At 34.7% G+C, this 67,090-nt stretch overlaps 9 protein-coding genes across 16 annotated transcripts; 4 read left to right on the top strand and 5 right to left on the bottom strand.

Moving 5' to 3' along the window:
• Positions 1 to 8,142: 8,142 nt before the first annotated feature.
• Positions 8,143 to 8,933, bottom strand: LOC105208630 (40S ribosomal protein S12, mitochondrial). The gene is made up of 2 exons (XM_011178589.3): positions 8,697 to 8,933; positions 8,143 to 8,616 (listed from the first exon to the last, which is right to left on the bottom strand). Exons 1-2 carry the CDS (start codon positions 8,746 to 8,748, stop codon positions 8,225 to 8,227), a joined length of 444 nt encoding a protein of 147 aa, XP_011176891.1. The 5' UTR covers positions 8,749 to 8,933; the 3' UTR covers positions 8,143 to 8,224.
• A 197-nt stretch (positions 8,934 to 9,130) lies between these two features.
• On the top strand, positions 9,131 to 10,860 carry LOC105208633 (uncharacterized). Of its 2 annotated transcripts, none has more exons than XM_054231643.1 (7): positions 9,131 to 9,333; positions 9,395 to 9,529; positions 9,592 to 9,733; positions 9,794 to 9,980; positions 10,049 to 10,264; positions 10,323 to 10,574; positions 10,631 to 10,860. In XM_054231643.1, exons 1-7 carry the CDS (start codon positions 9,274 to 9,276, stop codon positions 10,764 to 10,766), a joined length of 1,128 nt encoding a protein of 375 aa, XP_054087618.1. In that variant the 5' UTR covers positions 9,131 to 9,273; the 3' UTR covers positions 10,767 to 10,860. The 2 variants fall into 2 exon arrangements, with proteins under 2 accessions (XP_054087618.1, XP_011176894.1); XM_011178592.3 differs by having other exon boundaries at positions 9,132 to 9,333; positions 10,046 to 10,264.
• On the bottom strand, positions 10,829 to 22,142 carry LOC105208632 (mediator of RNA polymerase II transcription subunit 22). Of its 2 annotated transcripts, XM_011178591.3 has the most exons (4): positions 22,133 to 22,142; positions 12,206 to 12,369; positions 11,155 to 11,256; positions 10,829 to 11,069 (listed from the first exon to the last, which is right to left on the bottom strand). In XM_011178591.3, exons 2-4 carry the CDS (start codon positions 12,318 to 12,320, stop codon positions 10,852 to 10,854), a joined length of 435 nt encoding a protein of 144 aa, XP_011176893.1. In that variant the 5' UTR covers positions 12,321 to 12,369; positions 22,133 to 22,142; the 3' UTR covers positions 10,829 to 10,851. The 2 variants fall into 2 exon arrangements, with proteins under 2 accessions (XP_011176893.1, XP_054087620.1); XM_054231645.1 differs by lacking the exons at positions 12,206 to 12,369; positions 22,133 to 22,142 and adding an exon at positions 11,989 to 12,158.
• LOC105208634 (acid phosphatase type 7) lies at positions 13,632 to 24,014 on the top strand. Of its 3 annotated transcripts, none has more exons than XM_011178595.3 (5): positions 13,632 to 13,923; positions 18,295 to 18,458; positions 18,525 to 18,868; positions 18,938 to 19,496; positions 19,558 to 19,900. In XM_011178595.3, the coding sequence occupies exons 1-5, from the start codon at positions 13,785 to 13,787 to the stop codon at positions 19,693 to 19,695; spliced, it is 1,344 nt and encodes a 447-aa protein (XP_011176897.2). In that variant the 5' UTR covers positions 13,632 to 13,784; the 3' UTR covers positions 19,696 to 19,900. The 3 variants fall into 3 exon arrangements, with proteins under 3 accessions (XP_011176897.2, XP_011176899.1, XP_011176896.2); XM_011178597.3 differs by lacking the exons at positions 18,295 to 18,458; positions 18,525 to 18,868; positions 18,938 to 19,496; positions 19,558 to 19,900 and adding exons at positions 15,011 to 15,168; positions 15,404 to 15,747; positions 15,810 to 16,368; positions 16,445 to 17,174; XM_011178594.3 differs by lacking the exons at positions 18,295 to 18,458; positions 18,525 to 18,868; positions 18,938 to 19,496; positions 19,558 to 19,900 and adding exons at positions 22,333 to 22,846; positions 22,917 to 23,478; positions 23,546 to 24,014.
• An 834-nt stretch (positions 24,015 to 24,848) lies between these two features.
• Positions 24,849 to 25,947, bottom strand: LOC105208636 (prisilkin-39). The gene is made up of 3 exons (XM_011178598.3): positions 25,792 to 25,947; positions 25,425 to 25,641; positions 24,849 to 25,362 (listed from the first exon to the last, which is right to left on the bottom strand). The coding sequence occupies exons 1-3, from the start codon at positions 25,801 to 25,803 to the stop codon at positions 24,974 to 24,976; spliced, it is 618 nt and encodes a 205-aa protein (XP_011176900.2). The 5' UTR covers positions 25,804 to 25,947; the 3' UTR covers positions 24,849 to 24,973.
• A 4,351-nt stretch (positions 25,948 to 30,298) lies between these two features.
• Top3beta (DNA topoisomerase 3-beta) lies at positions 30,299 to 33,786 on the bottom strand. Its single transcript, XM_011178599.3, has 7 exons — positions 33,544 to 33,786; positions 32,727 to 33,474; positions 32,470 to 32,670; positions 31,806 to 32,400; positions 31,477 to 31,731; positions 30,944 to 31,340; positions 30,299 to 30,880 (listed from the first exon to the last, which is right to left on the bottom strand). Exons 1-7 carry the CDS (start codon positions 33,632 to 33,634, stop codon positions 30,576 to 30,578), a joined length of 2,592 nt encoding a protein of 863 aa, XP_011176901.2. The 5' UTR covers positions 33,635 to 33,786; the 3' UTR covers positions 30,299 to 30,575.
• Positions 33,787 to 33,974: 188 nt separating this feature from the next.
• On the top strand, positions 33,975 to 38,378 carry LOC105208638 (myb-binding protein 1A). The gene is made up of 5 exons (XM_011178601.3): positions 33,975 to 34,447; positions 34,509 to 34,703; positions 34,774 to 34,959; positions 35,023 to 36,426; positions 36,505 to 38,378. The coding sequence occupies exons 1-5, from the start codon at positions 34,139 to 34,141 to the stop codon at positions 38,278 to 38,280; spliced, it is 3,870 nt and encodes a 1,289-aa protein (XP_011176903.2). The 5' UTR covers positions 33,975 to 34,138; the 3' UTR covers positions 38,281 to 38,378.
• Positions 38,379 to 38,555: 177 nt separating this feature from the next.
• LOC105208639 (serine/threonine-protein phosphatase Pgam5, mitochondrial) lies at positions 38,556 to 39,990 on the top strand. Of its 2 annotated transcripts, none has more exons than XM_011178602.3 (2): positions 38,556 to 39,233; positions 39,312 to 39,990. In XM_011178602.3, the coding sequence occupies exons 1-2, from the start codon at positions 38,658 to 38,660 to the stop codon at positions 39,624 to 39,626; spliced, it is 891 nt and encodes a 296-aa protein (XP_011176904.1). In that variant the 5' UTR covers positions 38,556 to 38,657; the 3' UTR covers positions 39,627 to 39,990. The 2 variants fall into 2 exon arrangements, with proteins under 2 accessions (XP_011176904.1, XP_011176905.1); XM_011178603.3 differs by having other exon boundaries at positions 38,559 to 39,233; positions 39,315 to 39,990.
• A 1,498-nt stretch (positions 39,991 to 41,488) lies between these two features.
• Vinc_3 (vinculin) lies at positions 41,489 to 62,508 on the bottom strand. Of its 3 annotated transcripts, none has more exons than XM_054231636.1 (7): positions 62,390 to 62,508; positions 52,787 to 53,014; positions 42,679 to 44,748; positions 42,497 to 42,614; positions 42,301 to 42,431; positions 41,833 to 42,231; positions 41,489 to 41,760 (listed from the first exon to the last, which is right to left on the bottom strand). In XM_054231636.1, exons 2-7 carry the CDS (start codon positions 52,841 to 52,843, stop codon positions 41,653 to 41,655), a joined length of 2,883 nt encoding a protein of 960 aa, XP_054087611.1. In that variant the 5' UTR covers positions 52,844 to 53,014; positions 62,390 to 62,508; the 3' UTR covers positions 41,489 to 41,652. The 3 variants fall into 3 exon arrangements, with proteins under 3 accessions (XP_054087611.1, XP_054087612.1, XP_011176906.2); XM_054231637.1 differs by having other exon boundaries at positions 62,318 to 62,416; XM_011178604.3 differs by lacking the exon at positions 62,390 to 62,508 and adding an exon at positions 55,487 to 55,592.
• Positions 62,509 to 67,090: the final 4,582 nt, after the last annotated feature.

Genomic DNA, 67,090 nt, shown 5'->3' with positions numbered 1-67,090 from the left:
TCTTACTTTACTTGCTTCTAAATATTGTCGTTACAATTTTACGAATCGATAGATATCTAGTAATAACACAAAGAATCTTTGCAGTGCAAGCATTGCAGTTAATATTTAATCCAAACTAATCTAACCACACTTTTTGACACATTATCGTTAAAAAGGTCTTACAAATGTACGAGTATAAATGTTTATACAAAAACAAACGTTTTCTCAAAGTTGAATTTCACTTTCTTCAAAAATAGATTTAATATTTATAATCCCTTTCTACATATTTTTAAGACTCTTCAAAAAACACTTAAAATTCATAAAATTCATATTTTTCAACTTCATAGAAAGTGATTTGAAAACTAACACCATACGCATCCAGTGCATTTTCGTAGTTGTCAATAAAGGATTTTGCATGCTGTTCATATTGCAGTGCTGGACGTTAATCCTACTAAACAAAATCTGCATGAAGCGATTACTGATTGTTGGAGGAAAAATCTCGAAAGAAAAAAAAATGACACAAAGTGTGAAAATCCGCATGATGAGACAAAAATATGAAGTTGGCACAGTTATACAGTACGCTGACACACACACAAACGCAGTACGGTTGTACTTCCGCAACGCTGCGTATGGCTTATAACAGTAAAATGAGCGTACATATTTAGTTCCGTTGCTCGATTTTATCGCTGCGAAAAGTGACAATTGCCACAATTGACGACACTACGCTATGCTGTCAACAAAAGTGAGCAAAGAACACCTTTTCCAACCACATAACGGTTTGCGGAAAATTCACAACTATGCATTTAAGAGAAAGTAACAACAAAAACAAAAAAAATGTTGAAATAAATGAAACATTTTATCAAAAAGGTTATAATGCAAAACGGTATTTGTGGGCGCATCTTTAGTCTATCAAACACAATGTAGTGCTCTACAAAGGCGACGAGCGTGATGTGAGAGAGTGGTGGTGTGAAAAGAATAGCGCTGAAGGGTTATTAAAGATGTGTCCAATGTGACATTTGATGTGCGAAAAGAAATCGTTGACAGTTAATAATGACGGTAAATGCTTTATTGAAAAAAATGTGGGATTTTGTGATTTTTGATTTCTTTTTTCTATATGTACATACACACATTAAGCGGCGTTATGAGCGCTCATAATGCATTTTTATATGAGATTATAGGAATTTAGATGAAGTGTCTTCAAATATGTATGTATGTGTATGGAATATGCGGAATATTTGCAGTTGTCAAGAGTTTATAACAATTGACAGCTAATAAAGCGAGAAATTGAAATAAATTATTTATGCTTAGAATTCAAATGAATGCATAAATACATATGTATGCACCGTTATATATCTACATGTATATAAATGCATATAAATTATTATACAGACACATACATACATATATTACTTTTTTAAATATAAAACACATACAACAGCAATTTTCTCATACGAAAATAGAAAATTTTAAATTAGCCTTCCAACTGTTCATACTATGCTGTGCCTGTAACGGTACACAATAGCCACACTGACAGTCCATCATAACGAATGAGCCATGCAAAATGCCACAAATCAGTTGAAATGACAATTACTACTTTTCTATTACACCGAGCTAATCTTCAGCAAAGCAATACTCGTACACTTCCTTCGACTGTTGTCCAAGTGGGCGTTACTCGCCTATGCAAGGGCATAATGTGTAGATCTTTCACTTATGATACATATGAAATATGCAGTTTTGTTCGTTTTTTATTCTTCTTCTTAACAATAAGTACACAAAGCTGAGGCGTAAGAAAGTAGCAAGTCAGTTGAGGCAAAACAAATTGACACTTCCGCAAATTTATATACGAGTATAGTAGTAGGTGGGCAAACGGTAGTTCAACGTTGGAGGTTTACGGTTGTTTGTCTTTAGCTACGGGGATTTTTTATGCATTATGTTGAAATGTTAAATAATTGCTTCCGAGAAAATAAAAATATAAAATATATATATGGTGAAGGACCAGCACCAATGGATTCCAAATCGAAGGATCTTTTCACTGGAGCATAGTATACCATATATAGATCTTCGACAGTTCATAGTTCCGTCTTCGCCGATACTCGTCGCTCACGCGGACGTCTCCAAAGATCTTGCGGAGAACAGTTCTCTGGAATGCTCCAAGTACCTTATCATCTCGGGTTGTTATCGTCCATGTTTCTGCGCCGTATAACAGGACAGAAATGATGAAATCTTTATGGAGCGTAATTTTTATTCGTCGAAAGAGGGATCTGCTTTTCACTTGACTACCGATTCCAAAGTAGTAGTAGAAAATGATGAGAGACTTATAGAGTGCAATTTTTATAGGTTGAGAGAAGGATCCGCTTCTCAATTGACTACCGATCCCAAAGGAGTACCGTTTATTGGGACTAGTACTTCTAAAGAACTTGCAACAACTTATCCAACTTGTAACTAGCAAGTAGATAGAACAGTTCAGTGGTAACGGTGCTCCCAAATCATTTCAATATCTGCATATCTTCTCATTGACATCTCTACCGGTGGCCATTCTTTGTATTCTTGCACCAAAAATTCGCCCACAAAACTGATTTTGCAGTTTACCAATTGTTATATACCGTTATATGCTATGTCTGAAAACGTATTATTGTAGTGTTACTTTTTTCTTGGCATCAATTGTGCCAGAAGAGCTTCTCATTGACCTCTCTAACGATGGCAAACTTGCCTTTCTTTGTATTCTTGCACCAAAAATTCGCCCACAAAACTGATTTTGCAGTTTACCAATTGTTATATACCGTTATATGCTATGTCTGAAAACGTATTATTGTCGAGTTACTTTTTTCTTGGCATCAATTGTGCCAATTGTCACTTTGGGCAGCGATAAAATCAATCCACGTTACAACTCTCATTTTACTGTTATAATTCCTTACCGAAACACGGAAGTGCAAATGATATTATTTACTTGTTTTGGGTACTACAGCCACCAAATAACTGTTAACTATATGCATATTTTTTGTCTAATCATGCGGATTTTCACACTTTGTGTAATTTTTTTTCTCTCGAATTTTTTCTTCAACAACCAGTAATCGCTTCATGCAGATTTTGTTTAGTAGGATTAACGTCCAGCACTGCAATATGAACAGCATGCAAAATCCTTTATAGACCGCTAGATGCACTGGATGCATTTGGTGTTGGTTTTCAAATCACTTTCCATGAAGTTGAAAAATATGATTTTTATGAATTTTGGGCGATTTTGGAAAGCACCTAACTTGAGAAAAATTCCAAGAGAAAATGAAAGTTGGTCAAGCGAGATATATATTCTAGCAGACGACGCCCAAGCCGAAGAAGACAACTTTATTTCTGGCAAACTCCTGAAACTATGTACTTTTAAAGCTACGAAGCGAATAATTTTGTAGATAAATTGTTTAATAATTAATTTAAATTTAAAGACTTTAAAGAATTAATTTCAACACGCCCAAAACTACATGATAACCAATATGACCTCCATTCATATAAACCCAAAATAGTTCTTTACCTCATGTGACGCCATTTTTACATTATAATCTTATACAAAATATGTCAGACGTCACAAATACGCAACAGTTCCTCCCTTAATGTCTTCGCAAGCACACAAACACAAAAAAAAAGTAACAGCCAATCAGCGCGAAGTAAGAAAAATTGAAAGTGAATTTCACAAAATTAGAGCATTTATTGAAGCGCGATGGCGTAAGCGTAATGCAACCCCTATATGTTCTTTATATAATAATGAAACTTCATTTTGAACGGAAAATAGAACAGACCAAATTCTTGTTTTTCTTCTGGCAAACGTTATCCATGCAGCATTAATACAATTACTTTTTATGGTCACTTTAGGTCACTAAAATTTCAGACAGCTGTGTAAAGAATTTATGTATTTGTGTGTAGTACAAAAGTTCTACGTTGTGTAAATTAAGCAAGTTTATGCAAAGGGTTACGTTTCTTAATACCATGGCTACACACATATGTACATATGTACATACAACACTTACAATCGTCATCAATTTAGGGCAAGTGAATTGATTTTGTCATTACTTTAGTTTTCGCATTTATCTAGTTATTCATGCAAACCACTTGTATTTTCCAACCCTACATAGCTTTGGTCATGAGTTCACAAGACATGTGGTCACTAATTTATTAAGTGAAGAGTGTGAGGGAGTTGTGGTCACTTTTGTGTATACATACTATTTATTGATAAACCCTTCCTTAAGTTCCGAGGGTGGAAAACAAATTTTGTTGCAAAATGTATGTGTTCAAAAAATAACGGGAATTTGAACATTTCCAATTGGCAATTTTTTACTATTTTTATTATGTTAAATTACACGAATGAGAAGAAAATATTTCAATATATGAAAATTCCCGTTAATTTTTGAACACACAAAAACACGTATTTACATGTACATATAATCTTTTAGTTAGAAAATAGAAATATTTTCTTTAAATGCCTTAAAAATTGATTTTGACTCCAGAATATGAAACTGTTTCAAGAATTTTCAGCGTTAATAAGAATTTAATTAAAAGGGAAATCTTGCAAAACTAATTTTTACTACTGCTGAAATTTATATATATCTGTAAAATATCAGAAACAACCCAAAAAACCGCTCCTGCCTTATCTACTTAACCACAACTAAGCAAACCTAAGATTAAAATTTAAGATAATTTTTTTTTCAATATTTGTTTTAATATATCTTTGTTTCTATAATGATAACTGTATCTAATGAAAATATAAATATTGCTACAGATATATCTAATAATACCAACTTCCCTTTCAAAATATTATTTAAATAAAATATTTTTAATTTTTGTAATCTCTTCCTTTCAAACACCGGAAACATTTTCTTGCATTTGTTTAAGTACATCCTGTACGCCATTTATCCATACGCCCATTCATAACTCCGTATCTCATTAGCAAGTATTTTGCAGCTTAAAGCCGACGAAATGCCAATTAACCACTTTGTGGTTTATAACTTTAAATCCTTGGCCAGGTCAAGTGATGCTCAAAAAAGAAAGCAAAACAAAACCAAAAAAAAAATTCAAAGCAAAAAATTGTCTTGAGCCAACAAAATAATTTCCTTACTGTTGCGCATGACTGCCTAACAATACACATTTGTCTGTGGAACCATGAAACATGTCTCTGTCATGAAATCTATGAATGCGGTAATCCGCAAATTGTGCGGCAAGCATAAAGAGTGTCTCGAGTTGGAAGGAAAAAAGGACACACTATAATGAATGTAAATAATACCATAATGAAGGCAAAATGTACAATACGTACGACAGCAAGTTATAACTCTATAAAGAAGTCGAGACGTTGTGCAGATGATACTTTATTTAGTGCGGCGTAAAGATCTGCCTTTGATATGACAAATGTACATGGTATAATGTCTAAATATTTTGCAAATTGTAAGTAGATCGCATAAACCGGATATACATTTTTTAAAGGCATAATTTTGGGCATAATTGTGCCTTATTAGTAAAAATAGAAGCGTAATTTATGGCATTTTGGTGAATAAAAATAAAATATTTACAATCATAGTTATCATTTTATGATAATTATTATTTAATATTTTTTCAGCAATTAATAAATTCATATTGCAATTTGCAAGCTTTAATATGTATAAACATAATAATTTATAGTAATTTTTGATTATAAAATAATTATTGCTTGTAAAACTAACGCATTTCAAAAGCATTCAATAAATGCATGTATCAAATTCATGTCTTAACATGTCTAAACATAACTCATTAATACGTTGCTTGCGAAATTGCTATATTTTGCAGCCATATTCCGAATTTGCATACTCACTTAAAGTGGCTTTGAAACTTTCCTTGATGTTTGCTGTTGTAACCGTTTTGCATGCAAATACAACGAACACAGCCATTTTGTTAACACATTTGGCTTACGCGAAATCACACACATCATTTGATACACTTTGATTTTGCTTAATTAAAGCTTTTTTCTGATTATTTTATACTTTTTCAATGATTTTGATGCTACTTTTTATAGAAAACACTATTTTATAGCTATATATGCGCTTCAATTAACACATTTCACATTTTAAACACATCACACCACCACCCACAAGCACAAAATTTTCACTAACACATTTCATTGCCTTAAACTTTATTTACATTCGCGCAAATAGCAACAAATGTTGCTTACACTATTGAGCTCTACATTTCATACAACTATTGCACCGAAAACATTGTATAAACACTAATTTTCAATTATTTAAATTAAGCCGCACGACAAACACTCGAAAGCACATTTCAACGAACGAAAACTAGTTCCGGTTGCAAAGCGTCAGTGATGTGGTTGATATCGATAATCGATGTTTTATACGTTATACAAATTGCGTAACTTAATTGATTACGTTATTAAATTAAAATGATCGTGTGAAAATATGCTTATATATTAAAATATATTAATTGTAAATATATAGTATTATTTTTAATACTATTTGTTAGTATAAAACAAAATATTAAGCATTTTAAAATCAAAATCTCAAACAAATAACTAATTGCGAGTAAAAGTGTAATGCAGATATATAATAATTTCTTTTATATATTTCCAGTGTAAATTGGCCTGTGGCATACGCGTGACCAACAACGGGTTACACTTTCGTTGGGTATGCACAAATGCGTCAAAAATCACCCTAAAACGGCAGGTGGTAAATTTCGTGTGCAACAAAAACAATTATTATTTTTTATATATAGAATAATGACAAAATATACAAAGCTATACGCCATATGTTGCTATTTTGATGAATTCATGCCTAGAGATATTACAATACAAAGGATTTGTACAGATTTAATCGCAAAGCTGATCGATCTCTGTGACCGCAGGAGAAAAAGATGTACATACGTACATATACCGTGCCTACTAATCTATATATTTACGTATATATATTTCTATATGTATGTACATATGATAAAATCAATAATATATTATGATTTATATATGTTTATATCTAAGTAATCGACTAGAGCAACAATTATCGATTCCTGCACATCCATAACTAAAATTACAAAATATTGAATTGAAAAGCGGAAGCAGTTTAAAGCAATTGTACGGATATTGAAACCAAAATTATACGTTTTTCCGGTTTTATTAATATTAGTGAGTGGTATTACTAAATGTGTGACAGCATAGCAGTTCAATGAAGTGTTGGGAAATCATTTACAGCGTCCAATTTACAAATTTACAATTTATACAGCAGTTGCATTTTTCGTCGTCATACACATATACATATAATATATAAATCTACAATATGTAAGTACAGCTTTATTATTTTATAATATAGAACTTGCATGCATATTATGCTGTACACCTACACACAAAAGGTTTTAATCAGTTGGCCCTTTTCCCGCTTGTCATTGCGACAATTGTGTACAAAGGGTCAGGCAAACAATGCCAGACAATACTGGACGTCAGTATAACCAATGGTCAATAATCTCCACACGTACGAACGCATAAACATACACGCATACGTACGTTGAGGGTGCAATATGGATTAACGTTAGCCATTAAAAGGCCACAACGACTGTGCCAGCGCTTGATATTGAAATGATAATAAAAGAAAAGGTGCTATTTTAATGCAGGTGTGCGCGATTCGTGTAGTAAATGCAAAAATAAGTGTCACAAGTGTTTTGTGGTGAAAAAATGCACATGTTTCTAAGTTGACATGCTCTTCGGATAGCATACTTATAAAAAATAAATCAACTATTTGCATAAAATCATAAAGTTGCTGCGCATTCAACATTTTTTCACAATACAAGCCCCGTGTCACGCTTCCTTACCACCTTAATTATTTTATTTTGTGTACAATTCAAAAAATATGCCCCATCATCGTTTTAATTGCTGCTCAATCGATCGATCCCCATCGATTGGATCGCATGCTTGGCACGCGCGGTAAATAAATCCCTCGGAAATTAAAATCAACGCATGCCATACGAAAATAGTGATTTACCCCTACGAAAAAAGGCAGCCGCCTAAGGAAAATAGGTAAACAATAAAAGGAAAATAGTGATGCGCGAAAAACGCTAACTCATCCATTGAGCATACATTTGCGCGTAAAAGGGTTGAAGATGCATAAAAATATAAGTCATACATATAAACATATTTTTAAAAGAAGTGTGCCCATGTTTACTTTGTTAAAGGATATTTTATTTTTCATGTAGTACATATCATAACATTTAAAAGGAAAATAGGTGCCACCACTTTTCTTTACTTCTTGATAACGTGCGCTAAATCATATACGCCGCGTACACATTTCAATTTCACGCCAGGCACATCTTGCAAACGGCCTACACGACACAACACAATGTTGTGCTCTTGTAAATTGTGTCCCTCGCCGGGTATATAAGCAAGCATTTCTTTGCCGGTAGATAAGCGTACTAGCACACATTTACGATTAGCGGAATTAGGTTTCTTTGGTTTTTTGATGAGTGTTTTGAGGACAACACCTTTCGCGAATGGTTTGCCATCAAGTGGCTGTCGTGGTTGACGTGTTTTATAATGTGGACCAGTGCGATGCATTTGATTTAAGGACGCCATTCGACAAGCCGGCTCGAATAGACTGCCATTTTGTATAGACTGCAGCAGGTTGCCATTAAGCACTGAAGAGGGGCAAATGTTATGATAAAAATAAAAAATTAATAATATTTTGCAACTATTTGTCCATGTGTTATACACAAACCTTTTTGTGACAACTGTTTCGTAACGCTGAGAGTTTGTCGTAGAAAGTTCATTGTGGCTCCGGTAATTGTTAATGCTATAATATGTTAGCTACTATATTTTACTATCTGATCTTTTTTCAATGTACTTTCATTCAAGAAAAACAACTTATCTAACAATTTCTTATAAAAATATAACAAACAGCTGAGTTACCTAAATATCCACAATGCGTAGTTTCTTCTTCTTACCAACTAAACACTCGCAATGACATGTTTGTTATTAAAATGAAAAATGAAAAACATATGTTTAAAAGGGATAGTATTTTTTTTAAAACACAAAGTTTTTGTTATATATTACGTACTAAAATTAATTAAATTCGTTTAAAAATTATTTATTATTAATTTTGCTTTGCCAATTCTTAAACAATTTGTTTAACCACCACCCTGTATTTATCTTCATTAAACAGCTGCTCAATATTTAGCTTTGTTGTGTTCTAGGCGGGTTTATTTAAACATTTGCAATTGTTAATTAACACTTAATAATAAGAATTTCTAATTTTTACGGTGTTCGTATGTGCAAAAAGTGAATTAACTATCAAAATGAAATTTCTTGAATATGGCGAGGACTTTCTATTTGATGATATGCCAAAAGTGTACAATGTGAGTACGATTGCTTATTAATTTAAATTAATTCAAAATTAAATATTAAATTTACACAAAGCCCACACAAAAAGTATTTATTACACGTCTCTATGGCTTGAATCAACTGCAGCTGCCCAAAAGAGTACCTATAATCTACACAAGCAAAGCGATTGCTTGGAGGCTGAAGATGCACTTCAACACCAATAAGGAGCAGGTGTGCACATTATTAACACATTTTTGCATATTCTCTCTACACATACTTTTTCAACAATGTAGCTACTCACAGACTCAAACTTTGTCTACTTGGACCCCACAAAAAATCCACATATACTGCATCTCAGTGATGAAAAGCGTGTCAAAGTTTTCGTGTTTGAAGAAGCTGCAGCAACGCGTAATATTATGCTACTTATACAGAAAGGTTGTTGATTTGTTGAAATGCTTAAACGTATGACCATATTTTCAACGATTATGTTTATAGATGGTAAAATTACACACTTGTATGCCGGTGCATGTGTTTTTCTACGCGAAATTTTACTTAACGATGTCTTCGTTTCGTGTATAGTCACGGGTGTTGAAAAATTATATATGGACTTAAATCGTGCACTAACGCCCTGTAATCCAAATGAGTTGAATGATATCATTGACGAATTGGAGCGACTACTACAGTAAATATACATATGCATACAATACGCACTTGTATCAAAAATAATTAATGTTTTTAAATTTTTAGTAGAAGCAAAGTTTTAATAAAAATACAATTGCTGGTAGAGCTTTTTGGCAGCGAGCAATTAGTAGCTGAGTTGGGAAACCAGTTGCCCAGCTTAGTGCATCTTAATGACACATATCTGAATTATAATGGGCATTTTTTGTGCCTGGAGCACTTCCAGATGGACGCTGAAAAGGCACGCATATTTGTAGAGCATGAGCCAAATACGGAATGCGCGAAACAGTATAGATTTATTGTAATTCAATATGGCTCATTAAGTAGCGTTACTTTCTAATTACAGCTGCCACGAATCCGAAGTATTAGTTACCGTAAAATTAACAATGGACAAACGGAAAAAAGATAAACCCAATAACTACTTCGAGATGCACTTTTCTCCACTGCCAAGTTCTTTCAATTTAAAAGTGCTCGCTTCGGCTGTAAATCCCGCGCAAATATTCGGTATAACCTATGGTAATATGGAACCGCCAAGTATACCCGAATATTTACGCGCATTTTGCAAAATACCCAGCAGACCACGTTTTCCGAAAAAGAGGTGAGCGCACTGTTTTTCTCTATTAACTACATAATAGCCAAATGAAATTTATACAGCAAACCGCCTCCGGTCGATGCTGGTAAGCCTTTGCCAGCTGAAAAGATTAGTCCAAATAAAGACACACCAGCACATTACTGCATACGCAAACCGAATTTCGAATATTTGGACGATGACAGCAATGAAGAGTCATAAAAGTCAATAATTTTTTTATAATTTTCCATATTATTATGTTAATTAATTACAATTTGTTTTGTTGCACTTAAAATATACTTTATTTTCATTTAAATATGCTAGTGTAATATTCCTCTTCGAGATCATATAAATCCATTGCCATTTCATCGCGCAATTTCATTAATTTCTTATCGCATTCCATTTGTTTTGAACGGAATAACTGTGAGTTGTTGGTGATCGCCTCGTTGACCGAGTGAAAATCGTTTAGTATTAAATACTGTTTAATATCGGATACAAGCTTCATGAGTGACTCGCCTGCGCGCACTGAAAGCGAGAATAAGTTATTGTTACTCAATTTATTTGAATTGTTTTATTTAATTTTATCAATAATTTGCATAACAATGCCTACCGATATTCGCCGCACGCACTTGCATTTCATAAGTGTCTTGTTCACATTGCGTTGTTTTAGAAATTTGAGAATCGCCTTCGCCCCGTGCTAGTTTGATGATCTCTGCAAGGAAAGATTGTTAAAAGCTATAAAAATTATATACATATAGATTTACTTTGCTATATAACATATCAATATCATGCTTCCGATAAATAATGTAAATTAACACACTAACACTTGCAAGCGACAGCTGTTTCTTGCTCTAATGTATGGCCATACAAAATTGTATGCACTTACATCTTCAACTTGAATACAGTTGTTTGCTAACATACACTACACACATTCCAAAAACAAAAATTAAAAAAAAAAAAAAACACTTGTTTGCCAAACGAAAGCCATTTTTCAGTCTATGTGCACAATTATTCAACGCCAGACATTAATGCAGTACCCAACAAATGGGCGGTCGTATAACTCATCTATTTGAACGTTGGTTCCCAAAAACTGAGCCCGAATTGCGTGTCGGCATGCTAGGTTTGGACAATGCTGGCAAAACAACCATACTATATCAATTGAAGCTGGAACGCAACGTAGAGCCACTGCCCACTGTCGGCTTCAATGTGGAAAATGTGCGTTGTGGCAAAATGTTGCTGAATATTTGGGATATTAGTGGTGATCGACCGCGTACACGTACTTTGTGGCAACATTATAATCAAAATACGCGTGCTATTATCTTTGTGATCGACGCAACGGATATGCGGCGCTTGCCGCGAGCCATGGACGAGCTGCGCTGGTTGTGGTGTCGTCCCGAACTCACCGAGGCTGTCTATCTATTATATGCTAATAAACAAGATTTACCGGGCGCCTTGGGTGCTGAACAATTGGTTGCCATACTGCAGTTGCAGTCGTTAACACAACAGTGGGCCATACAAGAGTGCTGCGCCATCAATGGCATGGGTTTAAATGACGGCCTGCAACAATTACAGCAAATGCTTGCGCATAATCGTGGCAAGCGACTTAGTGCAACATTATCAAATAAATTATTTTGATTGAGACTGTGAAATGCAATATATACCTTCAAAATTTTCCAGCATGCTGCGTACATCCTCTTTAAGACGTGTATTGTACGATTTTAATAGTGCTTCTTTGGATTGTGGCAATGCGCGCACGTTGCCGGTATTGCTGCTCATTTTAAAAAATATATATTTGAGTTTAAATAAAATTAAAAACCTTTAAATGATTCTTATAAATAAAAGCAAAACAAAGCGTTTGACAATATATGGTTTGGAAGTCACTGTATTGTTATATTGCATTGTTTAGGTGTGCTGCCATTGATATTTATTTATTTATTAAAATTTAAATTGATAAATTAAACTAATTTGACTGTGAATTAATAATTGTACATTATAGTGCGTCTAATAATATTTAATTTTATTTAAAAAAGTATACGATTTTTGACAGACTGATTTTTATAATATTATAGCACAGTGTAAAGTTTTTATAGCATACCAAAAAAATATGACACGCCAACTGACAGCCATATAATATTCCACTGCGCATGCTCGTCATGACTTATTTGCCTGTATAAATTCTGTACAATTGTTTACAATTCAGTGTAATTTCTGTTTTTAGATACGAAAATGCAAAGTAAATTAAAGTTTTTGTGTCTGTACAATTTATTATTTCTTATAACATTAATATCAACATCAGAAGCGGCAAATAATGAAAATCCTCCACAAATTTTTCTACTGGGCTTGAATGATGCAGGAAAAACTGCAATTTTCAACAGTTTTTCGGGTAGAAACTTTACATTGACCTATCCAACAATCGGTTTTAATCTAGACGAAGTGAGATATAAAGATTTCAGTCTTTATTTGTGGGATATTGGAGGGCAATGCAGATTAAGGGCATTATGGAGGAGCTATCTAACGGAAAATACCAAGGCTATTATATACGTAGTGGATGCAGCAGCTGGAAAGGAAAGATTACAATTGGCTTCAAAAATCCTACACGAAACACTACAAAATGCTATTATACCACAAGAGCTCTTTCTTTTGGTTTTGGCAAATAAACAGGATATAGAGGAAAAACTAAGCGCAGCACAAATTATAGATGGTCTAAAATTAGTAGAGCTAAAATATGAGTGGCAGCTGTTGGAGACCTCAGCAAAGGATAATACTGGTATAATAGAGAGTTTGGAGTGCTTACGTAAAAAATTTAACTCTAGTAAATAAAGTATTAAATATTTATTTATTTATTATATGTGTATATTTGTTGTTAATAAATAAATGTAACTGCGTTATGAAATTTCCATTTATTTCTTTAATTTAGTTATAATTAACACTTTTTTAACTAATTTGACATTCATTACGTTGGTGTGCCATAACGTATAAGCTTTTGGCAACGTAACGTAAAAACGTATAAAAATACAGCACTGTGTTTAAAGGCGAAATTTTAAACTATTTTCTTATTATTCTCTGTCATTTGTTTTTATATGTTTCTTTCATTTGATTTCGCTATTGGATTTCAAAGTGTAAAGTTGTGCTTTCCCTCCTAATTTTACAACTAAAATTTTAATCAGAAAATATAATATATAGTGTTAAGTGCGTATATAAATTAACTTTGTGCGCTACTATTGGAAATTATAGAACGCAATGCGTTCGTTATTGTACTTATTATGCGCTATGTTAGCGAGCGCTAGTGCGCAAAAACTGGAGAAGATTAATACGATTTCGGATAATGTGGACAAAGTATATCACTATCAGCCGGAACAAGTGCACTTGGCATTTGGTGGTAAGTGCGCAAATATTATGACACAATAGTTGGAATGTTGATTTTATGTTTAGAACCTAAAGGATTGTGTGAAAGTTGTGCAAATAATGCAATGTATGTATGTATGTGCATATGATTTATAGATGTATATATAAGACATATTATTTCTTTTATATGATTTAGTAAATCTAATATAGCTATATATATATAGTTGAAATTTGCAATATTGACTAATTATTTCCCAGTATCAGTAGAAATAATTATTTACCTACATATACAAATGTATATAAGAATTTTCGTTACATAAAATAAATATTTACATGACTAAGCGATGCATTCACCTTTTCTATTATTTGTATTTCTTTAACATTTCACCTGTGTTAACAATAATAAGCAAATATTTCCGCGGTTGATTTTTTCTTTATTTGCAAGACGCAAACATGGCGTTTAATATTTTATTCAATATTTGTGAGTCGTATTCTGTGCAATTATTAAGTGACTTCTATGTTTCCTTGAAAAAGTGCCACTTAAAGCTGGATAGTTATAGTAGTAGTCGTGTGAAGTTAATCACTACGGCCTCATACGAAATATATGTGATTAAAAATAGTCCGTTCTTTGGTTTACTAATAGCTTTGCAAGTCAGTGCAATCAAAACACATACAATTGCTAACCAAGAAATATTATATACATCATTCTGGAATACAATAGGACGTGTTTGTAACCCAGTTTTTATGTATGACGCGTATTCGCAATATGAAACGTATTTTATTGTTTACACTTGGTGGCCTGTGCTGCTGATAAGCGTGTGTATGACCACATGGCGTGCCTCTCTTTAATTTTCTAGTGCAAACAAGCGATAAGAAAACAATAACAATGACCAATATTAAAGGAAAACAAAAACAATGAACAATTAAATGGAACAATGCTAAATAATATAATAAAAAAACTGATAATTTATTAATTTTTTACTGTGAAATATATATATATGTATATATACTTGAAATATTAAACTTTTGAATTTCGAACTTTCTTTGATACAATCACTATTTTAAAATTGCTGCACATGCAATCATGTTGTCTTCTCTGTTTGCTACTACTGTATTTACAGAAAATTCCAATGAAGTTGTGGTAACTTGGTCCACACGTGACGATGCGCTCGAATCCATTGTCGAATATGGTGTCGTTGATTTTACGCAACGCGCTATTGGGATGTACCAACAGTTTGTGGATGGCGGGGATAAGAAAAAGTCACAATACATACACCGGGTAAAGTTATTACACCCATTTTCCTTATATTAATGTGCCAAACATTTGCTATAAAAGTAGATAAGTGAGGTGAATTAATCACTGCAACAGTTGCATGACCTTGTGTGACCTTGACCCAACTTATCTACTTTACACTGCATTGTTATTGTTTTCTAGGGAATAATTTGTTTGCACTGGATATAACATTTACCTACAATATTTTCGGTTTCCGTTTTCGTATTTTATAAACAAATAGGTCAAATTATCGAATCTTTTGCCCAATCACACTTACGTCTATCACTGTGGTGGTCAGTTGGGTTGGTCGCCGCGTTTCGAATTTCGCACTGTGCCCGCCGGTGACGAGTGGTCACCCACAATAGCACTCTACGGTGATATGGGCAATGAGAATGCACAATCGTTAGCGCGTCTGCAACAGGATACGCAACGTGGCATGTACGATGCCATCATACATGTCGGTGATTTCGCTTACGATATGAATACGGACGATGCGCGTGTGGGTGATGAGTTTATGCGTCAAGTGGAAACGATTGCGGCCTATGTGCCGTACATGGTAGTGCCCGGCAATCACGAGGAGAAGTAGTGAGTAGCAAATTGTAAAAAAAAAATTAAAAATTAAGTGAAACTAATATGTGTGCTTCCAGCAATTTTTCGAATTACCGCGCGCGTTTCAGCATGCCCGGCGGCACAGAGAACCTATTCTACAGTTTTAATTTAGGACCTGTACATTTTATTGGCATCTCTACCGAAATGTATTATTTTCTTAATTACGGCTTGAAAACGCTCGTCTTTCAATATGAATGGCTTGTGAATGATTTGCTGGATGCCAATAAGCCAGAGAATCGTGCGCGCCGCCCTTGGATAATAGTCTACGGCCATCGGCCAATGTACTGCAGCAATGGCAATGGTGACGACTGCACACATGCAGAGACACTGACGCGTGTCGGTTGGCCCTTCTTTCACATGTTCGGCTTGGAGGCGCTCTTCTATGAGCAGGGTGTTGATGTGGAAATCTGGGCGCACGAGCATTCATATGAACGTTCTTGGCCCATCTACGATTATAAAGTGTTAAACGGTTCATTGGCAGAGCCTTATCGCAATCCACGCGCGCCTGTACATTTGATAACCGGTTCGGCGGGCTGCAAAGAGGGGCGTGAGCCATTCGAAAAAGATACGCCCGCATGGAGCGCCTTTCATAGTCAGGTGTGTTGTGTTGTGGGTTATTTAACATGGGAAATGACATTTTAAATGAAATTTACTTCTTTTTGTGCATTCGCAGGACTACGGTTATACGCGCATGAAGGCACACAATCGCACACATTTGTATTTCGAGCAAGTGTCCGATGATAAAGACGGACAAATTATCGATGCATTTTGGATCATCAAAGACAAGCATGGCAGTTATGTTTAATGTGATGTGTGTGTGTGTAAATTTTTTGGTGTCAGTGGCTTTTAGCGTGCGATTGAAGGAAGTGGTGTACATTAGAAAAATTGTGGCGTTAGAAAACGCGTTATTAAATAGTTTAAAGCACAATTAGCATTTGAAAGCACAAAAAATATTAAATAAATATTTGGAGCAGAGCACAGCAGTTGAGGAATACAATAACACAAAAATTGACATTCCATTTCATATTTTGACGAAATCGGCTTTTCACAGTATTAAAATAAATACGAAACACGTGTACCTAGCAAATTGTAGCGAATCTCAGTGTATTTTGAATATTTTGTATTTCAAATTTTACTGTTTATATGTTATATGTAAATATGTGTTTAAGCCTGGCTTATGAACATAACCTTAATTGAAACATACACAGCATGAATGCATTTTTTAAAAACAAATTTTACAATTTAATCATACCTTTTGTGTATATATTTGTGTTTGAAAGGTATGTAACGATTAATTAAGCGTCAGTGGTGTATGAGGTTTGGTGTACAATATATTTTGTAACAAAAAAAAAAATAAATTTATTTGAATATTAAATAAAATCTTACTACAGACAATATAAAAATTTGTTGACTTCATTAGTGTTATTATCTCATATAAGAATACAAAAATATAAAAATTACAAGAAATGATTTTTGGTTAAACAAGTAATGAAAGGCTATGTTCGGGTGCAACCGAACATTTTATACCCTCGCAATTTATTGATATAATTTTATAAAGATAACACGATTTGTTCTCGGTATAAAGTCCAATAAAATAACGAAAATCATCATAAATAGTATATGGGGACTGAGGTAATTCCTGAACCAATCTCACGCATTTTCACCACCAAGGTTGACTATATCCAAGACTACACGCTAACATAATTTTGCTAAGATATCTCACATATTAACCGATATGTATATGCGGAATAAAGTCCATTGGAATATGGGAAGTTATGACACGATGTAAACAATTTTTTGTACAGACACACACTATGAGAAGAAAAAAAATACCTCTGAATTAAATTAAAATATCTGAGAGATTTACCGTTATTTTCGGTAAAAATTTAGAGTTTCTGATGGCTTTTGTTAGTGAGTTGACGCACTTTTAGTAATTTTCAACCTAACCTTTGTTCGGCAAGTGGGAGTGGTTATTATATGATTTCACCTATGTTGAAGGTGTGTAATAGGGTACGTAAGGGAAGTGACTGCAGAAGGTTTGGTTTATATAGCTTTAGCAGTTTACGAGATATGTATTAAAAACTTATTAGGGGACGGGACCACGCCCACTTTCCCAAAAATATTCCATTCAAAGATGCCCCTACCTAGCCTAGTGCGATCCTTTGTACCAAATTTTACTTTTTTAACTTTATTTGTGGCTTAGTTATGTCACTTTATAGGTTTTCGATTTTCGCCATTTTTTGGGCGTGGCCATGGTCCGATTTCGCAACTCTCCCAAGGTCCCAAGGAACATGTGTACCAAGTTTCGTCAAGATATCTTAATTTTTACTCAAGTTATCCGTTGCATGGTCAGACGGACGGATTTCAACTCGCCTCGCCGTCCTGATCATTTTGATATATTTAACCCTATATCTAACTCGTTTAGTTTTATGATTATCCGCCGTATATATCGTTTTCTACGAAATTACTCTTAAAATGTCTCGAAACTGAAACACACTTCTTGCAAATATTTTGTTCTTAAAGCAACCACACGCGACATCGTTGTGACTTGGTCCACACGCGACGACACTAAAGCGTCTATCTGCGAGTATGGCCTCGAAACGTTTGAGTTTGTGCAAAACGCAACCGAGCCACCAAAAAAGTTTGTGGATGGCGGCAGCGCGCACAACATACAATATATACATCGCGTAAGTAATTCGCACTTTTAACTGCTTGCCGTTTTTAACTACATCTCTCTCTACTCACAACACCAGGTGACTTTGTCCGATTTGCTGCCAGAAAAGCGTTATATTTACCATTGCGGCAGTGCGCTTGGCTGGTCGCCACAATTTTGGTTTCGCACACCACCCACGCATGCGCAATGGTCGCCCTCGCTGGCGATATACGGCGATTTGGGTAATGAGAATGCGCAATCATTGCCGCGTTTGCAGCAGGACACGCAACGCGGCATGTACGATGCCATTTTGCATGTAGGCGATTTCGCTTACGATATGCATTCGGAGAATGCCGCGGTGGGCGATGAGTTCATGCGTCAAGTTGAGGCCATAGCCGCTTATGTGCCGTATATGGTGTGCGCCGGCAATCATGAGCAGACTTAGTGAGTTTGAAATGTTGCAAATATGTTGATTATATTCACTAAACTGTACGTTTTCCATGTGCTGTGTAGCAATTTTTCAAATTACCGCGCGCGCTTTAGCATGCCCGGTGGCACGGAGAATCTATTTTATAGTTTCGATTTGGGTCCCATACACTTTGTGGCTTTCTCAACGGAGCTCTACTATTTTCTACACTTCGGCTTGAAGAGCTTAGTCTTCCAGTATGAGTGGCTGGTGCGTGATTTAGAGTTGGCTAATAGGCCGGAGAATCGCAAAGTGCGTCCTTGGATTATAACCTTTGCCCACCGTCCGATGTATTGTAGCAACGATAATGGTGATGACTGTTCGAAGCATGAGACTGTTGTGCGCGCTGGTTTGCCGGTGTTGCATATGTTCGGACTGGAGCAGCTCTTCTATGAGCAGGGCGTTGATGTGTCCATTTGGGCACACGAGCATTGCTATGAACGTTTGTGGCCCATTTACAATTATAAAGTGTTTAATGGCTCTTTTGCGGAGCCTTATCGCAATCCACGCGCGCCTGTGCACGTTATAACCGGTTCGGCGGGTAATAAAGAGGGGCGTGAACCGTTCTTTAAAGTGATGCCCAAGTGGAGCGCGTTTCATAGTCAGGTGCGTGGGCTAGTGTGAAATAAAAAATGTTATTTAGTTGTATAACTGTATATATTCACAGGATTTCGGTTATACGCGCTTGAAGGCGCACAATGGCACACATTTATACTTTGAACAGGTGTCCGATGACAAAGATGGACAAATTATTGATTCATTCTGGATTGTGAAGGACAAGCATGGCAGTTATGTCGAGGAATAAGCATACAGAAGTGCCAAAAAATTGAATTACAATATTTTAACTATATATTCTGTAACTGTATACAATAACGGTATTAGCTGTGAATTCCACCAAATGTGGCAAAGTACTTTTATAAACGTAAAGTCTAGCCAAAAATTATATTTAATACATAATATTATTTTTTTTTTCTATTAAATACTATACATTTTACCACAAAAACTATCAATATACATATACATATACAAATATTCCTAAATATGCATTCCTAATATCTCATATAAATATTATTATGCCAAATAAGAGCATAAAACGATGGCTGTGTGGAAATTTGCCTTAAAAGATAAAATTCATATTTTCGAAATTAAAATAAAATAAAATAATATCTTTTAATCGCAAACATTTTAAAATAACAGAAAAAACATCTTATTTACATTAATAATATTTCATTGGAAAATACTAAATTTCAAAAAATTTTATTTTTTAATTTTCTAATTTTTAAAATTATATTTTTCAATAAAATCGAAAAAATTTAAAATAACAATAAAAAGTACACATTAATATTAATAATATTTCTTTAAAAAAAAGCAGCATTTCTTTTTAATTCTAAAATTAAAGCCAGCAAAATTAATTTATTAAACTTTTGTTTATTTATTGTGTTTACTAAACCATCGTTTAATTTGTTCATTTTATTTTATTATATATCATTAGTTTTTTATTTTGTTTAAGTTTTTTTTTTTTAATTTTAATGTGTTTATTTTTGTAATTAATTTTTTATTTTTATAATTCTATTGCTTTCGAAATATCTAATATTTTCTTCTATACGAAAATTTTTATATATAATATACGAAAATATTTAATCTCAATTATTATCAAATAAAAGCCATATTGTAAAGCATATATGTAAAATATCTCGTTTTTTGTATGTATGTAATATTATAGCCTTTTCACACAGTCAAATTAATTGATCAATTAAAATTTTGATTGAGAAACCAATTTCTGCCTTTCACACTGCCGGTTCTTCGATAACCGATCAGCTGTTATAAATGTTTGTTTTTGCTTTTCATAAGTTTCATCAGCTGATTGCTATTTTTAACAGCGACATCTACCATCATGTAGCGTGAACTCACAGTAACAGAACGTATATATAATTACAAATCCGGTCTTTGTCATTTTCAAGTCGATTAAAATTCAATGCAGATTTTTATTGTGTATGGTAAATCGATCTTAATCAGCGTTTTAATCGAGCAAAGGCCGGTTAATTGTTCAATTAGCTTCTGTGTGAAAAGGCTATTAATCAGCGTTTTAATCGAGCAAAGGCCGGTTAATTGATCAATTAGGTCCTGTGTGAAAAGGCTATTAATCAGCGTTTTAATCGAGCAGAGGCCGATTAATTGATCAATTAGCTTCTGTGTGAAAAGGCTATTAATCAGCGTTTTAATAGAGCTGAGGCCCTTTAATTGAACAATTAGCTCCTGTGTGAAAAGGTTATAAATCAGCGTTTTAATCGAGCAGGGGCCGGTTAATTGATCAATTAGCTTCTGTGTGAAACAGTATTTTCAGTTCAGTTCAGTTTCCTAGAAAAAAAGTAAAATTTACAAAGAAATCTCTTCAACATCACATCAATCTAAATTGATGTTTTATCAGCACTTCTATATGCAAACATATGATGTGATGTCAATGCCAGGATAACTCAAATTTTTTATTAAAATAGATTGCATATTTGTTGTTGTTGTTGTTAGAGTAGTCATATTTTAGACACTTTAAGTATGCCAGTAAGATCAGAGTTCTGGTTTGGTTAAAAATCAGTTTTCTTTTTATGCGATATGATGTGATGTGATCTTATTGAATATGAATTAATGATTTCTCAAACGAATATTTAAATTATTTAAGTTTATTTAAAGTTATTAGAAGTAAAATATCGAATTGATTGGTATTGTATGATTTGTTCTGGTGATTATGCGATTGATGTGATGTGTTGAGATGATATGACATTGATATGACTTCTTATGTGTTTGATACGGAAGTTTATACAGTATGATTGCAGCAATGTTATGCTACGCATTTCAATTCATTCCTTTTATCTAATTTTAATTCATTGATGCATTTGCAATACACTTTATATGATTTCGCCTAGTGTGATGTGATGTGATGATATGACCTTGATATGATTCCTTATGTGGTTGTGACAGAATTTTATGCAGTATCGGTGTTGCAATATTGCACTACCTATTTTAATTCATTCGCTTCATCTAATTTTACTTCCTGGGGATGATGTGATGTTATGTCATATGATGCGATGTGAGGTAATGATGTGACTTATTATTTTTAATGGATTTCATTCGCTTTATCTCATTTTTCTTCTACTTCATTGAATGCATTGTGTTAGGATTTGAAGAGTTACTGGTGTTAATATGATGTTATGTCATATGACATGACGTGATCTGTTGTATTGATGTGTCTTATAAATTTGTATGGAATTCATACATATTTTAATTCGTTCGCTTTATCTTTTATTTTACTTCATTGAATGCATTGTGATTTGAAGCGTTACTATTAATGATGTGATAATATGTCATATGACATAGTGTGATGTGATGATGTGACTTATAATTTTTGATGGATTTTTATAAAAACTATATACGATATTTTTTTCACAAGATAACCTAACCGATATTGTGGTCACCTGGTCCACACGCGATGCCACCAACCAGTCAGTGGTGCTGTACGGCGAAAACTACTCAGATGCAAAAAATCTAATTAACATCACGGGCTTTGAGCGTCGTTTTATCGATGGCGGCAGCAAGAAGCACACACAATACATACACAAAGCAACGCTGAGTGGTCTAAAGCCACAAACGCGCTATGAATACTCATGCGGTAGCGATTTGGGTTGGTCGGCGCGCTTTAGCTTCACCACACCGCCGGCCGGCAGCGATTGGCAGCCGCGCTTGGCTATCTATGGCGATATGGGCAATGAGAATGCGCAGTCGTTGGCGCGCTTGCAGCAGGACACACAGCAGGGCATGTACGATGCCATCATACATGTGGGTGACTTCGCTTACGACATGGACACGGAGAATGCGCGTGTGGGCGATGAGTTTATGCGTCAGGTGGAAACGATTGCGGCCTATGTGCCGTACATGGTGTGTCCCGGCAATCACGAGGAGAAATAGTGAGTGTGCAATGAGCTGTTGTTGTTTTATAGTTTTGTTAAATAATAAAAAAAAAATTTTAATGTGTAGCAACTTTTCGAATTACAAAACACGCTTCAATATGCCCGGCGGTACGGATAGCATGTGGTACAGTTTCGATTTGGGGCCCGTACACTTTGTGTCTTTCTCCACCGAGGTGTATTACTTCTTGAAATATGGCTTCAAATTGCTCACCAAACAGTTTGAGTGGCTGGAGAATGATCTGCGCGAAGCCAATAAGCCGGAGAACCGTGCACAACGCCCCTGGCTCATCACCTATGGTCACCGGCCCATGTATTGTAGCGACGAGAAGGAGTACGATTGTAATGAGAAGTTGGAGACATTCATAAGACAGGGTTTGCCGTTGGTGAAAATGTTCGGTTTGGAGGATTTGTTCTACAAGTATGGTGTCGATGTGGAGATCTTCGCGCATGAGCATTTCTACACGCGCCTATGGCCTATTTACGACTTCAAGGTGTATAATGGTTCGGCTGAAGCACCCTACACCAATCCCAAAGCGCCGATACAGATCATAACCGGCTCGGCTGGCTGCAAGGAACAACGCGAACCATTCTCGGATACGCTGCCCTCGTGGAACGCCTATCACAGCAATGTGAGTGCACAGATTTCGATTAATTTTTATAATTACTCTTCTTTAATTAAATCTTTCCACGCTTTAGGATTATGGCTACACACGCATGAAGGCGCACAATCATACACATCTGTATTTCGAGCAAGTTTCCGATGATAAAAATGGCGAAATTGTGGACTCGTTTTGGATAATCAAAGACAAGCATGTGGCTTACAATGAGTTGTGAGTTGGCAGCGCCGGCGACGGAGTGGCGTATAAAATAAATAACTGTAATATTGAAAATTGGCTGTAAAACGAACTGTTTTTAAATTAATCTTCAGGGAACTGGATCTTTTAATTATAACATAACCTTATTTTTTGTTGTATTTTTTAATTTTTTCAAAATCTTTTATGACATATCAATATTATTATCCGAAAAAAAATTACTTAGTTAAGTTTTTTGTCTGGTAATTTATGTATCTCTTTATTTTTTTACAAATATAACCTTAAAAAATATTTTAAACATGATGAGCAATAAATAAATTTTAATATACACAATTTTAATACTTTCAACAACATTTAAACCATACTGTCGACCTGTTCTAATCAGAAATATGAGTGTACTCAGCCCTATCCACTAGAAGGGAGATCCCGTATTCTGCGTATATTATCGGAGATCAGTGTTCCTAACAGATACGGTTTTTTCGACAGTATTCTGCTTAAGCCCATTGGAAACATACTGATTGGACCTTATCAGGTGGTTTTCGAGCTCTCAAATCCACTATTCCACCAGATTTTTACAATACGTAAAATCCTGGAAAAGCCCTACGACAGACAGTTCGACAGCCATCACCTTTTTGTCTGCTTTAAAGTCGCTTTCAATAGCGCTGAGAGGAGCTGCTTACATTTGGTACCCCTACGAAACTTATAGGGTTATATAGAATAGGGTTGAGCACAACTATGAGCTCGGTCAAAATCGGGAAGGACTACTCCGAGCCGTTCGATACCAGACGAGGTTTTAGACAGGTTGTTTGCATCACCAACAATCTAAGCCTTGAGATCAAGTGCGGAATAACTCTTGCCAAGAGGGAGCTAGATCTGCAAGATCTTTGGACCGTCCACGTGAGCGAGGAGTATTGAAGTAGATGGAACCATGAGTTTCAAGTATGAGTATGAGTTCAAAATGCAACTGGAAGACTATGTTCCAGTTAAAAGCTCCTTCGACAAGAGACCCAACGGAAGCATGGGCGTCGACGCATCCTAAGAAAGGACGAAATGCCTAGGGATCTATCTGCATGGGATGTACAACTGGCGAAGTTTTGTGTTCTCGACAGAGACCTATCCACGGTTGTAGTCTCAAAGAAGAAGGAGCAACGAAACTACACATGTTTTTAATAATTACAGTTTTTATTTATTCTATTTAATCAAAATGCATTACAAAAATAAAAACGAATTTCTAGGCAGTATACCATAACCAGCCTTGTCTGAGTTTACGCACAACTACCGCATTCGCTCAAGGGTCCGTTTCAGTAGCGCTTCAATAGACTGTGCCTGAAATACCTGGTCCATACTGGTAGCCAGCACCGGCACCAACGCCACCTACTGGCGGCACTACACCACCAGCATAGCCGCCCAAACCGCCACCTACCACGCTATTGGTGTAACCACTGTAATAGTTGGATGGATAGTTATAGCCCAAGCGCGAGTAGGGATAACCGCCACCGAAGCGTGCATTATAGTATGCGTACGGGCTGCCGTAACCGCCATAAGGACCATAGCCAGCTGAGCCGTAACCCGCATAGTTGCCATAACCGCCATAACCACCATAACCGCCGTAGCCACCATAACCGCCGACTCCACCAAGTCCAGTAGCGCCAGCGTAACTGCCGTAACCACCATAACCGGAATTATACAGCGAGGTGCCATCTTTAAAATATAATAATAAAAATAAATTTTGAACTTTTTTGAACAATCGGACGGCCGCCTACCCAAACCGAGTCCGAGACGCGACGAGTACGGATCCCAAGCGCCACCAATATAACGTTTCTCCTGCTTATGTGTGTCCTCCAGCGGATTTAGATTGCTAGCTGCGGTCTCCAGTTGCTCATCGCCATTCGTGGACGCTGCGACCGCATTATCCAGCGCGGCATCGGCGTAGGTTGTTGTTGTGATTGCGCAAAATGCGAGCAAAGCGGCGATTAGTGGCTGAAGTAGGCGTTACACGTTGCACACACGGAGCGGGGGCGGAGGGAATAAACACAAGAAAACAAATATTTGTTAATTTCAATAAATCCTGCACACATTTAAAAAATAAGTCCTTTATATTTGTAGTATATCCTTGTTTTTGACACTTACAGCGCACTTCATGTTCTTTTCGTTTTTAATTCGTTTTTGTTTTTGTTGCACACGAACAATTATTTGAGTACTTTCCGTTAATAACTAACTACCTTTAACTTCGAATTCGTATGACTGAATGTCGTCTGCCAGTTGCTTAACGGCTTTTATATTTGCTGGAAATCGCTTTATTGTTGGTGTACGCCTGTCGCTGTTGGGGCGGCATGACGGCGTTTCTCAGACTTTCAAACTAGCCGCTGTGCACATAAGTACGCCTTTGTTGTTGTTGTTGTTTACAAAATTTGTAATGATTTTTGCATTTGTTGTTGCTTATTTGACACGCCGAGGCGCGAATTAGTTAGACGAAAGTTTTTGTTTTCCCATTTTTTTATTTTTGTTTTTTTTTTTTTAATGAATTTTAGTTGGTTATTAGCAAGATTTCAGAATCTGTGCTGTTATTACTAGGCTTGCTGATTATGTGCAGAACCTTCGCATAATCTCGCAGTATGATCTGCTTGTTTTGGAGCAGAACCAGATCCAAAGTCATCACAAGATATCCAATCGAGGCAAAATTGGACGAACTGATTACAAATAGGTTAGGAAGAGTCATTGTTTTTGTATCTAATTACAAAAAAGTTGAAGATTAAAAATAACACAAAGTTAAGCAGAGTCAGTAGTGAATATAAATGTGTTAATTTAAAAATTTGTATGTATGTATAACTTCGGAATACCCTTGCGACTTTGGGGCGGTTGACTATTAGCTGAACGATATTGCTCAACCCACTGCCATTTAACGCTGTATTAAAGCACTTCAAATAAACAATTGTTGTTGTTTTTATTGCTTTTTTATACGCGCTTCAGTTTGCGTGAGAATTTTCTACAAAATTGCCAAAATCAACAATTTCGACGCGCGTTTATTAGAATATGCACGTTTAGTTGTTTAAAAAGTCAAAATATTGCGTTTGTATGCGTGTGTGTGTTTGTTGGTTTGCATTTTTACTCGAAAAACGTTTTGTAAACTTCTTTGAAATCAAATAAAACTACATGTTTCTAATTTGTCCGACAATTTGCTAAAATTGACGTACATCGATACGTAGACGCATGCGCAAGCCGCTAGCACACACACACATCTGCGCATGAGCTGCCTTTCGTGCCGCTTGCGTGTTGCCGACATAAAATAACAATGCTTTGCTTTATTCTATGCCGCATCGCTGACATTGCGCCTACCACCGCCCGCCGCCAATTTTTTTGTGAGACCTATTTCGTGGACGCATGCTATTTGTGCCGAAAAAAGTGTAACTTTGCGGCTGATTTTGAAATGTGCGCAAGCAGAAATAGGTAAGCAAATAGATTTTATGTTTAGTATTTGCTTGTAAGTAACCAAAAACAATAAAAAATGTAGTAAATGTGTCGATTGTTGCTGACTGTTAGCAGATTTTTGACCTTTGTTGTCGGTTTTATTGCTTAAGAAATATATTTAAAGCTATTTCATGCCGAATTTTGTACAAATATTTTATTCTAAACAGTTTGCTTAACGTCGCTGCTGTAATAAAATAGAACAATGCTATTTATACTTCTAAATAAGTTTTCTTTAATTAAATAAAAATTTGCCTTTGTTTATTTTAATTTCCTCAACTGTCATAACGCAATTACGGTATAACCGCCAACGTCTTCTTTAACGTTATTTGCGTAAGTTGCCACATTATAGGGAGACGTATTGGCATTTAGTTTAAACGTCCGAGAGAAACTCAAATTACAAAATGTTTGTACATGTGTGCATGTTTACTTATCGATGGCGATTTTTTGTGCGTACAGTATATTCTATTGTTTATCAACGGAAGCGACAAATATGTTAAATATATAAATAAACAGCAATTGTGCGGACCAATGGAAAGTACACAAGGTTGACATACTAAGATTTTACCTACATACATACATTGTCTTTAAAAACTGAAAAAATCTGCAATTGTATGTACGCTAAGCATGTTTTCCGCCTTAGTGCTAACCAACAAATTTAGATTATGTGCTTAACTTAAAAAAATATGGAAATAACTGCTGATGAAAGCATAAAAAATATTATTTATTGTAAAATTTCAAGCCATTTTTTGCACAAAACTCTTAGCAGTCTGCGCTAAATTTAAATGTAACCCTTTTTATTTTCATATCCCATTAATTGAAACGAAACATTGAAACAATGCATGAACATAAATTCATAAGACACGAGCAGTGCTAACACCTGACTCATACGATGTGTGATTAAATCAATTTGAAGCGCTCAAATGACGTAATTGGTTTTAATTGTCTTTAAGTAATTGTTAAAATGTAAATAGTTAAACATATATAACAAAATCAAAGCGAAAAGCGTAACATTAACTGATTCAAAAGCTGGATAAATGTAAACTTACGTGTGAGAAAAAAATTAGAACTTATTCGGCGATATTTAAAAAGTATGCTTTTTTACACTTTTGTTTATAAACAAAAATATTTATTAACTCAGCTTTATTTAATTTATATTTTTTTATTCTTTTGCTTTATATTAATATTGCCAAATAATTTAATTGCAATTAAAATAGCTTTAATATTTTCATCTTGCACGTGCAAACCCATCCTTATTATTACATTCAATTCTAACGGACATGACATGTCACATCATGTTTACAGACGAATATGAAAAGAAACTTTAAAATACGTGCATTTGTTTCAAATTAATATAAATTATTGCGATTTAAATAAAATGTGTTAAAAGTATAATTAATACATATGAATACCCGCTAAAAACATGAATAAACATAAAAAACTAATAATATGTGCAAGTACAAGAGTTATATTGTGCAATAATTGATTACGGAAAGGCAGGAATATTTGAAAGCTGAGAAATTACAATATGCTTTTGCAATAACTGCCTTAGATGCTATTTAAAATATTAAAGTGTAGTATTGAGCAAATTAATAGTAATTAATTGTGTCATTATAGTGTGTTAACAAATAAAGTTCGCTGCCAAACTCTTTTGAATTGCAAGCAAACCGAATCAGACATTAGCAGAAAGACAAGTTCACGCAAATAAGGGAATATGATAATTAAGCGGTAGGGAATAATGTATGGTGTATTAACAAAGCGTTAAAAACAGAACGACTTGAAGTTTTTTAAATCCTGCTCTCTAGTAAAGGCAATCGTCGTCTTAAAGAGATGTGCTTCTACTTCTCGTTTAGACCAGCGGGAGTGTTATACAAATTGTCTTCATAGAAATGTGTTAAAGTTTAAACAATTTATGTAAAAAAGCAATAACACATAAATAAGCATGCAATGGTACCATAATCAACTACTAAAGCATAAAAAACAGCTGCTAATTATATTGAAGAATTTTAATTAAATCGAAAATCAAATATAATAAATAACTTTACAAAATGTTTAACGGAAACCAATTTGACGTCATTACTAGCAAAACATAAATGCAAGCTGCACATAAATAAATGTAAACAATGCAATGTAAATTAAAAAAAATCAAATCGTCAACAATGTAAGCAGATGCATTTATGCAATGTTTGTGATTGCGAACTTGCTTAGTTCATATACAAATACATTTATATAATGTAATGTTTTGTTTATATATGTAACTTAAAAAACAGTGGCCGGTAGTACGTAAATGAGTTATGATAAAGTCATGTGTGTGTTTTGAAAAAATTCACAGCCGTGTGAGTGTATTTTTGTTTTTTCCTTTTTCAATTTAACTTTGACATTCGAAGAATTAATTGTGGGAAGTAACAATGATCAAGTTCTTACAGAAAAAAAATTGTTTTGCAAAAATTTTACATTTTTAATTTCATTTACAAGTGCAACATGTTGCATATATGTATTTTGTGAATGTTTGTGATATAAGCAATCCGCCTATATGTTTATACCAAAGCGTATATGCCTATAAAGTGGCTGCATTGTACCTGACATTCATGTACAACACCCTACAAGGTTGCAGTCTTCACAATTCCCACCCATTAAGCCATACGCTAACTATGTAGACACACCCACACATGCACATGCCAGTTTATTAGCTGCCACACATTTACAAGTGCTAGCGCTACTTGGAAAATTTTGTGGTTAATCTCTCTGTGACCCGTTCAAGGCAACTATGGGGTGGCCCTCAATTGGCAGCACGTCAACACAGTTCAATACTTGTTAAGTGGAAATGTATATTTATACAATTTGAAATTCACTTCTGACATGTTTACATTTTGGGGTGGGGGATGTTAACCTGTGGCTACTGTGTAAACTGTCAATTATTTTCGTGTGGTGATTAATTGGAGTGTGCGATCGTTTTTTATTGAAAATTTGTGGTTAGTAAAAATGTAACATGTGAAAATTTTGGCTTGTGAAAAATTTAAAAATTCAATTAACACAATTTAAAAAGGTTATGAAACGAATAATTTTTAACTAGCAAAAATCGATCAAAACTAAAAAAAAATATTTTCTTAATATAAAACACTTACGTATTTCTCCTTCTTTGCAATTTTAAGTAAAAACTCGCGCACACTTTTGTATGTATGTATATATAAGTTTCTTCATTATTTGGTAAATGCAATTACAAGTACGTATACATTGAACTTATACGTTAACGTTACATGTATGTATGTATGTATATATGTATAATTTATATAAAAAGTCATACAAGACAAAACTGTACAATTCATTAACTACTGATTTGCTTAAACTGCATAAGTTGCAACACGCATTTTCTGTTAGCTGCCAACGGCTGCTACCGCTTGCAACTGCATAATTATACACATACAACGCCAAAGCTGCCGTCCGTCAAGTTAAACAAAATATGCAGCTAGTTGCGCCATTTTGTCCTTTGGCTGACGTGGACCGCGTCCGCCACGTCCACCGCCGCCTGCGCCACCGCGTCCACCTTTAGCACCACCACGTCCACCGCCACGTCCGCCAACACGTACATTCACGGGACGTGATGCGACCGCGCGATGTTTCTCCACAAGATGCGCAAAATCGTTAGAACAGAATACGCAGCCGCTCTTCTCTTCACTGCTGTCCTTGAATTTTGTTTTATCCGATTTGTAAACGACATTGACTAGCTGAGCGCCACATTCCGTGCACTTTTGTTCTGTGGACATTTGAAAATATTAGTAAACCTTTTTTTTTTTTGAAATGCAAAATATTTGCTTACCCTCCACCGCCACTTTGGTGGCGCCCTTGAAACAATTGATTATGACATCGCAACGATTGCAGCCCAACTTCCAACTGGGCGCCAATGTGCAGTCCAGCACGAGTATGCCATGTTCACACTCCACACAACTGGAAATACCCAACGTATTGAGCGAGTGAGGGCAGGTGGGATGCGTACAAGAGTTGCAACCGCCATTTTTCGGCATATCCCTGAATGGTGGATGATTGTAGCAGTACGGGCAGAATGGGTATGAACGTCCTTTGGCGCCGGTGGTGAAAGCCAACAACTCGAAATCGTCCAGCGGACATTTGAATTCACGATAGACCTTAACATTACCGCCGTTCGGTAGCGAATATGTTTCGTCGCAGTGTGAGCAATGCAAGCGCGCGGGTTTTGTCTGAAAAATAAAAAAAAATAAAAAAATTTAAATAAAAAAAATTCAAAAAATAAATTTAAATAAATAAATTTATAATAACAGTGAAAAATCCAATGTTAGTCACATGTGTTAATATAAATATGATAACTGTATTTACTTGTATGTATTTCATGTATCTGCGACACTTGCCACAACGCGAATGCGCCTTGCCCGTTTCGGCCAATGGCGAGAACGAAACCTCAAACAAACCATCCATGCTGGCAATGTTTTTGACGAAGAACAAAAACTTCAGTCTGAATATTTCGATGGCATGTCGGAGCACAGCTTGAAAATCGGCAGAGCCTTTGGCAATAAGAGTCAGCATACGCTCCACCTCCGAACGCATTGTGGGTAAGACGAGTTCCGGATCGATCTGCAAGCAATTTTAAAATAAATATGAATGATTGAGCAAACATTTTAATTACAACAAAAACAATTTAGAAGTACCTTTTGATAACCATGCACCAGCACGATTCCCAACGTTGTTGGTATCAGCTTACGTCCGGTCTCGATGCGCACATAATTACGCTGTGAAATGTTGTTGATATGCACCGGTATGGAGGCATCAGTGCCAATACCATGCTGCTCCATAAGTGTGATCAGCTCCGCCTCGGTGAGGTAGTCCGGTGGTCCAGTTTGAGATTCCGCCAAGCGTACATCGTTTATGGCGACCTTTTCACCCTCCACAAAGGGTGGTATAGCTTCGTCACGGCCGAATGCCTGCCAAGTCATCACTTTTGTGAAACCCGGGTCGAGTAATACGTTTGCGGTGCACGTAAAGGTCTCCAAACCGACACGCAGCTTGGCGGTGGTTGTGCGATATTTCAAATCACGCGATACGGTGCCCAAGAAGTGACGGCAAATGAAATCGTAGACGCGCCATGTGTCTTTATCGAAATCGCTGCGGTTGGCTAGCTTCATGGGCGTGATGGGCGGATGGTCACCGGCGTCTTTGCCTTTACGCGGCGCATTGAAGTCGCCCAATATACCGCGCGCCTCTTCGCCAAATTCGTTGGAGGGTTGCAGCACACGTAGCACGGCTCTAGAATTGTATAAAAGTTCTTTGTATTATAGTTGTACCGTTACTATTTTTGGTTTACGGTTTACTTACTGCAAATCGAAATTTGCTGGATACTGATTGGTCTCTGTACGCGGATAACTTATATAGCCCTGTGTATATAAACGTTCAGCGATTTGCATGGCTTGAAAGGGACCGATACCCAGTCCGGAACTACAAATACGCATCAACTCGACCGTGTTTAAAGCCTGCGGACGTCCTTTGAACTGCTCTTTGGAAGTTACGCTCTCCACCCTAAAAGTAGGCAATACTGAAAAACAAGTTTTCAACAATGCATCAATTGCACTTACATCGCTTCCTTTTGCTCCTTAACACGCTGCATTAACATGATAGCAATCTCTTTTTTGAATACGCGCCCCCGCGCCCATTCTAATGTAATTTCTGGTTGTCCCGCCAATAATTGTAGATACCAAAAACTTTCCGGTTTAAATGTTTGTATATCGTCATGCCGTTTTACACAAAAACCTAACGTGGGTGTTTGACAGGGGCCATACGAGATCAACGAAGAATCCAAATCTCCATAGCGTCCTTGGAAGAATTTCGTCTGGAAGCGTGTAAATGCACAGCCAATGCGCAAATCAAGTTCTTGCCGCGCATCCACCGACTTCGATTCATTCTCATTGGGATAACCAAGTGACTCCATAGCGCCTTTAATATCCTTTTCGGTAATGGCAGAGAAGTGCGCGCGATATGTTACATTGCGACTGTATACATTTGGTATGATACGCGCCACAGCATCCATCACTTCATAGCAAATATTCTCACCCTCTTTATCACAATCGAGCCAGAGTACTAAATATTCGCAGCCTCGCGCTTCTGATGCTAAAAATGTGCGCATATGTTGTTTGGGATTGGCTTCTTTCTTTTCGGTTGGGCAGCCAAATAGTTCAGCTGGATCAACACGATCCCAAGAGTTGTATTTACCAACGAAATCTAGTGACATGACGTGACCGCACACTGACGTCATGCGAAAGAGTACGCTGCGTTCATCACGGAATGGACCAACCCACTCATGCGTTGAACAAGAGTTATTTGATGCTGTTGAGGATAAAAGTAATCAGATTTTCCTATATGCTAAACAATAAGAGTGGGGGTGGCGGTACATACCTTTTTTTGTCGTGCTGCGCCCATTTGATAGAATAGAAGCAAGCGATGCCGCCAAAGACGGCTTCTCCGCCACCATCAATACTTTCTTCATTGTTGTAGCACGCTCAAGAAACAACACACAGCTTATTTCTTCTTTATATTTGTTTTTTTAATGTTTTTCCTTAATTTTTATGCACAATCCCGGAAAAGTGCTATGCAAGGAAAACACAGTAAACTACAATTGTCAACTACAACAGTGTTATTAAAACATGACCAAAAAAAATTTAGTAGCTGCCAAACTGTAATTAAAGAAATAATAAAATATGAAACATGTTCTCCGCTTTTAAATACTATTTTCTACTATTTTCAAAAAGTTTCTATAAACAAAAACCTTAAATTATTATATTTTTTATATGTTTTTTTGTAATTTTTAGTTATAACATTTGAATAGCTTGTCATCAAATTTTCGTACGCTTGGCATCCCAACACAATAATTTGACTTGCCACAAGTCTGGCAAGCTGCATATGTCATTGCCTCACATGTGCTTGTTGATCGTGAATTGTTTTCTAGTTTCTAGTAAAAAAGTAGCTCCAGGATTAGACACATTTTAAGGAAATGAAAGTTAAATCAGCTAAAAAGGCAGCGAAGCGTGATTCGCCTGCCGATGATGGTGTCGAAGTAGAAAAAAGTAGCGCACCAGCCGCAAAGGTGCCAAAGAAAATAAAGTTGGCGGCCAATGGTGTTGCAAATGGCGCTGCCGAAACGACTGTAGCAGAGAAATCAACAGCGGAAAAAACAGGCAACGTAGTCAATAAATCCATATTCCAACATTTCAAGGAGTTAACAAATGAGGAGGAAGATAAACGTATGAAAGCTGCTTTACAATTGCTACAACAACTAAGCAAAACTAAAGAAGCCGAGAAGGTTTGTATTTCATATTGAGTTAAACGAGCACGTTTTTTTTTAAATAATCTCGCATTTACAGCGTCAAAAGGAACTGACTTATACGTTGAAACGTTTAGTGCGTGGCTGTGGAGCTGCGACAAATGCGTCACGTGCAGGATTTTACACAGGATTGGTGGCGTTGCTCAAAGCGTTCAACGAAGATGAAATCACATTGGAGAATATTTTCAGCACAATGCAAAAAGAGTTGAATGTGGGCGCAACTGTGGGCAATAAGGTAGTGTTATTATTATATTTAAAAGTTTTTTTTTTATTAATCTGTATTTGTTTTTGGAAATGTGTTGCAGGACGACGCCGATGCCGTTGTTGGTAAAATATTAGTCTGCGGCGCTTTACAACAAGCTGGTCGATTGGAGCACTTGCAGAATAATGAGCATTTGGAGCGTATCATAAATACACTCTTGCAGGCAACAAAACAACGCAGCTATCATGCATCGCTTGCTTTTGCACTAATTATAGAATTAGTAGATAAGGTATGTGTTGACTGTGTATTCTTCTTCCAATTAATTAACTATTTTTTTTTTGTATTTGCACAGCTTACAGCAAAGCAATTTAGTGACGTAGTGTGGCCTTTGTTGGAAATTGAGTTGCAACGCGCTTGGCCGAAGCAAACACTACAAACAGTGCACTGTCTCATTGCCGTACAACGTAAATTTTCCAATGTCGTCAATGCCAAATTTTTAAAGGCACATTTCGGTAACGCCGATCTACTGAATGCCGATAGTTATGCACATTTCTATCGACTTTTCTGGGAACACAATAACATGCAACAGTTAACACATCCGGCTTTTGAGCTTTTCGGCGCTTACATAGCCAATAGTGACAATCTGAAAAATTTCTGGGTTGAACAAGTTGATGCGGGACTGGAAGCAAGCAATAAATTACGCGAGTTGATTACTCTTAAAGTCGCGACCGACGTTTTTAATAGTTGGCAACAAGCGCAGGACGCGGCGAAGAAGCAAGTGGTTGTTGCAGATTTATTAAGCACGAATTTTATGCGTTTGCTGGTCGAAGGGCTTAAAAACCTAAAACAAAAGAAAGATGAAACACTAAAAGCTTTCTACGACGATTTCTTCGAAGCTTTAGTCGGTTGTTGCACAAAACTTGCGGACGACGCACAATTAGTGGCCGTAATACGTCGTCTTATACTGCCGCCTGGCATTTTCGGTATTGAGAAGTATACGAGCACACGTGTGGTACATCAATTAATCAATGCTTTGGGTGCAACGGGTGTCAAGGCACTGAATTTACTCTATCGCGATATCTTTCTCGGAAAACAATTGAAGAATGCCGATAATGCCAGCGAAACATGGCTTAATTTCGAACGCATGAACGCCGGTTACATGTTGCAACACTTGCTGGCACACAAAGCCGTGCGGCAGGAGTACGATTGGCGCGAGCAGCAGTTACGTTTTCTGCTCACCTGTGGCATATTTCATGTTACTGAAACGGCTGAGGTGTGCAAGAAGGAAGCGGCATCCACTTTCAGCAATGATTTCGGTGAACAGTGTAAGAATATGTTATTCACAAGCATGCAGAGTCGTTTGGTCGATTTGAAGCAGGAAAAGCAGTTGCTCGTGAAATTGGTGCAATACGCTAATGAGCGTGTTGAACAGAAGCAAGCAGCGAAATATTTCCGCATCAAACAGTATAATGAATCGTTGCTTAAATACTGGCGGCAAATGTACGCAGCCGTAAGTGTTGCTGAGACGGGCGGTAAGAAAAAGGAGAAGTCTAAAGCAACGAAAGTGGCTGCTGATAATGATAAATTGGAAGTGGTTTTCCAAATTTTATTGCTAAATATGGGCTTACAGTTGTTCCGCGAACCGGAAATGGCGGGACCGGCCATAGAAGACTTGCTCAAGTGTATGCAGCGCATAAAAGAGAAACACAAGAGTAAGCAAAAGAGTAAGGCAGGCGAGAAAACAGCTGATGGCGAGGTGAGTTGTGTTGACAATAACAATTCGCGTTAATTTCTTACCACTTCAGACGTAATATTAATTAATTTCAAATTATAGAGTGAGGAACCAGAGTGGATTGAGGTTGTCGTGGATTTATTCCTGCATCTGCTCTCACAGAATGCTATTGCGCTGCGTAATATTGTGAATGCGCTATTCCCGCACTTATGTGGCAGTCTAAATCTGACAGCGGTGCACCAAATTTTAGCCGTACTCGACATGAAGGACGGTCACAATCCATTAAGTGCGCATGGTGAAGAGAGTGATGAGGATGAAGATGATGAAGAAGAGAGTAGAGACGAAGAAAATGCAGCGAAACTTACAAATGGCAAAGGTGACAGTGGCGCTGCTACCGATAGTGATGCTGACGACGATGACGATGAAGATGCAGATGATGATGATGAAGATGACGATGATGATGAGGATGACGATGAGGACGATGATGATGAAGACGAAGAAGCTACCGCTGCCGATAAGCTACGTAATGCCGTCTCTCAAGCGCTTATGGAGCATGGTGGCATGCCGGCAGCAGGCGACGATGACGATGATATGGCTTCTATCGACTTGAATGACATGAGTGAAGAGCAGGGTCGCAAATTGGACGAAGCGCTAGCCGAAGCTTTTAAAGCTATGCGCAAGACGGGTGGTGGCGGTGCAGCTGCGAAAAAATCAAAGAGTCATCGCGTCAAGGTCACCACAGTAATGCATTTCCGCATACGCGTGCTCGATCTACTCGAGATCTATTTGCAGCAACAACCGCCATTATTGATCGCCATCGAAATTATGTTGGCTCTGTATAATATGTTGCCTTATTGTGTGGGCGATGAGTTAAAGCCATTGCAAATCAAAGTGGAAAAAGTGTTGCAAAAGCTGACAACATTAAAGTGCGACTGTGCCGATGTGCAGGAAGATGAGTTGGTTGCATTTATACGCCTCATTGTAGAGCAGAAATCACCAGCAGCCGTATTTGAGGCAATGAATAAAATGCGCAACAAATGCATTATATTCCTGGTGAATAATGCGAATAAAATTACGGCGGAGTGTAAAAAAGTGTTGAAGCTGTGTCAAGAGTACATAAAAGAGTTCCTACAGTCGCGTAATCCCAGCGTGAATATCACGCTACTGTCTGATATTTTCCGTCTACGCTGGGCTGGTGTGTGGAACTTGGCTGTGACACTCACGTGTGACGGGCTCAATATGAAGACACGCGCTTTCCGTCGCATACAGATCTTTGAGATACTCGATGTGCTCTATAAAAATCACGATTTGCAACGCTCTGACGTGTCCAGCGCCAAGAAACACATGGGCGAGATTGAAAATGTGCTCTGTACTCATATTAAAGCGCTAGCTACTAACACCGGCGCTGAGGTATCACCAAAAGAGTACAGCGTGTTGTTGCAACTACTGCTACAGGCGCAGAAGACACATCAAAGGTTACAACTGAAATCGGCGTTGGCTGATGTAACAATTGGACAAGCGATACAAAATATGCGCGCGGACTCCTCGGCGCTATTGCAACGCTATTGTGCTGCATACAAGTTGCCAGTAGTGCGGAATAAAGAAAAACAAAAGCTCAATGGAAAAGTCGTTAAAGAAAACGTCGAAGTGCAGAATGGACTTGCTGACAAGGAAGAAGATGAAACAGCGGAGGCAGTTGAGAATGGTGTGGTGGAAGAGAAGAAAAAACGCAAAAGGGGTACCGATAATGCGTTACGCAAGCTAAAGAAACAAAAGAAAGAACAGCGTTTGCAGATCGCCTCCGCAGGTTTAAACGGTGGATTTGCGTTTGTGCGCCCGACGGAAGCGGATGAACAATCGGCGGACGAAAGCGCGTAGTTTATTTGTTTATATTAGCTAACGAGAAGTAATTAATGTAAAATACTTGAAGTTAAATATTTTGCGAGAATAAAACAATTTATAATTTTAATAATTAATTTAAATTGTGTTTTTGAATCGTATCATTAGAAGGCTTAAACTAAATTCTAAAATAAAATTTAATTCAAAATTTAAAATAATGTAACTGAGAATTCACGATTGTTTACTTACGACAATCTGCAAATGTGCTTATCGCTACAACTGCTATCGATATTAAATGTCACAGCGCTAGCGCGTTGTTTACATTTTTTCCGCGCTGTCAGTGCATAAATTTGCAAATTCTAATTGGACGCACACTTATTTCTTTCGCCAATTATTTTCTAAAAAAGCGTAAAATTATGGCTGCGTGGAAGAATTTACGTATGATAAGCAGTATTGTCGCTGGTACAGGTGCAGGTTTATCAGCTTATTATTATCAACGTTTGCGCGAACCCGAAAACGTAGTGCACAATGCTTGGCCCGTCTACAATACGCCGGTAAGCGAGGGCGCAATCTGGGATACCAATTGGGATTGTCGCGAGCCCAAAAGTTGTGTGCGCCCGATTAAAAATGATACGCCACAAGAACAGAATCGTTACAATAATGAGATGGAGAAAATGCGTGTCAAAGCCACACGCCATATTGTGCTCATACGACACGGACAATATTTGGATACTGGCAAACACGATAAAGATCATCATCTCACCGAATTAGGGAAATTACAAGCAATGTATACGGGGAAACGTTTGCACGAGTTGGGCATTACGTGGGATAAGATTATCGTGTCCACCATGACGCGGGCGCAAGAAACATCGGAGATGATACTTAAAGAAATTGAGTATGATCCGGAGAAAGTGCGACACTGCCCCTATTTACGTGAAGGTGCGCCAATAGCACCACAACCGCCGATCTCACATTGGCGTCCCGAGAAATTTGTGAGTACTGCGCAGTGAAATAATTGTACATATATTTGATATCATGCCATGCAATTTGTATTGTTCTGTTTCTTTTAGCAGCATTTCTTCCAGGACGGAGCACGCATAGAAGCGGCCTTCAGACGTTATTTCCATCGTGCCAGTCCCGAGCAAGAGCATGACTCGCACACGCTGATCATTGGGCATGCCAATGTTATACGTTATTTCGTATGTAGAGCGCTGCAACTGCCACCCGAAGCATGGTTACGCATAAATATTAATCATGGATCGATTACCTGGCTAACTATCAGACCGTCTGGTAATGTTAGCATTCATCATTTGGGCGAAACAGGCTATATGCCAGCCGATATGCTATCACATCGTATACCGCGCGAGTTGAAAAATGTTGTTTAAACGGCGTAATCATAATGAAAATGTGAACTTAATGAATTAAGAACAGTATAAGTTAAAAACTTTAGTGCAACTAGTAGTTCCAGTTGTTGTTGCGGCAAAAGAAAATGAAACTATTTGCAGTAATTTAAGGTAAATGCATTGTTTATCATATATATAAACCGAAATCAACCACATATGGTTGAGAATTTAGCAGAAGAACTAAGCAGCAGTACAGTAGAATATTATGTTTCATATAGACCTAAATTACATACATATATCAGTTACTATTAGCAGCGCATAATAGATAAAATAATTAAACTATTAATATCTTAAATAGAATTTAATACAATTAATTTGAAAATAAAATGATGAAAGTTGCCTTAAATGCGTAAGAACTGCACTCTATGCATGCATTTAAAAAGAAAATATAGGCATATTGTATGTTTGTTGATCCTGAGCTATTTATACATATTTTGCTGTGACGACCGTGCTTGACTGGTTAGCAAGCTGCCACAAACCCGTTACGCAAGTGAGACCGAAATGGAAAAAAAAATTGAATGGACGTGCTAGCTTCTCCATACATATTATAATTATTTTTTGATTATTCTGGCATACATATATTTTAGAATTTGTTTTTCTTAAGTTCGACCTCTTCAAGGTCGTTTCACTTTTAATGCATTTACAGGTGTATTTGTTAAAAATGCAAGTGCCTTGGCTAGATAAGATATAAGCGGCTACTTTTATGTGTAAAAAAAAGTTCGATGCGCTGGAGTACATTTCAACTTGTTTTGCATTTGGTATTCAACACACGAATGCATTAAGGTTGTGAAATTTTACGTCAGCAGCTGTTATTCAGCATATTATTAATATCCATATTTATTTACAAAAATTAATATTCAAAAACAAAAAAAAATAAAATAAAAAGCCGCGTGAAATTCGTTAGCTGTCATTTGTGCATGTCAAATGAAAATGTCACATATATACAGTGGCAACCAAACTATGAAAGAACTAATTGTGAATGTTTTTAATGTGTGGAGATTCAAAGCAATTTAAATTTAGCATACTTTTAGGGTTTTTGAATAGTCATTAAACGATTTACTTTTCAAATCAAATATATATAAGTAACGTATTTGCAAACGGATTTCCTAACCTACGCATTCCTGTTTAATATTTCCGACAGGTCGCCCTGATTTTCCCAATGTTGTTCAAAATGTACAAATATTCCTTGTCTATTATTATTTTCTTATTGTTATTGTAACAACATGAATATTGGTGGAAAATTGCGTTTTGACATGTGACATGCAGCAATATGCAAACATACACGTGTATAGACATGTATGAACTTGCATGTTGCATTGCAAATGCATCATGCTGTGCAACGAAGCATGCAAATTGACAACTCAAACCAAATATAATAACAAATTAGCTCAATAAATTGGAATATGCGGTTAAAATTCAAATATTTTGTGTGCAAAACGAAAATCGTGTAGGAGAAGCATAAATATTTGTATTTATTTTTGGTTTGGAGTTTTCGTGATTAGATGTTGCGCATTGCCCTGCGTAAAAAAAATTTCTTGACTTCTTGAATAGTGTGATAAAATTTTTATTTTGATTTTTTTTAAATTATTTTTTATTATAATCATATATAGTACTTACTTATTTTAACAAAACAAAATACCAAGCAAAAGATACTTTAATTTTTTTTATATTTATTTTTATCCTATTTTATTTATTTATATTTTTTTATTTCATTTTAGTATGAATATTACTTTTATATTATTGCTTAAAATTTCAAAAACAATTTCTATGCAAACGGTTAGCACACTAAAAGCTTTCGGCAACAAGTCGAAGTAAACTAGTGTTAAAGCAAATTTGTTTGTTCGTTGTAGTTTTTGTAAATTAAAAAAATGATTATATTTATAAATTAATATTTTTAAAACTAATACATTTCAAAATTGGCGATATTTGATCGATATTAATAAAAAATATTGGGCACTTAAAGGCATAAATAGTGTAGTGTAGTTCGCTGGCGCGTCTAGACAGCTGTCTAGTATTGATACCATGGCTGACGTCGCACCCATTGTAGACGATTGTTAGTTTGATCTGAGCGGATTTTTATGCTAGCACCCTCCGCCGCGCGCACTGTCTCCTTGACCTACATAAATAAAAAAAATCGTTAATTTTTTTTAAATAACTGTACATGTGTGACTGGCGGCACAACACTTACACTCTGCATCAGATTCTGTGCATTGCCCACCAACATCTCGGTCGCCTCGCGATCCTCATCTGAACCCTGTGCACCCAACATGGTCGCCTTGACCGTTGACAAAATCTTCAGTTGTGTGCCAATGGTTGGTATGCGCTCGCAAACTTGCAACAGATTCGTGCGTATGCGTCGATCTGTGCACTGGCGCGCGAGCTCTTTAGCCAGACGCGTGACATCCTCCGACGCCTCGGCGATCTTTTTGGCCGTGGCGATCAATTCACGCTTGCTGCCACGCGAATCGGAGAGCACCAACTCGCTGAGCCGTGCCATGAGTATGGCCATACGCTTCGCGGCGGCAATGATCTCATTGTCCTTTGACGACCATTGTCGCACTTCTTGATGCAGGCCGCGCGCCGCGATCTATAATAATTTGTGGTTAAGAGGTTAGTTCGAGCTTAGAGCCGGAGCATATACTATGTATGTGCTTACCAAAATCGGCTGGTTGGCATGTGGCATTGTGCGGAAGACGCCCTCATCCTCATCGTCGGTCTCTGGTGGTGGTGGACGTGCGGGCACTAGACCTTCGCGTGGCAATGGTGGACGTGGTGGGGCGCGTTCGGCTGTTGGGAGGAAAGCGCAAAAAAGTTATTAAAATGCCGCGTTAGTTTTAAGCTCTTATACGCACCATTTTGATTGGAGATGTGCAACGCGCTGAGCTCTGGTATTGGTGGTGGCAGTGAGCTGGGCAGTGGTGGTGGTGATGGCGCAATGGCGGAACGCACTTCGCGTACATCGCCGAGCAACTGAAAAAGGTAAACAAATAATTATTTTTCAACACTTTATGTCACTTCTCTACGCGCTACTTACTCTTTGGAATGATGACTTCCATGCTTGTGCTGCGGCTGGGTCATTGATGTTGGTGGCCACGCGTTTCGCATCGCCTACCATCGCGGGTAGAGAGCTCTCCAGCCTATTTGCCGCCGCGTTCAGGTTTTGCGTGAAAACCGGATCCTCTGAGTTGTCCGCCTCCTGCTTGGCAACAAGCAGCACACGATTGATTAAGCGCGCTATATTCGATGTGTTGTCCACCATCTTTTGTGGTTGTTTACCAACAATTGCATCCTCACACAATTTCGCATACATTTGCATGTGCTCCTCGGAGGTTTTGATAAAGTCGCTGGGATCGGTGGCTTGGTCGCAGAGCGTGCGCATACGCAGCACGGTGTCGGCGTACTGTTGCTTCAAGTTCTGCAAATGCTCATCGGCTGCCTTGCTGGCGGGATAGTTCATGCGTATGCGGCCAGCGTTGACAAGTTGTGGTGTCATTGAGTCCACTTGTGTGGCGGAGGAAAGCAAGATTTCGGCGATTTTCTTATTACCGCAAGCGCCGCCGGCCGCCACCATGCGTGACGTCTTCGATGCGCGATCGCTAAATGCTTGTAGATTATTCGACTTCTGGTTGAAGTTTTGCTCGCGTCCGGGTGTGCCCTCAGGCAGCATAACGGCTTCGGTGAATTGTTTGAGCGGTGTGCTAACGTCCATGAAGTCTTGCACAATGCGATTAACCAATGCATTCTGCACGGCGGCCTTCAGTTCGTGCAACTTGTGTGTCAACTGCTTGGCAGCCTCCTTGGCGGCCGGTGTATTGCCCGCGGCTTGACGCTTAAGTCGTTCAACCTCATCACAGAGTTGCATGATTTCCGCCTTTTGATGTCCCGGACAGCCTTCGGCGACTTTACGTCCCTCCTCCACAATTAGATTCACAGCGCGCTCTCCCAAGCCACCATCGTTGATCTCGGGATGTTGTAACCATTTAACGGCCTGTTCCAAGCGTCCTTGTATTGTGTGCGCGGTCTGTTGTAAGCCCGCCTTGTCGACACCGACGACGGCGTTGCGCACCAACGATTGCAAATCGCCCAGCTTGCCGCGTATTGCGCGCGCCAAAGACTCAGCTTGTGGCAACGTGCCCTTGCCATCCTGACGCAGTTCGCACAAACTGTTTGTCATAGCGCCAATCTCGTCCGCCATACGTCTGATGGGGTAGGCGTCTTGCGGTAAGCAACGCTCCGATATTTCGTTCGCGTTATCGATTATCTGACGCAGCGCCTTTTCGCCAACACCGCCCTTGAGCGCATAAGGGTTTGATAACCAATCGTTGGCCAGCTCTGATTTGTTATTGATGGCATTACTGAGCTTCTTAAGCACCGTTAGATTGTCAAGTTCGCTAGTATCCTCATCGTAGGTGGTTAGTTGCAACACACGTATGATTTCCTGTATTTCATCGCTCATGCGCGAAGCCAAATAGTTGCGATTCTCAGCCGCCTCTTCCGTACCCTTGCCCTGCTGCTCGACAATGTGTATGTACACTTTCATGCTGCAAATGAGTATGGGCGCTAGTATTTTCACTTGCTCCAAGCAACGCACCAAAATTTCACTATGCACCTGATGTGTCAGCTCCTTCTCACGTGCGCCCACTTCGCGCGAGACCTTGCTCAGGCACGGTGAGAGGTCCTTCAGGAATTGCACCAAATCTTCCATGGTATTTATCACTTCGGCTATGGCCAAATAGTCGAGCACACGCTTGCATTCTTGCACAATCTTTCGCACCTCGGACTCGTCGAAGCAGAGCAGCAGCGAGGAGGTGCCTTGCAGTATACCGCGACTTCCTTCAATTAGTTTTTTACGCGCTGGTCCCGAATAGGGATCGGCTCGTAACATATCGGAAGCTTCCTCTAGTAACTGCGAGGCAGTCTCGACGCGCTGCAACGATGCCGGCATCTCCTGCTTCAAGATCTTGTCGTCCGAACTGTTAATGGTCTCACGTCCGACTTTGACTAGATTGGCCACAGCAGCCGATACAACCTGTACGGGGCGACTGAGATCGGGCATGGCGTTGCCATCTTCGGCTTCCTCGTGCAGGATGACGAGGCGAGATACCTGCGGAGAGGGAGAAGAAACTTGTTGTAAATGATTGTGAAGAAATGTGTTGCTAAGTTAAAATGTTTCGAAAATCTTAATAGTAATCTAATTATTAAAGTTTAAATTCTGCTAACGATTTTGATAAATAATATTATATATTATATTAATTAAAAAAATATTTTTAAAATGTAAAAAATCATATAAAACAAAAACAAATTTTTTAAACTAAATAAGAATCATTAAAAAAATATTAATAAAAAAATATTTATTTTTAACGTGTAAAAAATCAGTTTACAACAATAATATTTTTAATATATATAAAAAATCTACATTATTCTAAACAAATCATTAAAAATTATTACAACAACAATAACACTTAATATAAAAAAATGCTAGACTTATGAAACAAAAGATATCTTTTATAAAAAAAATTTATAAAACAAAAAATATTTTTTATAAAAAAAATATACTAAGAATTATAATATTATGATATGATAAAAAATAATTTTTACAAAATCATTTTACAACTAGAATAAATTTTTAATACATTAAAAAAAAAATCTACATTAATCTAAAAAAATACAACAACAATTACTCTTAATATTAAAAATAAATTTAGGCACATAAAACAAAAAAATATTTTTTTTTTTGCAATTTTTGCAAAAACTTAATTCTACTTTTCAAATGTTTTTTTTTAAGTCACCAATAGTCTACAGGTTGTTGTAGTGTCTAAGAAACTAGTATAATTATTATATTAGCGTCAAAGCAACAAAAATAAAATGGGCAAAATGCCACATATGCTGACGATACCTTAGTGCCAGCGGAAATCTTCACTTTGAAATTTATTAATTATAATTTTGAAAATTTTTTTCTCTCTAGTTTATTTAAATTTTAACATAGTTTTTTGTTTTTTTTTATTTTTTTATTTTTTATATATTTTTGGCTGTTTTTTTTATATTTTTCAAATTTGTATATATGCATGTGCCTTCATAAATAGTATGTATGTAGATATGTAAATATGTCAACTGTCACATTATACGAATCATAGCAAAGTGGGCGGTGATGTCAAAGTATCCGCAAAGATTTATGACTACAAAAAAATAACAACAAATTCTACGGATTCGCCTATTAGTCATCAATGTTTGGAAAAGTTTTGAGGCACAAGAAAGCAAAAAGAGAAATGCTCTGAGCTGAACAGTATTCAGTACTAAAAACAACACACTGAAAATATAGCAAATAGAAACTAAATAATTTATGACATATAAATCTCTAAAACCTTCCAATAAAAACACAGAAAACTAAAAACACACAAAAACAACTTTTTGTGCACACAATTTTACGCTGAAAAAGTTCTAGTTCTACTAACCCAAACACATTACATATAATTTGACATTTTTTAATTAATTCTTTTTTTTTTTGGTTTTTTTATTATTGTTGTTTTTTATTTTTTTTTTTATTTTTGTTGTTTTTTATTTTTTTTGTTATTGTTTTTTTTTTGTTTTGCACGAAATTAGTTCTGCCCTAAATAAGCACATATTATTTTTTGGCAATTAGATGAGTTTTTGCTTAGCGAAATTTTGTTACTCTGTGTGTGAATTTTTTTTTTAATATTTTTGCACCTATGTATATATGTATGTACGAAAATGTATGAAAAATTTTGTAAATATGCATATTTATATCAATATAAATATATATAGGGTGCTTTTGCTTGGAGGTATAAGTCATAGAAAGATAGCTGTCAATTAGTTGTCAAATAAATATTTGTTTTTTGAAATTTGTACAGTATAATTTAGTAAAATAATTAAAAACAAAAAATTCTGAAATTTTTTATTTATTTTTTATGAAATTTTTTATTTAATTTTAAAGAAAAATTTTTCATTTAAATTTTATGAAATTTTTGTGATATTTTGAACATCAAATCTTCATCTATCTCTCAATACTGTTCTCTCTCAAGTAATTTTATACCTTTAAACAACTTTTTGTGGGTATAAAACAATCCTTGGAACAAATGTCTACGTTTGAACACACTTCTTTTTAAACATCCTCTAAAAAAACACCCTTTGCACTTTCAAATCTGTGATTTGTGGCGCTTGTTCTACTTTGTATAGTAATATAAACATTTCGTTCATAAAATGAAAAATGAAAATATTTAATTTCAAGGTTTATATGTATGCGATGCAATTGATTCAGATATAGCTATATACATATATTCTATAAATGTATATTATATATCTTATGTATGAATGTATGTATGTATTTATTGCCAATGTCAAAGTAATTTATGAAAAACACGTAGAATACATATAAATATGCACATATCTACACACATAAATGTAAGTTGCGACAAGGTGTGTAATAAAATGCTGTGACTTGAAGGGCGGAAAAGTGTGTTGCGAAATGTGGGAGTGTGAACAGACACTGATTTTATAATATAATTTTTACTAATGTGCGCATAAATACCCATGTAGTAGCAGTAAAGAAATTCGTAGACAATGAAAAAATATGTAGCAATTTAATTATGTTAATGACGCTGTAATCCCATAATGAAAGCCGTCAAATAAATTTTAAATTACATTTATAAATTTTGTATTGATATAAAAAATGAATTTATCAAAAAATGAAATTATACTTTTAAATAAATAAAAATAATAATTTTTATTAATCGATTTTTTCTTTCTTTTCAGCAGTAGCAACATGTGGCAACATACGTACGCTAAACGGTGTTCACCTTAAACTATAAGTGAAAAGTTATAAGAAAAAAAAAAAAAAAATTGAAATCAAGCTTGCAATCTCAAATAAAAGTAATCAAAAGTGCATAGTGCCAGAAAGAAGTAAAATGTAAAAAAAATTAAAAGTGTCTTATTTCTAATAAAAAAAAAGAAAAAAAGTTAAGGAAAAAGTTAAATAAAAATAATGTTAAATCTAAAAAAAGTAAAAACGGTGAAATATATATATATATATATATATATAAAAAAGGTATAATACCATTATTAAAAAAATAAAGTGATAATATCATAAATTAAAAAAAAATTAGTAAAAAGTAAAGTGCTTTCTTTTATAGAAAGTTATGATCAAAAATATATAGTGGCAAAAGTTAAAAAAATTAATAAGTTAAAAGTGTTTTAATTTTATAAAAAAAATTATAATTTTTATTTAATTTATTAAAAAAATTAAAAAAAGTGTCTTTTTTTTAATTAAAAAAATAATAATATTTCTAATTAAAAAGTAATAAAAAAGTAAAAAGAAGCAATATGTTTAAAAAAAGCTGAAAGTAGCTAATAGTGTATTATTTATATAAAAAGTGTGTAGTACAAATAATAATAAAAATAAGTAAAAAATAAAATTTAAAAATTGAAAAAAAAATTAAAAAAAACTTTAATTTTAATATTATAATAATCTAAAATTTGTGAAAAACTTTAATTTTTATCACTCAGCAATTTTCATCAAGCAGTTTTTTCAACAAACAGCCTTCATGGCATTTTCTACAAAATAAAACGGTGAGTCAACATTTATAATTTTTTTAAATATTTTTATTTATTTTTATTTTATTTTTTAAATTTTACCACAAAGGCCTATTAAAAAGTGTAGGATCACTCATGTATTTATTGTAGTCAATTTTAATTCTTTGAGCATTATTGAGAATACTTTCTAATATCAAAAATTAGTGAAATTTCGTTGGAAGGATCTTGTAGTAAATACCAGAACACCCATTTCTTACTAAGGTTCAAATGTACTAGGTATGTTCAAAAAATAACGGGAATTGTAAAATTTTAATCGAGTTTGGAGAGTCAAATTTTCAAAATTTTGTTCATATATATCCCCCTAAATTACGCTAGGAACTTTGTCTATTGCAGCCGCTAAGGTTGGACGTATGATCTCATACTGCTTCAGTGTTCTAAAGGAAGATTTATATTCATTTCTAGTCCTATAATCGATAGGACGAATAATCGATCAGATGAAATCTATGTGGTTTAGTAGTAGGTTAGGTTAGTTTAAAGAACAGATCTCTGTGTCACGCGAAATCCCACTGGGACAGCTAAAGTCCTCAGTGATGTCGCAAACCCTCGACAGACGACAAACCCTTTGAGCCTTTTAAAAATTTGTTGAGACTAACTTTAACAATTAAGTAAGCCCATCGGGGCAATGTCCAGTAAGGACTTCGCTCAGTAGATCTTCTGCGATCCACCTTATATCAGAATGATCTCGCAGTCGCACAGATACTGGTTGTTATCCAAAGCTATTGTGTTCATTCGACTACCACTGATCCAGCGCCAAGATACAGGAAAATAGTGGGGATCCAGCTTGTTCCCAATCTGATGAGGTTGTAGCCAGGATGCTCTTACTCGGAAGCTCATCTGTACTATGAATGATTATTATTGATTTTTTCTCGTTTTTTTCGTCTTTGATATCAATGACTTGAAGAAGCTAAACAGAATTTATTATTCCACCAAAATGTGTTTAATATTTTTAATTTTTTTGTTTCAATTTCATGGTCTAACTTCCATAATGTTGTCATCACTTAAAAATGTGTACATTTATGGAAAATTATAACATAATTTTCTAAAAGCAGCAAGTTTATTTTGCTTTTGACATTTTTCCAAAAAAAAAAAAAACTTCAACCACCAACAATTTTGATAATACCGCACCACGCTACGTTTAAGACACCCTAAATGGTAACAAAACGATTTCACGTAGATACAATTCTGAAAAGTGTTAGAGATATTAAAATAGTAGAATTGCTGTCAGAACCTGTTAATTATGCATAACCGTAATTGGTAAAAATCGCGGAACTGCCAACAGCGCCGCCGACATGCATGGCAATGATACACTGACGCCGCCACGCATTCAGAACAACAGGTGTGAACGTGGACAGTTTTTTTACGGTCGCTAGAATTTGGCCGATCGACCGCATTTGGCGGTCACAATCACTTGACCTACGCGCTTTTTTGTTTTTGTTTTGGCACCAACACCACTTGGATCTCACTATAAACAGTTGCCGCCAAGCCAGGTAACTGTAGTATTTTGATGTAGTGGTGCTGGTGAAAAGCGCGGGCGGCAAACTGGCAAACGAGCAGCCACTGCTCAGTTCCAGGTGGTGGGCGTTTTTTACGGCGTGAAAACGATAAAAAAATATATGAAAATCGAATGAAGCAAAAAAGTGAATGAATGCGGCAGGTTTTTTGTTGTTGTTTTGGTTGACATTTATGGTGCGTGTTATGTTGCCGGTTTATGTTTTGCTGTTTTTGCAGTTAATTATTTATATTTTTTTGTTTTTTTTTTTTTTATTTTTTATTGTTGTTCTTTTTTATTGTTATTGTTGTTATTTTTTTTGTTGTTGCTATTTTATTAGCTGCTGATTTCATATATTATGTATTTTTTTTATTGTTTGTTGTCATTATTATTTCTCATCTATGTATATTATGTGTCTATGTGACGTCATTGCGTAGGCGCCATTTCCATTGGCATTTCCAAAGGCCAACCGTAGAGCGCAAATAAAATTAAATAAATAAAAACTATAATGGATTTACAGCTTTAAGCAACAGATGTTTGCTGTCAAACGGTGGTGAATGTCAAAATTTTGACATATGACGATGGGGCTTTGCGCTTTTCTAACTAAGCTACAATACAAAAACAAAACTTATAAACTCAGCAGTAGCTAGAAAAATATCAAAGCAAAATTTTAAATTTGTAAAAAAAAAATTAAAAATTAGAATTTGTTTACATTTTTTTTAAGAAATTAAAAAAAATAATAATTTTTAATTAACATTTTTTTTTATTTTTAAATTTTTTAAATATTTTTTTTTAATTTTTTAAATTATTTTTTTTTTAATTTTTAAATTTTTTTTTTTAATTTTTAAAATTTTTTTTTTAATTTCGTAAAAAAAATATACAAGAATTGTAAAAAAATTTAAAAAATAATTATTAAAAATTACAACAACAACAATACGAAACTTTTTGTCTACTCTCAAGTTTCACAAAAATAAAAATTAGTATCAGCAGTAGCTAGGAATATATCAAAGCAAAATTTTTAATTTATAAAAAAAAAATGAAAAAAATAATTGAAAAAAAATTTATAAAAAAATTTTTCTGAAAAAAATTAAAAAATATATTTTTCAGATTGTAAAATGATTACCAAAAAAAAATTGTATTGGAAAACAATAATTACCAAAAATTACACAACAACAAAATTTCGTAACTTTTTGTCTGCTATATCAACTGGCACACATCTGGTTCATCTGTTTCGAGTTTCACATGCCCGCTTTCACACCGTATGCTGTGTCTGCAGACATTCTACATGCTACATTCGCAAACAAAAACTTTTTTCGTTTTTCTTGTTTTTTCTTCAAAATTATTTTTCTTCTTAAAAATAACTTTGCGCAAGCATATAAAAATAGTACACAACACATGTATGCTGGAGAAATATGTATGTGCAAAAGCTGAAATATTCAACAATCATAAAGCGTAGTCTTTGATACACAACACTGTGTGTACGAGAGTAGATGTGGCTGTTTCTATGACCTTTTTGGCAATTTCTACAGTTCATTTGCTTTTCTACGTACATACGTATACCACAATCCCCCCGGCGCTCTTCACCTTTGATTTGTTTTGTGCAGCAAATGTAAACAAATCGGTTGAGAGTTGCTTTTTTGCTTTTTTCTGCTGCTCACCAGTGAAGGCAGGTAAACAAGTATGTATGTATGTCTTTGGTTGCTCGGATTCTGAGAACATGCAAGTGGGCGAGTGTGGCTTAAATAGACTTTCAATGTTATTTTCATGCTTGAGATTGGCGTCAAGCGAAAAATATTTATTATTTTTCAATATTTTTTAATAGTTATCAATTAAAGTGAGAGCGGTCACATTTTTCTTTGGAATTGTCAAGTGATTTCGAATTTGCAAAAATTAATTATTATTTTGCACAAATTACATTTTTTTGTATGTTATTTAAATTTTATTCAATTAACTCAACTCAATTCCCCAGCTGTCGTTAATTTTCATGTGACAGTTGAGCGGTGACTGAGTAATTTAGTATGTGTGAGTAATGTATGTATATATATTAGCATATATGGCTATTGTTTCACAATAGAAGAGGCACAGTGTGTCTAAACGTGGTGAAATTTAGAATAATGAAGATTAAATAAAAAATAATATGTATAATAATAACTAAAAAAAGTAAGCTTTTAAAAATTTTTATAAAAAAAAAAATTATTAAAAATATATGTATATATTATATATAAAATTTTAAAAATTATAAAAAAATAATATTTTTTTTTATTTTAAATTAGTTCTAAAATTATAGAAATTAAAGCGCGATATACATATCTTAAAACAAAGGATTCGCAAAAATTTTATAATTTATTTTTTTTCCATAAAAAAAATTCTTTTTTTATATTAATTAAATTAAAATTAAAAAAAACTTATGTAGAATTAAATTTACTTGTTTTAAATAATTTCTAAAATTTCTTTCATTATAGCGCGATAAATCATAGAAAAATATCCTCGAAAATTTTTAAAATTAATTATATAATTAATATACTCTACAGTAAATAATATAATTTTTTATAATAAATAAATTAATATTAAAAAATAAATATTGGTAGTATAAAAAATTAATTATATAATTTCATATAATTATAAAAAAATATATTTTTTTCATTAGTTCCAAACTTATTGTAATTTTAGCGCTATAATTTTAAAAATTATATAATTCTATTTAAAAATATTTTTTATTTTAATAATATTTTTTATAATAATACAAAATTTTTTTTTTTTCATCTGAAATAAATTATTAAAAACAAATTTTTAAACTAAAAAAATTAAAAATGGGGAAAAAAGAAATAATATTGTTTTTTTTTTTTTATTATTTCTAAAGTTATAGTAATTATAGTGCAATAAATCATAAAAATTATGAAATAGAAAAGTTAGTAATATTTTTATTATTTATTATAGAGAATTATACAAAAAATTATTAATTATCCAAATTTTCGAAGTTATTTTTTATGATTTTTTTAAATAAAAATAATCAATAATTGTAAATATTTCAATTTTTTCGACTCACCTGCTGAGCGACAGGATCTAAAATGCTCTCAATTGTTTTCGTATGAAAAACCGGCATTTTGCTTTAGTTTTTGTTTCAATCTATTCAAAAATGAAACTCAAATGCAGTTGTTGTTCTGGTCAGCAGTGATGTTTGCAAAATGTTTCACTTAATTTTTGTTTTTTACGCGCACTTTTTGGAAAATTTATAAATTTTTGTTGCTTTGTGTGTTTTATAAAATTTGGCGTGCTGGAGGGGAATTAAAAAAATAAAATACTTTAATGTTTTTAATTTAAAAAATTAATATAATTAAAAATTTGTAATAAAAAATTGTTTTAATATTTTTTATTAAAAATATTTTTTTATTTTATATTTATAATTTTTTTTTATTTTTTTATTTTATATTTATACATTTTTTTATTTAAATTTTTTTTTATTAAAAATATTTTTTGATTTTAATAAATTTTTTGTTTAATTTTTTTTAGATTTAATAAATTTTTTTTTAAGTTTTTTTAAAATTTTTCATTACAAATTATGTAATTTTAATCTAGTGCTTATGTTTAATATTTTATATTTTCATATTTCACATATTTTCTTCAATCTGCAAATTTGCATTTCCTGTTTGCTGCATTTATTTACTACGTGCTTTTCACTAAATTTTCAATTCACAATTCTTATTAAACACAATTCTTATTAAACAGTGCTTAATATTTTTGTATTGCTTTATTTATTTTTTTAATATATTTTATTATTTTATTTTATTTATTATATTTTTTATTATTATTTTTTTTATTTTATTTAATATTGTTTTATTTTTTATTATTTTGTTTTTATATTATTACTTTTTTTTTGTTGTGTTTTCTTTATATTAATACACTTTCGCTGCTGCTGGCGCTGCTGCTGTTTTCCGTATTTATGTTTTCTTATGGGCTTGTAGCTTTTGTCACTGGAGAAAATAACAAGCGTTGGCGTTTTTCGTAGGCGTTTTCTTTTCAATGAGATTATACATTTTCAATTTTAAGCTTTCAAGCTAATAAACGGATAATAAATATTTTTTTTATTTATATGATTAAATTTCACTAAACTTTGTGGTTTTCTCAGAAATTGCAGTAATTCTTTTTTATATATATTTTATTAAATAAATTTTATTTATATATATATATATTTTTTTAAATTTAAATTGTTTTTACCACATTCAAGTTGCTTTAATTTCCTTGTGACAGTTTTATTTGGCTTTTATTGCAATTGTAATTCAAATTGTATATTTTACAACCACTTTTATCGCTTCTTTTTATCTTGTTTTTTCTTCTTTTAGTCCGTCTTTTGTTAAACAGTTGTTTTATTTCATATTTTTCTGCAATTTTACTCAGTTTTCTGCTTATTTTTCATGCATCGCCACCTGTCTGCCTACGCGCAGCAACAAAATCAGCTTTGTTGTTCATACAATTTTACCTAATAAATTTTAGTGTTTTTGTAATTTTGTTTTCTTGCCAAACACATTATTTCTGAATATTATGTCATGCTATGAAACTTTCGCTAAATTATTGAATGAGCATGCAGAGGAATTGTAGAATGAAAAAAAAATAATAATAAAAACATCACAAAAAATACGCAATAAATTTGCATAAAATATAATTAACGTAATTTATTAAATTAATTTTTAAATTTAAAAATTTGTTGCTTTTTTATAAATTTAGAAAAAATATTTTATATTTATTTTAATTAATCACTTTTTTGTATTAATAATATCTTTTAATTAATTAATTGCTAATTAATTTTATATATGTGATTTACTTATAATCATTAAATTATTTCCTTTTAAGATTTTTTAAATGATTTTGGAAATATTATTTTTTAAATTTTTTGTAATTTATTTTTTTTTTATTATCTACTTTTTTAAATAAATTTAGAGGAGTAATATTTTTATTAATCACCCTTTTCTTGTTTTGATCACGTTTTTTAATAAATTAATTGTTTTCGGTAATCAATTGTTTATTAATTCACTTATATTAAAATTGTTAATATTTTTCATTTTAGAATTTTTTTTTTGATTAAATTAAATTTTTTTTATTTTTTTGGATTTATTGTATTATTTTTAAATATTTAAAAATTAAAAGTTTAACAATATTTTTTCCATTATTTTATATCTTTTTTAATATCAATCATTATTTCTTGTTGAATTTTAGAAACAGTGCCATGTATTATTTTTTTATCGCTTTTTTTTGTGTTAAAGAAGAATTTTTTCAAGTCTTTTTATCTATTTTTGTAGTTTTTTACATTTATTTTATAATTTTTCAAATATATTTTTAATTTTTATTATTTTTTTAAATTAAATTTTTGGAAATTTTTATATATTTTTTTTGTATTTATTTTAGTGTTATTTTAAATATATTTTGTACTTTTAAAAGGTTAAAAATTTAGAATTTTTTTTCTATATATTTTTTTATTTTGCTTTTATTATGGTGTTTTTATGAAATATATTTTTTACTTTTTAAAAGTTTAAATTATTCCATTAATTTTTTGTATTTTTTCAGTGTTATTTTAAATATATTTTTTACTTTTTAAAAATTATTAAATATTGGTATATATGTATATTATAACTTTTTCCGGTTTTCTATGTATTTTAATATTTCTTTTTATTTATATATATATATATACATTTATTTAATTTTTTTTCTGTAAAATATTTCTATTTAATTCAATAAATTTTTTCCACAATACTTCCGCTATTGCAATCTTCGAACACTATACACGAGTACTAGTTACTCAGCTGACTGTTTGAAACTGTTTGATTGCTTTCGCCGAATGCGCCGATGATTCAACTGAATCATCAGAATCAGCACAATTCAACCCAACACCTACAATTACCAATATGTATACATATGTACATATGTATGTGTGTATGCATTTGTGTACAAATATACCTTGTAGCCCATGAAACCGACAGCATTTCGCCTTTGTGTTGCCACTTTCTTTATTGCATGCAATGACAACCAACATGAAACCCCTCAGCTAAAGTCTGTGATTTCATAGTGCAATGACGTGTCTGACGTGACGTCATCACGAGACAAATTTCATCGAAGCGAATTTTATATGTGTAGCATTTGCACGGCGCCGCCACGCAGCTTTAAAACAAAAAAAACTATTTGATTCTATTAAGTGATTAAATTAATGACATTTGGGAGGCTCGTGAACGCACATAAACGCCACATACGAGTATTGTCTATGAATGCGTTTAGTTTTAACAAAATTTGTTTGTTTGTGTGTGCGTTGCGCTGCATGAAATCGAAATCGAAAGCGAAAGCAAAAATAGGCGCAGCTTTTTTGTTTATAATACCAACAAACGGATATGTGTCGAAGCGCAGCACCATTCTAGCCATTGCTGCCGCCAAACCCAAACAAATTCTGTCCATAGGAAGTGTGCTGCTAAAAATAATAACAAATACAAGGAATATAAATAATAAAAAAAACCTGCCGCAGAAAGTGAAAATTTATATTTATTAGGAAATTGTTACGTGACGCCTTCATTCACCCAGCAAGCCAATCTAGATTGCTGAATACTTCTACAATTTGTATCTGTTTAGAATTTTTTATTATTGCATGCACAACACACTTATATAACTCGTTAGATAAGTTTTTGCGGTCATGCAGTAATGTCTACTTATCATCAATGACTGCATAAATGACATGACTGACTGTTTGACAGTTTTGCGGCATTCGATTGCGCATATTTCCATATGTTTGTACGTGCGTCTGCCTTGTAAGCGCATAACGAGACCTACAAATCAAAATATTGAATGGGGAAGCCTTATATGGCGGTGTGTTGGTATTTAAAGGCAAATTGAAAATAGTAAAAACAAAAACAACAACAATAACCTGACACATACAAAGCAATAATTTATGGCATATTAATTTTGCATATGAAATAGCGGTGATGACAATGCTGTGCGAACAGTGGGCGTTGAAGTGAGGAAATGTTTTAAATTTGTGAATAAAACTTGTTGTGGTATTTGTAATAGTATTTTGGGAGTAAAATTGATTTTCGATTATTTTGTTAAGAAATTTAGAAGTTATATAAAAGTTCTCAGCCGAAAAGCATTCAGAATGAAAGTATTTTGTAAATACCTAGCCTCCAAAAAATTTTTAGAATTTTTTCCAATATAAGGAATTTTGAGGTAAAATATTCTAAGATACTAAATGTATTTTACAAAGACATATCAGTCAATTAGTCACTGTATTTTGTAAAGACCTAACCTCAAACAGCTTGCCAGCCGTCTTTTGAGTGTATCTGTGATCCATATTTAGGAGTTTGTGGCTTCACAGTGTGGCTTCAGCTGTTCAATGGGATTTATTGTGGCTTTTTAACCTATTCTCTAATAGCAATTTAAGTGATTTTTAAACACACAAGGCTCAAGATTTCTTTTTTTCGCATCGAATCGAAGCAACTTCGAAAATACTTATATATGAGGTATGTTCAAAAAGTTACGGGAATTGACTAAAAAAATATTTATACATTGTGCTACATTTATATGGTCGCCTTCAAAATAGTCCCCTTTCGATATTATGCACTTATGCCAGAGCTTCTTCCAATCGACAAAGCACTTCTCAAACCCTATTTTTTGGATAGCCTTTGGCCAGCGATTTCTCGTATGTTTGTAAAACGACAGAGCTCTTTAAGGTTTTCTTTATTTCTTGAGATAGGAAAAAGTCACACGGATTCATTTCTTGAAAATATATAGGCTGGAGCATCGTTATAGTATTGTTTTCGGTCAAGAACTCACGAACAAGCAACAAAGTGTGAGCTTTTAGCAAACGAAAGTCGCCAAAGCTCATCAAAATGCGGCTAACCCTAGCGGCCCCTGCAAGCAAAGTGAACAATGAATACTGTTGAAAATTGAACTCTTCAAAACCGTGATATTTTAAAATTCCCGTTATATTTTGAACAGTGGGCTTCCCAAAAGCCTATGTGCGTCGATAAACAACCACTTCACTTAACCTATATAGTGTATTTGGTAGTTGTAATTCAAAATGTTGCCTACATTTGGGCGCAAAGCTAAATTATCACATTTATTATTTCCTCTACAGTTTTCTAGGCTTTAAAATAGCTAATGGCAATAGGTTACCAGTCTTTTGAGAAAAAAAACCAACTGAAAAGAGCCAGGACGGTGTTTTAGAACAAAAATATTGACAGTAGAAAAAAGTCAGTCCAAAATATAAATACCTTTTTGGTCCAGCTGCTTTTAAAAATTTGATTTTTATACTAAAATTTCTTGAATTTTTCGTCTATATTTATTTTTATTATTTTCCTTCTTGTGTATTTATCAGCTTCACGTTAACCCTTGAACTTTAGTGCATAAAAATACGTACTATCATGCTTTTATCACACTCGCTCTCATACACCCATCCCCATTGACATTGATAAACTCTCGGTGGCGACGCTGTCATTTGTTGACATTTTGTTTATACTCGCTACAAATTATGTTTTAGTTTATTTTATCCGCTGTCCTCTACTACCAGCAGCAGCTTAACTTTTTGTTGTTTCCCCATTTTTTATGCAAATAAATTTTTTGTAATATTTTTTTGTTGCTTTTTTATTTATTATTTTGAATAATTGCAAATATGTGTGTATGTATTAATACCTAAAAACTCTGGGGTACCTAGCTTTGCGCTGACAGATGACTAAGCTTCTCGGAATTGGTGGCGGTATTTAAGCGTTGGAAATATGGTCATACTTATTTGTAAGTAGAGGGTGACGTATTTGGTTTTTTATATGGGAGTATATAGTATTTACCATAAATATATATATTTCTGATTTTGTATACTCTGATTTTTATATTTATATTTTACTCATTTAACTAAAAGTGTATTTATTTACTGTTTGTACTGTGCTTGCAAAAATATTGTTGCATTTCAGTTCAGCTTTTATCAGTTATTTACTTTGAGCGCCAATGTAGTATAACCCACGTTTGTGGGCGATAAAGAGTGGTAGTCAACATTAAGATAAATCGCTGGCTTTGCTTGTCAGCTGTAGACTAGATATTTGCATTGCAGAGTTTAGATAAAGAAGAAGAGAAGAAGACTACAATGTGTGCTATTTAAACACATTTTTCTGGAATTTCAAATATTTTTATTGTCAACGAAAAACAGAGTATATTTATCAGTAAGTAGCTGATTTAATACTTATCCAGTATTGTACTCAGCTTGCCGGTTATGTTTCGGTATCTAAGTACCTTGACTTTGCTTTGAGAGACATTGTTCTTTACATTTTTCGTGTTATCTTAATTATTTTCCTTTCAGTAATCAGGTGTTTCTTAAAACATGTGGGTCTGTCAAATTGAGTTGAAAAGGACCTTTATTTGTTAAATAGTTCTCTTTTTGAGATTCATACTAAAGCATTTTGTTGAATTTAACAACTACTTTTATCATGTTGAAGAAAAGTATTACTGCTGTGAAGCTTGATTGACCTATTTCTTCTTCTCAGTGTTGTGAGATCTTTTTTCAATACAAAAAAATAATTTTGCTGCCCTCTGATGCCTCTAGATCGTTTATTTGGACTTTATTTTATTTTGTAAAACGTCTGTGGGTTCTATCACTGGCGGCGAAATCGGCACTTCGACTGAGAGAATCTTCACTACTGCAAAACTGCTAGTATACTCGGCAAGTTCCCATTTCTACCAAATAGGACGGATTTTCGCAATCCTATAGAAATGAATCTAAAATCTGAACTACATATACCATTTCCCTATAGAGAGGAGTGGGATATGGGAAAAGTGGACAAAGATTCAGTGATAAGTATCTACACGGACGGGTCAAAACTAGTCAAACGAGTTGAAGGTGGGGTATTCTCAGAAAAACTAGATACCAGAATCGCCTTCCGGCTACCGGATCATTGCAGTGTGTTCCAAGCAGAAATCATTGCAATTAAAGAAAGCCTTCTCGTTCTGTCAAAAAGAGTGTTAGCGACCAGACAAAATTTAAAATTCTCGGATAGTCAAGCGGCTTTAAAATCATTAAAGTCTCATAGAATATCTTCTAAGATAGTGAAAGAATGCTTGGATTTATTATTGACAATGACGTCATATTTCACGATACACCTGCAATGGGTCCCAGGACATAGTGGCATTCCTGGGAACTGTGTGGCAGATGAACTAGCCAGATTGGGCACCACACTGCAGTTGGAGGCAGATAAAGAGGCAATCTATATACCTCTGCTAACCTGCAAATACTTAATCGATAAACATGCAGTAGATACGGCTGAATCACAATGGAAACAAGTAACGACTTGCTCCGTATGCAGACAAACGTGGCCAGAGTGGAATAAGAGCTGTACTTATTGTTTATTGAAATTTAAAAGGAAAGAAAGAAGAACCCTTGTAGGGGTGTTAACGGAACACTGTCTGATTGGGAGACACGCCAGCAGACTGGGGCTACCTTTCAATGATAACTGCAGGAGCTGCCAAGAAGAAGAAGAAGAAGAAACGAGTACACACTTTTGTGGATGCAGGGCTCTGTACAGAAAAATAATCGCAACTATTGGACGCGGTTTTCTCGAGGATGTGGGCGAAGTTGCTCATGTCAAATTGTGTGAACTTTTTCACTTTATCAGGACCATAGGGTGGTTCAATGATGACTCGATAGTGTGAGGGTCCCAGTGGTATCACAATGGACCCCACAAAGGCCTAGGTGCGTCGTTTGACAGCCCCTTATCCTAACCTAACCTGTCATCATCATCTCAGGACCCCATTATAGGACCTTGATAGGTTAAAATATCGATTAGTTTGATGATTTCTATTTCGTGTATGTTTCTCTAGTCCATCCTCACCTCAGGACTTTGATAATTACTATTTCAAATATGTTTCTCCAGTCCATCTTTATCTCGGAACCCCACTATATGACCTACTTAGGTTGAAATATCAATTATTTTGATGATTTCTATTTCGTGTATGTTTCTCTAGTCCATCGTCATCTCAGGACCCCACTATATGACCTAGTTAGGTTAAAATATCAATTATTTTGATGATTTCTATTTTGTGTAAGTTTCTCTCATCCAGGTTAGATATAACTTCTCTCTCTGGCCTCCCAGAACCGATTTTGTTGTATTTCATTCGAATATTTTAGACTTTCAAGACCCAAAAATACTTAAAATACATTCCATAACAAATTCCGAAAAAACAGAAATGCTCTTCTACAAAGCTTTTACATCATATATGTAAGAGCAATAAGCAAATTAAAGTCAATTAATCGCTAAACCAACATAATTGCATGCACAGAGACATGGCATGCTTAGTTCTTTGCATTCTAAAAAGTCAACTTTGCTGCTAAAAGTCAACTTACAACTTTCACATGAAGTGCATAGCTATAGGAAACACTTTAAACTACCACATGATCATCTTCCACTCCGATCTGCATATCGTAATACTCACCTACGCATACACCATACCCCACACGCCACACAGCGTTCTACGAATGACAACGAAAAAAAAAAACAAGCAGCAGCAATAATAAATTAAAAGTGTTCCCCTACAAAGAAATGTATGTTAATAAGATTGGGGAGCTCACTTGAGAGCGCGCCAAATTTGTAGAGAGAACACAGACAGATTAGCGAGTGTAACGTGGTGAGAGCGCGCGCACTGTGTTAATACGAGCGCGCAGAACTCAAATGCAGAGTTCTTGAAAGCAACACTCGCGTTGCGGGTGATAAAAATGTGTAATGGGCCACATTTTTCTTATGCCAATTTATTTTAGTATTTTTCCCCCCATATTTACAATTTTTTGATTATTTCATTAGCGGCAGTGACTCATCTGCCACTGAAAGGTGCTGATGATAAGCTTACGAACGACTACGGTGTGCGGTGGAGTGGCGGCAGACCAGACCGGGCGTCAGTAGCTAACAACTAGTACCAGGGAGCAACAATTAGACACGATCGAATTCTCGAAGACACACACACAGTTGTACAGAAAGATGTTTTTTTGTGCAGACGTATGTATGTTGCTTGCAAGTTTATTTCAATATGGTAATTTTAGATTGGTATAGACACAAAAATTTCCGAATTTTCACTTTCGGTAGCTGATTTTACTTGAAAACCGACGCGTTGTAAGCGGCTATTTTTGGAATTATGATATGTAGCATATTTGGTGGGATTTTACCATCATGCACTTTTATTTGATATTTCTCAAGTATTTTTAGTTTTTTTTTTATTATTTATTTATTTACTTTTTTTTCGTTAAACGCGGCCGATACGTCAGTTGCTATTTTTAGCTTCAAATTTTTTTTTGTTTTCTTTTTTATATTTTTGTACTGCTTATTCACACAGTTCGCCGAATTTTGTTCAAATCACAACAACAATATCAACGCAAGCATATTTATATATATTTTTTTAGATTAACTTCAATCACAACAACAGCAGCAACTCATAAACGGCGTAAATTTCATAAGTTATCATTTAATTAAACTTAATTGCTTAAAAAAATTTATTTTTTTTATTTCTGTTAAGCTGTTTTTTGTTTGCTTTTCTTTATATTCTGCTTTGCTTCTCAATAAATTCTAGCTACTTCACCACAACCGCAATTCTCGCAAAATCTCCCCACTTGCGTACACCACACAAATCTACAAAATACACTTACTCGCCCAAGCGCTCCAGTCAAACTGACTAGCCTGACTACTCAGCGTTCACAATTCATTTCATTTCAATACAATTCAATTTCAATATATTTCCTCTTTGCGTTATTCGTTGTCTTACCTCACGCGATATTCTCCCTCCCATTTGGTTTGGTTTGGTTTGGTTTTGGTAAGCTTATGGGCCACAGCGGCTGTTTGTGGTGGGCGGCGGTGCGCGCGGCTAGCAGTCAAGTAAGAAGCCAATTGAATTAAGTCTTTAGCCTACTCTCGCGCGCTGTCGTCGTTTCCGTGTGGCGCGCATGAGAGTGAGTGCGGCCGCTCAGTTGCGCTCCAACACTGCCGTTGGCTGTTGGCGCTTTTGTTGATGCTTATTTACCTTTTTACGCTTTTTTCGCTCATACTCGTATACTATATTAATTTAATGTTCGTCTTCGCCAACAACTGTTGCGTGCGTTGATCTTTAATTGAAAGAGAGCGTTGTAGTACTTCACGATTCACTCAATAATTGATGACTTTTAATGTTGCAAATGACCAACGGCGGGCATGCTTACAAGCGAAGTTCTAGAAATATATGTACAAGTATGAGTAATTTGGATCACGTTCGGGGGCTTTCGCATCGTTTAAGCTAACGGTTAATTGAATTCTAGCGTTTTACTAAGAAATGTGCTTTTGTAGAGCGCAATAAATTATATTTTGTCTTTATAAAAAGTTTTAATTCTTTTTCTTTTCTTAAAAATTTAAATTTTTACTACAAATAAACAAAATCAGTACAGGGTCACTCAGTTATAATTAAATATTTCATAAATAAATATAATCTATACTAATATTATAAAGCTGAAGAGTTTGTTTGTTTGTTTGTTTGAACGCGCTAATTTCCGAAACTACTGGTTCGAATTGAATAATTCTTTTTATGTTGGATAGTCCATTTATCGAGGAAGGCTATAGGCTATATAGCATCACGCTGCGACAGAAACAGTGGTAAATGTGTAAAAAACGGGGGAAATTATTTATCTTTGAGGGCTTCCGTTCCTTGCTCTGCGAAAGCGGTTCAAGATTAGATACGCTAAGGATCGAGAACGGTTGGACCATTCTTGATGAAATGTTCAGAGGTTGTTCGTTGTGGATCTTGGAAGGTTTAGTCGGAAAAATGTAAAACTCCAAAAAGTGAGTTTTTTCCATACATTTTTTTTCAATCTATCTATAAAAAAACAATTCGGAAAAGTCGGAAATTGGCAAGTGGCAACAGAGAATTCAGAATTGCAAATGAACGGTGACATCTACAATGAAGCATTGAAATTCATATGCCATCACCAAATCGTCACATTAGAGATGTACTGAATTGTGCATACGACAGAATAACTTTGGAACAACAAGTATAAAGAAATGTTCCATTATTTAATGAGCAGCAAAAGACAACCTATGATGAATTGATTAAGGCTGTCCATGATGGAAATGGTGGACTTTTATTTCTTGATACGCACGGTGGAACTGGGAATCCTGATTGATTCTGATATCATTGATTGTGGCAACAATACGATCTCAAAATGGCATTACGTTGGCTCTCGCATCTACTGGAATTGCAGCAACGCTACTTGAAGTTGGAAGAACGGCACATTCGACATTGTAGTTTCAGTTAAACATGCAAATCTATGAAACATCTATGAGCAAGCAAAGATCTGTGCAAATTCTGGTTAATACTTCTAATGGTTTGAAATCAATCCGAACATTAGCTAAATTTATCGTAACTACGATTGGTTGAGTGCACACAGATTTTTAACTGTCAAAAATACCGATGTCCATGACTTAATCTATACGACTTAAAGTCAACTTCCGGGATATTTGTGTTCATACACATCGATCGATCATGTTGAAAATGAAGACGAAGCTGAGAATTATCCAGTGAAATTTCTAAATTCTTTGTCATTATAATGCTTTGTCATTTATTATGCTTCGCAATTTTCAAGCGGCTATCGAATAATGTAATGATTGCAAGAATTTATTAAAGGGACTTACAAGGGGGCAGAATGCTTGATTCCACGAATTTCTTTGAGTTCCAACGATTTGCCATTTCAGTTCAAACGTATTCAGTTTCCAACGAGACTTGCATTTGGGATGACAATCAACAGGTCTCAAAGACAGTCGCTGGAGGAGTGTAGCATAAATTTCATTCACGAGTTGAAAAACCATCTGTTGTTTATTAAGCTGAGTTACATTGAAAAAAAAATGTTTAAAAATCGCAAGTAAATGTTTTCCAACACTATACAAATTCAACTTTGTTTTCAAAACAAATAATTTCACGCAGTGCAACGACTGCGGAGTCAGCTAGTTTTTTATAATATTATTTTCAATGTTTGTGCCTCAGTTGGAGTTTTAAAATATATTATTAATAAAAATTGATAAAAAACTTAAATTTCAATTACGTTCGAATAGATATCATCTAAGTTCCCCGATATTACAACTGCTTGTTTCATAGGCTTACACTTCTATTCATCAAATTTCATAGTCTCCAATGACAGTCTAAAAAGTTGCTCTTTACGTAAAATGGAGCCTCTGCAAGGCTATCTAGCTTCCTTAGTCAGACATTCTTTTGAATTTTTCTTGTGTACTGAGGTATCAGTTATGTAGAGTAATAACATAGGGCTTTAGACCTAAACATATCCAAATGTGATTTTAATATCACCAAATTCCTTATATATCGAACTAGTTAAACTTTGAAGTGATCTAGGATCCTTAAGATACTCTTTCCTGGAAATCTTCGAGCGTATCTAAACATCTGGGTACGATTCGGATTGAACATTTACCTCAAAGTCTCATTGGAAGTATTTCTGGTAGTTCCCTGCATAAAAATTGAGCTTCTACAACTTTTTTTCATGCAAAGGCTATCAGGACTGAAGAAACTCAGTCTGACTTACTTTTGAAATTTTCTTGTTAGGTGGCATTAGTTAAAGTTAAACTAAAGCCCTACAAATATACGTTAATTAGTTAAAGTTTTGATTTTTAAAGCCCTAGAAACATACAAATGTATTTTTAACAAGTAAGGAAAGGATAAGTTCGGGTGCAACCGAACATTTTATACTCTCGCAATTTATTTAGAGATTTACCTATATTTTCGGTGAAAAATTACCCTTAGGCACTGAGTTCTTCATGTTTGATATCAGGGGCCTTGAAAAGTCATGGTTCGATTTTGACAATTTTTCCACAAGTGATGTCACAGCTCAAATTCAGTATTTGGGTAAAGTTTTATTTCGCTATCTTAATCGGTTCCTTATGTATACATTATAACGTGAACGAATCAGAAGGATTCAAAATTGAGTTATATGGGAAGTAGGCGTAGTTATGAACCGACCACGCCCATTTTACATTTTGTGAAAAATTCTCAGTGCAGCTTCCTTCTGCCATTTCTTATGTAAAATTTGGTGTTTCTGACGTTTCTCGTTAGTGAGTTAACGCACTTTTAGTCATTTTCAACCTAACCTTTGTATGGGAGGTGGGCGTGGTTATTATCCGATTTCTTTAATTTTTGGACTGTATAAGAAAACGGATAAAAAAACGACTGCAGAAAGTTTGGTTTATATAGCTTTATTGGTTTGCAAGATATATACAAAAAACCTATTTGGGGGCGGGGTCACGCCCACTTTTCCAAAAAATTACATTTAAATGTGCTTCTCCCTAATGCGATCCTATGTTCCAAATTTTGTTTTCATAACTTTATTTATGGCTTAGTTATAGCTCTTTATGTGTTTTTGGTTATCGCCATTTTGTGGGCGTGGCAGTGGTCCGATTCCGCCCATCTTCGAACGTATGGTGCCAAGGAACACGTGTTCCAAGTTTCATTAAGATATCTCAATTTTTACTCAAGTTACAGCTTGCACGGACGGACGGACAAACAGACATCCGGATTTGAACTTTACTCGTCACCCTGATCACTTTGGTATATATAACCCTATATCTAACTCGTTTAGTTTTAGGACTTACAAACAACCGTTATGTGGACAAAACTATAATACTCTCTTAGCAACTTTTGTTGCGAGAGTATAATAACTCCAAATGGCCTATACATATATTGATCTAGTTCCACTTGGAGTTGATCTAGTACACTTAAAATACTATTTCCAAAAAAATTGCGAGCGAATCTGGATAAGAATCGTTTAAGAAAGAGCATCTTATAAGTTGAATAGCTTATTGTTACCAAAGCGTTCATTGCTACATATACGAAAAATACGGTTTTATAATATTCGGGGTTCGACAACTGTGGTAAACTGGCTATGACTGGTAGTATCCAAGTTTTTAAAACAATTCTGAAATATTTGAAGAAGAGTCGCCAAGTGATTTGTGCTGAATGAAGAGTTTGGCATCTGAATTTTAAACTCAGTCGTTAAAAATATAAATTTCACTTCCCATTCGATAAAAAAAATATTCTCAAGAGTGTTTTAAACTCGGTTTCGAGTACTTATATAACTATTTATAGTTTGACGATGATTATTATTTTTATTTTATTTATTTTTTATTCAGCAATTCACGTATTTAAAATTTTAATTTCCGTGAGTGTGTGTGTATTTCCGTTAGTTTTCATATATAGAGCTAACCCTAAAAGTATGCAATGAATTTTTTCGCTGGCAATACAATGAAACTGTGTGGGCGCTTATGCGTACAACATACTCGTTATAAGTATCTACTCATATAATAAAAAAAAATATTTTTATTTA

This window comes from Zeugodacus cucurbitae, chromosome 5 (assembly GCF_028554725.1).
Source record: "Zeugodacus cucurbitae isolate PBARC_wt_2022May chromosome 5, idZeuCucr1.2, whole genome shotgun sequence".
NCBI classification, from domain to species: domain Eukaryota; kingdom Metazoa; phylum Arthropoda; class Insecta; order Diptera; family Tephritidae; genus Zeugodacus; species Zeugodacus cucurbitae.
The sequence above is the reverse complement of the archived record's forward strand: the minus strand, read 5'-3'. Positions and strand labels throughout refer to the sequence as shown.

Bases quoted from the DNA above. Each gene is read 5' to 3' on its own strand.
- Vinc_3 (XM_054231636.1), bottom strand. From the start codon at position 52,843: ATGCCGGTTTTTCATACGAAAACAATTGAGAGCATTTTAGATCCTGTC. The intron at 42,432-42,496 runs GTGCGTATAAGA...TCCTCCCAACAG, and splicing joins GCACATCTCCAATCAAAATG to CCGAACGCGCCCCACCACGT. The intron at 41,761-41,832 runs GTAAGTGTTGTG...TTATTTATGTAG, and splicing joins CACAGAATCTGATGCAGAGT to GTCAAGGAGACAGTGCGCGC.
- LOC105208632 (XM_011178591.3), bottom strand. From the start codon at position 12,320: ATGAGCAGCAATACCGGCAACGTGCGCGCATTGCCACAATCCAAAGAA. The intron at 11,257-12,205 runs GTATATATTGCA...CTTTCCTTGCAG, and splicing joins CATGCTGGAAAATTTTGAAG to AGATCATCAAACTAGCACGG. The intron at 11,070-11,154 runs GTAGGCATTGTT...TCTCGCTTTCAG, and splicing joins AGTGCGTGCGGCGAATATCG to TGCGCGCAGGCGAGTCACTC.
- LOC105208633 (XM_011178592.3), top strand. From the start codon at position 9,274: ATGAAATTTCTTGAATATGGCGAGGACTTTCTATTTGATGATATGCCA. The intron at 9,334-9,394 runs GTGAGTACGATT...ATTTACACAAAG, and splicing joins ATATGCCAAAAGTGTACAAT to CCCACACAAAAAGTATTTAT. The intron at 10,575-10,630 runs GTGAGCGCACTG...AAATTTATACAG, and splicing joins CCACGTTTTCCGAAAAAGAG to CAAACCGCCTCCGGTCGATG.
- LOC105208634 (XM_011178594.3), top strand. From the start codon at position 13,785: ATGCGTTCGTTATTGTACTTATTATGCGCTATGTTAGCGAGCGCTAGT. The intron at 13,924-22,332 runs GTAAGTGCGCAA...TTTTTTCACAAG, and splicing joins AGTGCACTTGGCATTTGGTG to ATAACCTAACCGATATTGTG. The intron at 22,847-22,916 runs GTGAGTGTGCAA...TTTAATGTGTAG, and splicing joins GGCAATCACGAGGAGAAATA to CAACTTTTCGAATTACAAAA.
- Top3beta (XM_011178599.3), bottom strand. From the start codon at position 33,634: ATGAAGAAAGTATTGATGGTGGCGGAGAAGCCGTCTTTGGCGGCATCG. The intron at 32,671-32,726 runs GTAAGTGCAATT...GCCTACTTTTAG, and splicing joins AAGGAGCAAAAGGAAGCGAT to GGTGGAGAGCGTAACTTCCA. The intron at 32,401-32,469 runs GTAAGTAAACCG...ATACAATTCTAG, and splicing joins CCAGCAAATTTCGATTTGCA to AGCCGTGCTACGTGTGCTGC.
- LOC105208636 (XM_011178598.3), bottom strand. The intron at 25,363-25,424 runs GTAGGCGGCCGT...TATATTTTAAAG, and splicing joins GCGTCTCGGACTCGGTTTGG to ATGGCACCTCGCTGTATAAT.
- LOC105208638 (XM_011178601.3), top strand. From the start codon at position 34,139: ATGAAAGTTAAATCAGCTAAAAAGGCAGCGAAGCGTGATTCGCCTGCC. The intron at 34,448-34,508 runs GTTTGTATTTCA...TCGCATTTACAG, and splicing joins AAACTAAAGAAGCCGAGAAG to CGTCAAAAGGAACTGACTTA. The intron at 36,427-36,504 runs GTGAGTTGTGTT...TTCAAATTATAG, and splicing joins AGAAAACAGCTGATGGCGAG to AGTGAGGAACCAGAGTGGAT.
- LOC105208630 (XM_011178589.3), bottom strand. From the start codon at position 8,748: ATGAACTTTCTACGACAAACTCTCAGCGTTACGAAACAGTTGTCACAA. The intron at 8,617-8,696 runs GTTTGTGTATAA...GCCCCTCTTCAG, and splicing joins GAAACAGTTGTCACAAAAAG to TGCTTAATGGCAACCTGCTG.
- LOC105208639 (XM_011178602.3), top strand. From the start codon at position 38,658: ATGGCTGCGTGGAAGAATTTACGTATGATAAGCAGTATTGTCGCTGGT. The intron at 39,234-39,311 runs GTGAGTACTGCG...TGTTTCTTTTAG, and splicing joins ATTGGCGTCCCGAGAAATTT to CAGCATTTCTTCCAGGACGG.